At 46.0% G+C, this 71,386-nt stretch overlaps 2 protein-coding genes across 2 annotated transcripts; both read right to left on the bottom strand.

Moving 5' to 3' along the window:
• Nucleotides 1–254: 254 nt before the first annotated feature.
• Nucleotides 255–17,274, bottom strand: IGFBP5 (insulin like growth factor binding protein 5). Its single transcript, XM_037850061.1, has 4 exons — nt 15,976–17,274; nt 2,862–3,091; nt 2,127–2,246; nt 255–904 (listed from the first exon to the last, which is right to left on the bottom strand). Exons 1-4 carry the CDS (start codon nt 16,307–16,309, stop codon nt 773–775), a joined length of 816 nt encoding a protein of 271 aa, XP_037705989.1. The 5' UTR covers nt 16,310–17,274; the 3' UTR covers nt 255–772.
• Nucleotides 17,275–64,615: 47,341 nt separating this feature from the next.
• Nucleotides 64,616–65,071, bottom strand: LOC119544607 (60S ribosomal protein L32-like). The gene has a single exon (XM_037850062.1). It carries the CDS (start codon nt 65,021–65,023, stop codon nt 64,616–64,618), a length of 408 nt encoding a protein of 135 aa, XP_037705990.1. The 5' UTR covers nt 65,024–65,071.
• Nucleotides 65,072–71,386: the final 6,315 nt, after the last annotated feature.

A 71,386-nucleotide genomic window follows, 5' to 3' on the forward strand; every position in this document is an offset into this window, starting at 1 on the left:
ATATTTTATAGTTACGTATCTGCCTAGGAAAACCTAACTATCTAATATCACTCAATTATTATCATTATTTTGTTTTGTTTTTAAAGGAATGGAATGCATTTTAGTTTTGATAAATTTGGGGGAGAGAGAACGCTCTGCTGGGGTAAGGAGAGACGAGGGACAGGTTGGAGCCATCCAACTCGCTGGCTGGAGGAGGAGATGGATTCAGGAGAGGCACTGGCAAGTTCTGTCTTTCCCTTTCTCACCCCAACCAATCCAACCTGGGAAAACTCCAAGCGTGTCACCGAAGGCCACTTCTTGGACCACACGTTTTCATGCTCAAACCTCTCCCCAACCCAGGCTGAGGGCTGGAGGCAAAAATGCACCCAGCTGTGGTCCTGGGGACCCTCCCTTCCTGCCCACTTTCTTTTTTCTTTCCGTAACTCTTTGGCAATCTTTCCATCTCTTCCTCACATATGCTTTTTGCCCCTCTTTCCCTTATTATTCCCCTCTTCTCTTCCCTCGCATTCAACTTGCCTCAAAAAGAAAGCAATTTTAAAGGGGGGCTCTCTCCTTAGCTTTTCCACGTCTCTGCGGTGGCCGTTTTCAAAGCCGAGACCTTGCTAGAGATTCCGAGGTCCTGTTTCCTCAAATATCTATGTATATTTTTCCCTTAAATGAGATGAAATGAGTGGCGTCCTGGGGTGGAGGGAGGCGCTGGCTGGAGTCGGGGCTAGGGGTGGGGGTAGGGGTGGGGGACAGGGGACGAGGAAGGAAGGGGGTACGGACCGCATCACTCAACGTGACTGCTGTCGAAGGCGTGGCACTGGAAGTCTCCGTCAACGTACTCCATGCCCGGCAGCTTCATCCCGTACTTGTCCACACACCAGCAGATGCCACGCTTGCGGCCGCGGGAAGGCTTGCACTGGGGGTAAGCAACAGGCAGTGAGGACGGCTGAGCCCCAAGGCTCAGCTCCTGTCAGGCCCTTCCTCTCACCCACCCCCCAGAGAGTTGAGGGGGTTATCCCCGGCCCTCGGGGTTCTGGTGTGCCCGTTTGGTGGGAAGAGCCCAGGAAAAAATGGTAATTTATACTGTCTGCCCTGGGCTAGCTCCCACAGCCTCTTTTTTATGTTACCCCTTGGGACTCCCAAAGGGACCTTTTACAAAGCGAAATGATCTGATAGTAAAGATAAAGGTAGTAATAATAGGAAGCCTCACTTACACTGTTTATCTACCAAACAGTTATACAGCCCTTACTAGAATAGTAGATACTGTTCTAAGTGCTTTATAAATATGACAAATTCAATATTCCTCATAATCCTCTGCAGAAGGCACCATTATTCCCCATTTTACATGCAAGGAACAGAGGCACGTCACCATGAAATAACCCGGCTAAGGGGACACAGCTGGCCAGTGGTAGAGCCAAGATCTGACCGTGGCAGTTTGGCTCTTAATCTCACTTGGACTTGGGATCCCCTTAAGACAGCAGTTCTCAAAGTGGGGATCACCAAACCAGCATCATCAGCATCACCTGGGATCTCGTTAGAAATGCAAAATCCTCAGAATCCACCCCAGACCTGCCAATCAGGAACTCTGGGGGTGGGGCCTGGCCATCGGTGATTTAACAAGCCTTCCAGGTGGTCCCGACCCCTGGACGGGGTCAGAATCACTGCTCAGAGGCCCCGGGTTCACCACCTCAACAGGCCCAGGGCCGCTGGTTGACCTAAAGGAGCGTGGCCCAAAGTGCGGCCTGGCTGTGAAAGGCCCATGATGTGATTTTCAGGTGGTACCCGGAGAAAAGAGATTTTTAAGTTATATCGAAATAAATGTAAATATTAATTAAAAGAGAGCTAAATCAATCAGAAAAGAATTTAAGTACCACCGCCAACCCGTGATATGATGATGCAGGATGTCAAATGTCCTCTTGAAATGAATCCATATAAAGAAAGTGTCTCTGTTAAAAGTTGAGGAGATTAGAGCATAGAAGGGAATGGGAAAAGCCACGACTGTGGTATGGGACTGGCTGCATGCGGTTCTGGAAACACTAAATCCTGAATAGCAGACATATCGTGCACCTGCCCGAGGGAGAGGATTCCTGCTAGATACCACTCAGGGGCCCTCTGAACCTGGGGTGCAGGGGCCGTACCTGCTTCCTCTTGTAGAATCCTTTGCGGTCGCAGTTGGGCAGGTACACGGCCCGGGGCACCATGCGGGGGCTGGCTTTGAGCTCCTGCAGGGAGGCCTCCATGTGCCTGCGGCAGGGGCCCTGGGTGCAGACAGAGAGGTGCGAGCTAAGGACCAGGCCAATGTGCAGAACCCATCGCCCGGGGCATGGGGGCTAAGGGTCTCCAGTCTGAGAGGCTCCTGGGAAAGCCACCACCTTTTGTTCCAATCGGTGGCTGCCAAAGATCTCTCCTCCCTCTCACCCGTCACTCCCAGGGGCATGTACAAAACCCGCATCTGGCCAGAGCCATATTTGCCCATTTGTCCTCCACACTGCCCACCCTCAGTGTTTCCATTTGCCTGAAGAGTCCAGCTCAGAGGTGACCCTCTCTGGAGGCTCGAGGGAGAGTGGTCAGCCTCTCACTAGGACTGTTCCCAGCCTCAGGGGGGTTCACACACCTGGCGGTGGTCGGTGTGGCTGGCTTGCCTTGAATTAGCATGACCTCCACTCCTCTCACTTGTCCAAGCCCCCCCCCCCCCCGCCGATACAGGTAAGATCTGAAAATTCTCCTCCCAAGTCCTAAGCTGAGCTTCCGTGGCAAGTGAGGCCCGGCCTAAGCACCTGCTGCCGAGGATGCCCATGGACGAGCAGGGATGGTGGTTGGGGCCACTGGGTGCGGATGTGGAGGGAGACGTGGAGAGAAGCCCCAGGACTCACCTGCTCCGACTCCTGTCTCATCTCAGGTGCGGAGATGACCCGGGGGTGGGCAGTGTTCTCGGCTCCCCCCACAAACTTGGACTGGGTCAGCTTCTTTCTGCGGTCCTTCTTCACCGCCTCGGCCTTCAGCTCGGAGATGCGGGCGTGCTTGGGGCGGAAGATCTTGGGGGAGTAGGTCTCCTCGGCCATCTCGGAAGTGGTGGGCTCCTCGTGCTCCCGGGAGTCTCTCTCTGCAGGGAGAAGAAGATGGAGGATCATCCTCGGGTGGCTGAGGCACCATGGCCCGCTGCCGGGCACTGGGAGGTTTGGGGGCAGGGGAGAAACGCAGGGTGGACTGGATGGGGTCTCTGCCCTCATGGACCTTACCGGATCAGGGAAAGCAGGGAAATAGACCAAGTAACCCCTCATTGAGTGTGGGACATTTCTGGCATACCTGGAGCCAAGCAGAGCAATCTAGGAAGACTTCCTGGACCAGGAGTGTCTTGAAAAGGTATTGGAGGGAGAAGACATTCTGGGGGCAGGAAATGAGGTGAGGTTGCCCCTCCCTCTAAGGGCTTACGATGCCCTGAATCCCCCTATCTGAGGGCTCAGCTCATGGGGAGCCAGTTTGCTTGCTGGGGAGATGGCTGAGTAGACGGGGTGCTGGTGGAGGTGGGGCAGAGATGGAGGAAGTCTGGAGGTCTAGCCAGGGCAGGGCCCTCCTCTTTGGGACATCTTTGTGCCTTCAGAACTGCTGGGAGTTGAGATCTATTTGGGAATGGGGAGCTGGGGGCTGCCAGGTACTGGGGGTCTGGAGCAGCAGGGTGGTGAGTAGTTGGGGACCTGGGAGATGGTGGAGGGCAACAGGGCCTGGGCAAGTGGAGCTCTCACTCCCTGCTCTGGCTCAGTGCTGTGGGCTCTCGAGGCCGGGACATTGCTCAGCTCCAGGCCGAGGGAGGCGGACAGCTGGCAGGGCCGGGCAGTTATATATAGAGTGACTTGGTGACAGTCTATACTTAGCTGACTTATGACCTTTAAAGAAGTAGGGCTTTGTTCATTTATTTGTCGATCTGTTAATTCCACCCTTCCCTGGCCTTCTCTTGGTCCACAGATTTCAAATAAATTCTTCTTGCATAGGCATCCTTCTCTGGGGGCCCCACCAGCCTCGGTGGACCCAGAGTGGGGAGACCTTAGATTGCCGTCCCTGGGTGGGCAACGGGGGGCCGGTTTGCCCAATGGGGAGAGCAGGGGAAGGGGTAGGGAGGCCATGCATTCATTGCTCTCTTTTCTTTTCAGATGCTGGAAAAAAGGAAACAGGGCTTGGGGTGCCCTGAGATAACTAAAATGGGGTGAAGGAAATTCCTATTGGCCACCCACTTCCACTCCGACTGGGGTCCCCAGGAGTAGCGAGGGCAAGACAGTGGGCTGGGAAATAGAAGAGGAGAGGAATTCAAGAAAGTGGGGATGCCAGGAGGTGCAAGGAAAGAGGCTTTTTGAGAACACACTGTTTTGCATCCCCCCCGAGCAGGAGTAGAACCTGATCGCTGAGCATTCAGCCCACGGGAAGTGCCGGGTGAGCGTGGGGGGGATGGAGGGGGGAGGCAGCTGGAGACCTGGCCTAACCTGGTCAGGGTGGCAGGTGGCAGGAAGTTCCTGAACACCTGTGTCTCTCCTGGTGCAGGATGTGTCTAGTTTAACTCAACAGGTATCTGGTCTTTAAGGCCCTGGTGCGGAAGTTCCCCACCCTGAAGAAACCTCCAAGGGTTTGCAGTGCTCCGGGTGGTTAGTTAATTTGTGTATTTATTTACAGGAGAAGAAGGGAAGTAGTTACTGGAAGGGAAGATGAAGGGGAGAAAGCAAATAGCAAAGCTATGGACAAGCGCAACCTGCCCAAAACTGAACGTGAGGGTCCCAGGCCCCCTCTGGGCTGTCCCCCCCTCTCCCCCAGCACCCTGACTCGACTTTATCACAGTCTGCTGGGGTGATCACTCAACAAGGTGATGTGCCTCGTGGGTGGAATGCAGCATCCTAGGGATAAGTTGAAAGAGCGATGTTTTGGGGTTAGCCAACTTTTCTTCATTGTGGGACACGTTAAAATGGGGGTGGTGATGAAGGAAGGACCATGACCAGTTTGGGGGACTTTGCACAAATTGCAAGGCTAAGACTCTGTTCTCTAGATACTCAGGTCCAAACCTGAGGCTCGAATCTTGGGGGAAGAGGGGATGAGGCAAGGAAGAGCTAACCATGGCGGCCCGGGTATCACCAAGCCTCCAACCCTCACCAAGCAGTCGATCACTGGTGGAGGGGGGAGAGGTAAGAAGCGGCTGCCACTGAGAGGCTGGGGCCTTCTGGGGGTACCTGGCCACACCCCTTCCTCAGTCCAGATTGCAAGCAGATGCAGTGAGGACCAGGAGGGGGATGTCAACCAAGGCAGGGAGAGCCAGCAGATTGCTCTCAGGAGCACTCCTGGGGCTGGGCTCCCCGGAATGGCCTCTTGGAGGGGAGGTTTGGAAAGGAGGTGCCCAAGAAGCTGCCTCACCTCCAGTGGCTGGCTGCACCAGCTCCTGCATCCTTCCAATAGACCATTGCGTCCATCCTCTGCAACCAGGCAGATACAAATACATATGCTTCTCCCAACCGTGTGCTTTTTAATTCTTAAAGACAGCTGAGGTGGGGGTGCCATCCTGTCCCCCTCTGGCCATTTGTTTGGGGGGGTGCCCTCTGTCCCCTTGGTCAGAGAGCCATTTTAGCTCATCCTCTCTCTCCTCTTCTCTTTTTTAGAACTTTTTCTTAGAAGTTCTGTAAGCTACTTTAACCTTTAGTCACCTTCCCTTGGAGGAAGATGGGGCTGCTTTGACCTGGAGCCAAACAATGAAGATGCTGGGAAACAAAATGTAGATTTCCTGTATCTTTCATCAAGGAACTCAAAGCAATTTTTGCAAACTCCTTCTCTTTTCACCCCCTTCTCACGGCGGGTCTCCTAAGGGCATACCCTCCCCAGCTGGCAGGCGCTCCGGCTGCTTCTGAAGGGCAGGCTTAAAGGTTTGATGTGCGTCCCGGCTTTCGGTGCCACCTAACCCCGTGGGACCTATTACTTAGGCAGCGGGAGAGTCGAGTGTCAAAGATACTCATCAGGGTCTTGTGGTCACCTGTAGGCTCCAGAGAGACAGTGGAAACTTGGAGGGGAGCCAACGCAGAGCCACGAAGATTAAAGGCCTGGAAAGGAAGACCGGAGCCGGGATGCCAGAGCCAAGGAGCCCCACTCAGCTGCTTTGTGGCTGAGTCATAAATAGGCTTTCGAGGTTGGAAGGAGTTACGTTTTAGATAAAATGAGAAGGCACAAGTAGCCTGGCTATTCCCAGGCTATTTCATCAAGAGAAAACGGGCCGAGGTGGCAGAAGGGATTTAGGCAGGATATAAGGAAGGACTTCCTGGTGAAGGTTCCTCTGCATGTGAACAGCAATCAAAGGAACCTAGTGGGCTCTGGCATGGGTTTTACAAACAGGTCAATGCCTCCAGAAAACCAGTAGATGGCGCAGGAGACTGATGCTGCACAACGAGTTCAGGTGCTTATTTCTAGTGACAGCAGGCATTTGAGCCTCCTTCTACTTCTCTGATAATCACCCTAATGCCCTCCCTCTTGTGTGTTTCTCCAGTTGCACTTGAAGAGTCAGGGAGATATACAAATGAGAAGGGGAAGGAACCCATGCCAGCGGAGAGTGGAGAAGGCAGGGGCTGGTGCTGGAGGCAAGGTGGGACAAGGCTTATCTGCTGCTTCTTTCATCTGCAAGTGAAAGATGATCAGGGAGGGAAGGGAAACACATCCAAGAACTCACTCCCTAGCTCTAGATGTCATTTTGAGAGGGTTCTGCAGAGGATGGAAATGTGGAACGCTTGGCATTTCCCTTCCTCCTGGAAGCCATGCAGGGACCTTTTAATTTCATGATCTTAGAAAGGCAGTGGGGCCACCGGATTGTCCTGATATTTACTTTCAGGGTAGGTTCTGGATGTGCCCTGGCGATGACCCCCAACGCTTCCAATCAGCTTTCTAACGCCCCAAGCCCCTGGCCCCAAGCCCCTGCCGTATTAGGTGTGCTAACTCAGTCCCTCCTTCGTCCATAAGGCACTCCCCAATCACCCGGGGCAGCAGAATCCACAAATGCCCGTGGCAACATGGACACAAGCTTCGGGACCAGGCCATTCTCCACATCCCAGAAAACACAGAGGAGGGCTGGGTGCAGGCCTAGCTGCTGTGGGCCCAGAGGCGCCCGGGCGTGGGCGCAGCGCAAGTGCGTGCTCCTTACCCGAGCTCCGCTCTCTCCACACCCGCCCTCTTGCTGCTGCTGTGCTCTTGCAGGAGTAAGACAGGTCACCAGGAGAGCAGGCCCGTACTCACCAGAAGCATTCTGACTCCACCCTGCTGCTTGTCACAGAAATGGGGGGCGTGTCCAACTGGGGACCTGCGGGCCCCTGAAATCTCGCCTTCCTTCTTGGGGCCTCTTAGCCATGCCCTGGCACCACGAACAGCCAAGTTCTGGGCTAGTGATAGTTCCCCATTCTATCTTGACTTCATAATCAATATTAAGAGAAAACTAGGTGGCCAGATATTGAAAATTAGTTTACAGGAATTGAAGAAACTGAGGTGTCATCAGAACTCACGGCCCAGGAAGAATGGAGGGCTTTGCCAGGCCACCTAGACCTGGGGGAGGAAAGTCTCTTTTTCTAGCCATAAGACAGATGGAGACACAAGAATCTCTCTTATAAAATAGCAATAAAAAGAGAAGTGCTGGGTTTCCTCGCACTTCAATTCTAAGCTCCCTCTGTGGAATTGAACTGTAAAAACTACTTAAGGAAGGGACAAGAGGCGTTGGCCATTTATCTTTGTTCTTCTCTCCAACAGCAACAGTATTCAAATAAATATTATTTAAATGGAGAGATGCATGAATCTGCCTAGAGACAAAGAGAAGCGGGTCTAGAAGCATTTTTTGTAGTATCAGCCAGGGCAAGTGAGAGCTCAGGGGATACCTCGAGAGGTCACCTCATCCGTGCCCTGCTTTTAAGTGCAAGAACTCTGCCACAGAAGGGTGTGGAGAGACACAGACTGGCTTCGTGGGAGCAGAAACGAGCTGCCCCTGGATTTACTAGGTTTCTCTTTGGTCTAAGGCCACGCTGTCCAATTCATGGCCATTTGTCACCGCAGCTATTTAAATCAATAATTAGTCATCATTAAAATAATTTTTAATAAATTAAAAATTCAGTTCTCTGCAGTTGCTCTGGCCACATTTCAAGTGCTCAGTAGCCGCACGCGGCTGCCATGTCGGACAGAGCAGAGAACATTTCCATCAACGCAGAATGTTCTATTGGGCAGAGCTGGTGTGAGGGCACAGATCCATGCCCGGGTAAGGATGAAAATAGTAAGGCCCAGGCTAGACGCCCCCACCCCCATCCCTACCCCCACCCCTGCCTGGTTTCCTAGCCAATCTGAAAGCCTCCTGCTCTTTGCTACAAACACGAGGCTTAGGAGAGAATGATGGTTTGGCTGCTCAGTGTATAAAAAAATGTAAGACATGTTCCAGTCTCCCCGGAGTCAGACTGTTTCCTCCCGCTGCAGATGCCAAATGACTCAATTACACTGTGTGTACGTGCGTTTGCATAGAAAAAGGGATGGCAGGGAGGGGCTGCGGAGCCTTCCAGGGGAGCTGCAGTGTCCCTTCTCCTACCCGTTCTAGCACTGACCAGTGTCTGCCTTCCCCCAGTCTCTCTTGGAAGAGGCTGTTTCCTTTTCCTCTGTGGTCAGTGACAGGCGTGCTTGTTCTGGGCTCTTTTTAACTCGAATAATGGGCTGAGAAGGAAACAAGCATTAACCTTTCAAGAGGAAAACGAACCCAAACAACTATCATCCCAAGGAGCAGGTGCAAGAAGGGCAGAGAGCCGGGAGGAAGATACTGGGGGGAAGTCTTGCTGGCTTGGTGTGAGTAGCAGAGGCAGGAGCAAACTCAGAGTCTTATTTACTGGACAACAAGGGCAACAGACTCACCCAATGAGTTCCTCTGCAGCCCCCACCCCATTTCGAGTTAAGAGCACTAAAGCAGATAGGTGCTCTAAACCAATGGCAAAGGTGGCCAAGGTGGGAATATAATTACTCCATTGACCAAAGGGGTAAGGAAGCTACATAGCATAGTGGATAAGCAGTCAGAATGAGGAGCCAGACTGCCCAGGTTCAAGTCCCAGTGCCACTACTGACTAGGAAAGTTACTTCACTTCTTTTTGTCTGGTTTTCCCATTCAAACATGGGGAGGATAACAATAGCCCCTTTCCCATAGGGAATATGAAGAGTGATGAGTTGATATCTAATTAATGGCTTAATTAACTCTCAGCACAGCCTCTGTCCTTGTGGGTCTCCGTTGCCTCTCACCTCCTTGGTTCCATCAACTAAAGTTTTGATCACTGTGGCATCTGGCTGACAGGGTCAAACAGCCGACTTTACTCTCCAGAGAGCCTGATCACCAACCCCAGTGCTTCTGGGAACTAGTCCTTGCAGAACTCACCCTGGAAGTTCTTCCCTCTGTCTAATCCAATTCCTTCACGCTGCAATAAAGCACCAGATCTCCTTCGCTAAAGATGGAGAGTGAAAAATGATCTACCACACTCCACGGTGTAGACATGATGAGTGTCAAGTTGGTGACACTCCCCTAGAATGAAAGGCTGGGGTCCTGCTTATACATTCGCTACTGTCCGGGGACCAGAGATGAAAGCTCCTCCCCATTTTTTTCTGGGGCCCACCCAGGATTCAGGGTCCTGCCTCTGGTGCACATTTCTCAGTTTCTGGGATGGAGTTAGTGATAAATTTACACATAGGAAATAGACATTTATGTACAACTCCAAAGATTGGTATCTCCAGTCAGGTTTCTTTAGGAGTTGGGACAGGGGAGCCTGCTGAGTACTGGGTGACCCGAAGGGGGCAGTAGGGAGCTGACGGCGCTGTCTCCTCATTCTCCCTGGTGGGTCACACAAGTTGCAGAACCCAAGTTCAGACTCTTTGGGAGCAGGAGGAGAGTGTGGAACACAGCAGTCCCTTTTTCAGACGAGGGGGGCTCCCTGGTGGCTTCTGTCTTCTTCAGTGAAGTGGCCACTAGTCAGCACTTAAAATGTGTGGCTAGTAGAACTGAGGAACTGAAATTTAAAATTTAAATTTAAAATTTATTTAAGTTTAATTAATTTGAGGGTAAAAGTCGAGACTTGATTCAATTTTTTGTTTTCAGTATGTTTGGAATAACTTGAGTAAGTGAATCTACTTTTTAAATTGTAAACTTTATGAATTTTAAATATAGATTAAGTATTTCTGATGGAAACGTAGTGTCCCAATTGAGATGTGCTCCAAGCATAATGACTTCATATGAAAGAAAGAATGTAAAATATCTCATTAATTATTTGGCTTATTTTAAGCATATGTTGAAAAGATAATAACTTGTACCTATTGAGTTAAAGTATATTATTAAGATCAATTCCACTTGTTTCTTTTTACCTTTTTTTAAACGTGGCTACTAGAAAATTTAAAATGACATGTTGCTTGCATTATATTTCAATTGGAAAGCACAGGTCTAAGGGATCCGGAAGGAGAGTCCTCTTTGCTGGGGTGACAGAGAGAAGGTACAGCTGTTAGGGTGTAATCCGAGTGGTTCAGGATAACTGGAGCCACATAAAACATATCCCCCAAACCAGCAGAAGTCAGCTGGAGCCAGGATCTGAATGCAAATTCAATCCTGGGTCTGCCCAGATCTGACAGTTTAGGTTGAGGGGTCAGACATCAACTATTTATTTTAAACCTTTCCTAGGGTTCACCTTGAGGGCCTAACCTATGAGGAGGAAGGGCATATCTCACCTGCCTCCTTCTCCCAAACAAGGCTGCCTTGACCTCCAGGATCTATTAGCAGCAGCTCTCAGCAGTTCCTCCAGATCAGCCTAAGGCCCCCAGCTGTAATTCAGAAGAAGCTTATCTTTCCTCTCCCATGGAAAGATGGCCAACATAACCTGCTTATGATCAAGAACCAGGTGACCCTCTTGCTCCCTTCCTTATCCGCTTTTTTGTGGCAAACGGTTTTCTTTTTCCCTGGGAATTCCCAAAACTGCCGCTCTTACCTGCCTCCCTCTCCCCCCCATGTAAGGCAGACCCCTGATATGCTGTGCAATCTAAGGGGACTGCACTTGCCCTGCACAGCCTAGGGGCAGCCAGGGGCACTCCCTGATGAGGTTTGGCACGTGGGCCTGAAGGCTGGGCTGAACACTACCCCTTCACACCCCCGGTGCACCCTTTCCCTGACCAAACCCCCGGTATAAATCAGCCCGGTTTACATGAATGTTCAGGGGAAAAAGGAACAGAACAAGGAATTTGTTTGTAAATAAAGGGGGCGTGGGGAGTTGTATTCTCCGTTTTGGGGTTACTTCACTCCTTCCCTTACCACCCCCAAATTCTGAGCTCTTATTTCATCTTCACAACCCCCACCAGGGGATGGCAGCACCAGGCAGTTTTCCAAAGGCCTTGCTGCAGATTTGACAGCCCTAGGGACACATGCGAAGGAAGTCAGGTAGAGTGTACTGGAGCACTGCAACAGGTAGGGAAGGGCTGAGTTCTAGCACTGTCTCTCCCACTGATCTTGGGCAAGCAACTTCACATTCTGGAGCTCGGCATCCTCATCTGTAAAATGAGGGCCTTGACTGTAGCGATTGCTGGCTGTGGGTTCCTTCCAGCTTTAACATTCTTTGGCCAATACCCAGACAATTCCTGGAGAGAAGCTAGGACCGAGCTAAGCCAAGTGGCCAGGCAGGAAAGGCCACCTCCTCTAGACAGAGATTTCCAGTCACTCCTCTGGATTTATTAAAAAAAAAAAAAAAAAAAAAGACATCATAACAAAACTCATGGGGAGAAATGGATAGGAAACAAAGGGGGGACAAAACTCATGGGGAGAAATGGAATAGGAAACAAAAGGGGGGGATTTTCTTTTGTTGGAGGAGAGGGTAGAAAGTAGAAGCCTACACTGGCTTTCTTGTTTATTTACTTATTTATATTTGCAAATATATAATAAATCCTACTGTTTTGGGAAACAAAACCAGATTACAATTTAGGAATGGCCTCTGGGGTTGCAACTTCTGGACCAACTGTATAAAATTGCAAAACACAAACAAACCCCCCACGTCCAACCCAAGCCTACTTGTCTCTCACAGCAGCTACCTCCTACACTCTCCACTTCTGTCCTTCTCCCGAGTCCCTCATGGGGAAAAAAAAAAATTTATTTTCCCCATACATTAAATATCTCAAAATTTCATAGCCATTGCTTAGCACAGAGTCAAAACTTTAGGCAAATGTCACATCCCTTCCTGCTTCTAATCGCTCCCTCCCTGCCCCCATAAGGGGGGACCAGGGGCTCCTCCAGGGACTCCTGCTCCCATGCCCTTTGCCCCAACCCTCACAGTGACCTCTGGCTCCTGGGGTCAGCCCCGTCATTCCCCAGCAGCTGCAAGCCCACCTGCCTGCCCAGATCCAATCCAGGCCCCAGGAGTAACTCACAGCTGCTCTGTGTTAAAACTCACACCCGCAGGCGATGCCTTCCTAGAGTTGGGGGGGGGGGTGTGGAGAAAGGAAAAAAAAAAAAAAAAAAAAAGAGTGGGAGGGAGGAATAAGAGAGGGGAAAAAGAAATATAAAGAAAATCATCTCTCACTGTAGCCAACTGTGCTTGTCCTTCCACTCTGAGCTGACACAGCAGAAAGAGGGGAAATAAGAGGGGAAAAAAGGCAAGTTAAAGCACGGTCTCTTGTATGCCCAACTCCCCGTTTTGGTTGGCTCAGGGTACAGCCAGCCTCTCAAAGGCTTAGTTCAAAGGAATCTGGCTCCTTCAGTTTTCCAGGATCTTGTTCAAACCAGACATAAATTTGGCCAATAAGCCTAACTCCGGAACTTGACTACAAGAAGGCATTTGGACCAGGCTTGAAACTCAAAGATGCAAAGAATGAATTCATTTTTAATTTGGTAATTTCTTTTTTTCTTTCCCCAGAAGGATATTTTCTGCCCCTCTTTCTCAGTGACAGAACTGAAATTCAGAAGCAACCCCCTCCCCATTAGTAAGTATAATGGGAAGCTCTGTAGGGGATCCCTGACTCTCCCCACTGTTTTATTTTGGCTGGATCCTCTGACCCACTGCCTATTCTCGCATGCCACTTTGTGGGGTCTTTTGGCGCGCACTTCGCACGGGTTGGGGTTCGCAGGGCTGGAGCGGCAAATGGCCTAAATCCAGCCTCCTTGACTTTCTTTCTGCTTCTTCTCCTACTCTCCTTTCGGTTTCCAAGGCCGGTCAGGGTGCTCCGGGTGCCTCCTTCAGCACACACAGACCCCTGCGTGTGCACTTCTCATCACATCCCAAAGTTGAAGTCTCCCCAGACCCCGGCACGTACGCGCCGGCGCCCGGGAGAGCCGCAAGGCCCCTCCCCCAAACGTCCAGAGCAAAGCCGGGTCCTTCCTTGATCCAATCCAGCTCGCCGATATTTATTGCACTTGGCCCAATAAATAACTCCCGTCCCTCGCCTCCCCGCAGCCTCTCATACACCACCCTCTGTTTCTATATCTATCTCGGCTCCTAAACTGGCCAAAATAAAATGCAGCGCCAGGCGCACTCCCAGCGCCCGGCTGAGGACCGACTCCCTCCCCAGTTGCTCGGCAACGCGCCTAGCACAACACCAGCCTCAGCCCGCCCGCCCTCTCCTCTTCCTCGCACAAGCTTTGGCTGCCTGCCACCTCACTTCCCTCCGCTCCCCCTTTCTGATTCTAGAAATGCACTTTTTTAAAAAATTAAAATATATTTTGCAACCGCGGGAGGGTGGAGGCACAGTTAAGTTCGCATTGCTCAGATTTGGCGGGGAATCGTCTCTGCGCCATCTCTTAACTTTTTCGGGGACCCACCCAACCGTTCTTCGGCTGAAAGGCCCTGGCCAGGAGCGCCCACTCCCAGTTCATCCGCCCGGGAGGAAGGCAGCGGCTGGGGGCACCCGCCGAGCGCAGCCGACCGGCAACTGCAGTCAGCCAGGCACCTGCCTTAAGCGGGTGGGAGTCCGTGAGCAGGGATGGGGCTGGGGCCGGGGCTGGGGTGGGGGCGGGCGGAGGTGGCTACTTGTTGGCGCGGAGGCATCCCCAAGGTGCAGGTTGAGGAAGGAGGTGCCGAGAAGTCTAAGGAGGAGATTGCTTGGGACAAAAACCCGGGAGTGGAGTGGCTGGAACGGGGAAGTTGGATGCGCCTATTTGCTCTCTCAGCAGTGGCGCACGCTCTCCACACCCACCATGCGGCTGGATAAAAAACCGGCCAGGATGCGGCTGAGGGATACCTCGCATACTTTTGGTGTGACCGGATTGTTACTCAGAGCTCTCGCTTTCAAGCCAGGAAATCAATTCATACCTTTTCCCCGGCGCTAAGCTTTTCCAAATCCCCATTCCCCAAGATGAAGGCAGGCGGGACCGACTTTGAACAGTGGCTCTTAATAAAAAAATAACCGTGCCAGCTGGTCCCTGGATGCTTCTGGGCCTGCACTTCGCCTTCCTTTTTTTTTTTTTTTCAGATTGCAATCCAGAGAGCGATTGCTTCTTAAAAAGTTGGAGGGGCTGTCTGAACCTGAACCTGGGCGAGACCGAATTAACTCACTCCTCTCTTACATGCTAGTATCTGTAGTTTGCACTTAAGAAAATGCCAGTTGGGGTGCGTGTACCTAATGGAAGTGATAGGCGGGGAGAAAGGGATTGTACCAGTAAGAAATTGCTCTGAATAAAAGTTATTTCGCCAAGTCTTAGTCCCTGTTGGAGAGAATCAATAACTAGGTTGGCGTCTGAGAACCCAGACATTTTTGTGGATAGTGCATTAAACTACTTGTTTTCTTAAAATATAAGATTAGGTAACTCCAAAAAGAAACCCAGCCTAAGGAGGCAGAACCGTTCTGATTGAACAAGTAGCTCTGTCAATCATTTATACCCTAGACTCCTGGCGCCGAGAATTTGGGGGCGGGGAAGTCCGGGGGCGGGGCAATGTGGAAGCCGGGAGGACGCTCCTGGTGCGTGGCTTTTCTTGTCTCCGCCCCCTTGATTTTGCATTCGGAGTTTCTGGGCCCCTCGGTGTATTTACACCACACCCACTTGTGATCTGGTTTGAGAGATCGGCGGTGGGGGTGGGGAGGATTAGCACCGGCGGGGAAATTGGGATGTGTGAATCTCACTTGCCCTCTTGTCTCCCCATCCATATCCACCTTTACTCCTAGGTAAAATCTGAATTGGGGAGGGAAAACAGGAACCTAGATTCAGGGTCGAAAATCCGGCACAGAATATACCAATCCCTTCCTTTCTCCTTCCCCCGCCCCCACGCCGCCACCGCGCGCCTGAAATGTTCTTACCCTTCTTGGGAAGAAAAAAAATTGCACTTTAATGTGTTTCACTATCTACCACAATCATTTATATTAAGTTAAAAGCAATGGGCGTGGGAGGGGCATCAAGCCCCCCCCCCCAAAGAAAAGACATTAAGTACCTAAGGTGTCTGTGTGTGCTGGTTGGAGGGGTAGAAACGCCGGTGGGGACTAGCGGTGAGGGACAGGGGGCTGGGAGGGACAAAGGTGGAATTAACTCGGAAGACGGGTAACGCCTCCTTCTCCAGGCTCCCAGTTTAAACACTCATTTTAACACAACGACCTTTTTCACCGAGGTCATGGAAAAATGTATATGGTGGGGGATGGAGGAGGGAGTTGATAATGGAACATATATCCTTTTATACCGGAGACTGGGTACCAGGGGATCTGGACTTTGAGGTCGAATATGAATTTAGAGTCAGGATTCAGCCGCGGGGAGGGGTGGAGTGGGGTGGGGTGGGGTGCGGGCAGGGAGAAGGAGAGGGATCGAAAACTGGGAGAGGCTCGGCTAGATCGCTGCCCAGGATAGCAGGATCTGCCAGGGCTCAATTCCGAGGTACCGAGACCCTCCCCTCCCTACTCCCGAGCTACATACACCCCGGCTCTAAGCCACTTGCAGGGCAAAGCGCGCGGGTTCAGCCTGTCCCGTGTCCCTCCCCGCCTGTGCGCCGTATAACTGACTGGCACACTGAGCGCGCTCACCGATCTTGACTTGCTCGCGGTAGCTCTTTTCGTTGAGGCAAACCCCGCGGCCATGCAGCAGGGCGTGCAGCGGCTTCTCCTCGTCCTGTCGGGGGAGGCAGCGCAGCCCCAGGGCGCAGCGCTCAGTGTAGACGCCGCACGACTGCCCCTCGGCCAGGGCGCAGGTCATGCAGCAGCCACAGCCCGGCTCTTTGACCAGCTCGCAGCCCAGGGGGCTGGGGGGGCACATGGACAGGGCTTTCTCGTCGCAGGGCTCGCAGTGCACGAAGGAGCCCAGGCCCTGGGTCGGCCCCGCGCAAGCGGCCAACAGCAGGAGGACCGCGGTGAGCACCATCTTCTCCGAGTCTCCCCCTTTACCTCGGGGCGGGGCAGGAGAGCGCGAGTGCAGGGAGAGAGGGGCCGAGAGGTGGCCGGAGACTTTTTTGCTTTAATTTCTGGCGGGTAGAGCAGGTGCCCTCCCCCAGACACTTGCAAAATGCAGGGAGAGATGCAAGATTGGGGCTAGATGCAAGCTAGTCCCAACTGCAACAGGTTGGGGGGGGGGCGGATTGGGGGGAAGAACAGCGCCAGGTGCACGGAAAGGGAATGGAGGCCAGAGACACCTCCAAACCCGCGCTGGTCAGAATTGCGGGGGGGGGAAGGCAAAAGTCACAAAATTGCTCACCCCCAATCACCCACCGGAATAATGAGCTCGGAGGCTGTGGAAGAAAAGAGAGGAGGGGGAGAAAAAGGAATTTGTCTTTAAAAATGTTTAAAATCTAAATTACACCCTGCTCCTTGCTAACCCTCAGCTGCCAGCGGCGCGTGGCTGCCGCGGAACAGGTAAAAGGCGGCAGCTGCAGCCGAGAGGGTGGAAAAAAATGTTGAGCTCAAGAAATTAAAAAAAAAAAAAAGAAGAAAAAAGAAAAAAAACTCTACAATTAAAAAAACTAGCACCTCTCTTCTCCCACTCTGCCACTAGCTTTTCAAAATTCGCAGGTTCTGCGTAAAGCCCAGAGAAGGGTGCAAACTGAGGAGGGGGTAATTAAAAGGAGCAAAAAAGGGAAAAACCCCACGCCGCCTTGCAGCTCTTTCCTAGCTCTTTTCCCCAGCAGAAGTTTCCAAAGAGACTACGGGCTCCGGTGGAGCAGGCGCTTTTAAATAGACGATCCCTGGCTGCCAGCCAGTTTGTAGCTGCAATTTGAGCTCCCCAACACCCAACCCAGGCAAGGATGCCAAGGAGCTTTGCAGCACAAACTCACATGGGGTGGGGGTGTGGGTGGGGAAGGGCCTTCTAGACACACGGGGGCTCCCCTCGCGCGCCCTGGCAGCGCCCTCCTCCCCCCGAATGTAAGAAAGGGGCAGAGGGACAGAGCTTCGGCCCCTGAAGAGGTGGGGAGGAGGGGGGCAAGTGGAAGAGAGCTCTCCGGAGCAGAGTGGACACAATGAGAATAACTCGGTCTCCCCTTCCCTCCCACCCTTAACTAGCCAAGGCACAGGCTGGAGGGAGAAGCATTTTCTTACTGGCCAACTGGATATATACAGTGCGGGGAGAAATTCTTCCCAAGCTCTGTAGAAAAACTCTCTGCTAGTACTTAAGTTATAGTAAAGTTTGGGAGTGTGTGTGTGTGTGTGTGTGGGAGGTCTGTAGGGTGGGGAGTGGGGTGAAGAAATGTAGAATGGCCAGCAGTGGGTGGTATATTAAATGAAAAAAAGAAAGAAGAAACCCTAGCTGTCACCCCAAAAGTCTGGGGAAGGGGATTTGATAGAGGGCATTTCTGTTGCTGGTGAAGTGACTGCCTTTAGTTAGGAAGTGACTACTCTCCTTCAGCTACATTGTTGGCCCAGGGAACCTCTGTGTGTGTGTGTTGTGTATATTTGCAGAAAGGGACCTTCACGCAACTCAACATTGTTGGGAGTGAGAGTTACAGGGACTGGAACTTGGGCGGAAAAGCTGCTAAGTCTGACCGCCCAGCCTGGTGTCCTGAAGTGTCCCAGTGTGGGATGTTTAGATGGAGGAAGGCAGATGGGAGTGATGATTTCCCTCCATGTTGTTTCAGAGGGGTGTTTCCATTGGGCAGGGCCACATCTCTGGGTGGCAGATCAGAGGGAGACCTGACATGTGAGGAGTATCCCAGGAAAATGAGGTGACAAAGCTCCAGAACATTGTCACCCCCTTGAAACCTCCGATAATCTATTCAGACACCCTGTCTTCCTGTTTTTCTTTAGTAAAATGAAAGAAACAAAATCTTACAAGAAGGAAGGTGGTGATGTTCGCTTTCTCTGAAATAGACAAGCTGTGGATTTCACAGCCAGGTCAAAGAGAAATGAGCATTGTTACTGTCCCTTTGGCGTGTGCTTACACCCTTTTAGAAGTACTTCTCCTTTTTAGAAGTACTCTTTCCTTTGGAGAAGGGGCTGCATTTCATGAAGTTTGCCACTAGACTGCACCCTTATCTATGATAAGAATTCTTTCTGCAGGACTGCTTTTAAGAAAATATTTCTCTTGCTGGTTGGGTTCAGGTGCAAATCGCTTCTTGCTGTGAACACCCCCAGATCCCAATCTCTCTTCTCATTTATCTACTTGCCGAAAGGCACATTTTTTTAAAACAGGGCTAAAGTTTAAAGTTCTGCTTTTGCTTGAATTGCCAAAGGCATTTTAGGTGTTGGCTGGGACAGAGGGAGGAGGCACCATGTGTAAAAATTAAAGAAAAAAAAAAAAAAAAGAAAAAGCAGCAAGTCTCCTTCCATTTGCTTCTCAAAGCTCTGTCTGGAGGCTTGGTAAGATAGGGGACAAATTAACATTCAAAAGCTTGGTTGAAATATTTTAGAAGCGAGGGAGATCATGTGTTATTTACTCATTTGTGTCAAGTTCAGACTAGAAGAGTGATGGACCAGTGTGTGTGCTGTGTATTCTGGTCTCTGCCCCCATTTCTGCACCACCTTAGCTATTCGGCAGACTCCAGGCACACTGGTAGCATTTAAGATGAATGGGGAAATTGTGGTGTTCTTTCCAAAGAAATCTGAGTTGCCCAGTCCCAGCCACCCTGTATGCTGAGAGACGGCCACCAGTGACATGTCTTTTTGTCTAGCCGGCTTCCAGTGGCTGGAAAATAAAATGTCTGGGGACAGGTAAAAGGAAGAGGGGATGATTCATAGCGAAGAGGAAAAGGATAGAGAGAAGGAAGGAGGAGACTTGTGGGAGCTGGTCCTCGGGTGAGGGCGGTAGAGGGGCAAGAAGAGAGCACACTTTGCAGGTCTGTAAATGTTAAGCAACCATTCTTTAACTCCACTTAGAAATGGGCGGATATCATGAGGGATTTAGGGTTGACGACAGGAGGACTGGAACTGCTTGACTTCCTGAGAGGGTATAGGAGAAAGAAGAATTCTCAGTAGTCTGGGATTGTCTGAAGTGATTTTGTGCAAAGATGGGAGACTGGCCATTGGGTTTTGCTTCTGAGTCCATAATTAATGTGTGACAGTGGAGGGGGAGGGTGGTTCTGTTTCTGCAGGATGTTGGATTAGAGAGATGTCTTTCTGATTCCATTTCCCTCTCCACTCCATCCTGAAGGCCTGCGTCTGTTTACAGTCACTTTTAGCAGCTTGCTTTTGGAAAGAAATAGTTTGCACCAATGAGTTTAGTTGGGAGACGCTAATTTTTTCCTGCTAAATGCTGATATCAGAGGCCAGATTCCCTTCCCAGGGACCTCTTTTTTTGCTGACTTAGTTTCCCTGCCACGATCTCACAACTACAGCGTATACGAGTTTTGATATCTTTTAACCACATCTTTCTTGGAGAAGTAGGAAGTTAAAATATCCACCTGTGTCGTATTTCCCTGGAGACCACCCCTCCCCATTCATCTCAAAGTTTCAGTGCATGCTGAAACCAAGTTTCAAGAAATGCAACTGAGAAAAAGATTTGTGCTTTTGTCTGGACAACTTTTCAAAGTGTGGATAGCATTCTGGTTTTCTAAACCTTCAGTGAATTTCTATGTGAAAGTTTCCAGGACAGAATGCTACTTGACAAAATGGTTTGAGAAACTCAGACTTTTAGGAGGACTTACAGGATCATGGATTCTCGTGGTTGGGAAGGACAAACAAAGACAATTAGAGGTTTTGTCTTCACTCCCTGCTAGGCACTGCTCCCACTTCTCTCTAGGACAGGCTTGCCTAACTTATTCCCCACAATGAATGTTTGTTCTGTTTTAAAGACCTCGTGAGATTGACACAGTTCCTTTCCCAGGAGCCAGCACACCTCAGGCATGCTCATGCTGTCACTTCATCCTGGTCCAGAACTAAGGTATTCTGAAAATAAAGCACACGGTCACTCAGGTCCCTCCCCAGCCAGGGCAAGTTCAGCAGGACAGAGGTCTGGGCAGCAGAACATGTTAAGGCAGCTTTGTTGTAGTGACGGTCGCCGAGAGCTAGGTGGCAGAATAGATACACCACTGAAAAGGCTCCTTTCCCGGCTGAGCCAGGCAGAGGCCCGCGTCTGGAACAATGGGGCTGGGGCTGGGCCCTGGGGGAAGCAGAGGTGCGGGTGGAGAGACATACACGAACACCCCGTGGGTCCACTCGTCATGCTACCCCCAGCCCCAGCCCGACTGCTTTGGCAAACAGGCATCAAATGCAGCCTTGGGTGCACAGCCCTCCAGGTCCTAGGGGCAGCCACGTTCATGATTATTTATTCAGAGACAAGGTAGGACCGGATCAGAACTTGATTACTTGGGCTCATCAAAGAATGCCCTGAAGCTTCTCTGATGAATAATTAGTAGTGTGATCTTTAGTTCAAGTGTTTATAAAATTTCCTTTTTAATTTGGAAATGTTAATTATGGTATATTTCAAACCTACATATAACAGAAGATAATCTGATCGATATCCTGTATGCGCTACCACACATTTAACACTTGGTAACATTTGCCATAGTTGTTTGAGTTTTTTTTTTTTTTTTAAAGGAAATGAAATGTTACAAATAACGCCTAACCCCCAAAACATTCCATTCCTGTCTTCCCTCCCACAGGTAGCACTATCCTGATTTGCTTTGTGTTCTCTCTGTACAAGGTTTCTCTAGGTTTAGATGAAATTTCTTATGGAACAGGGTTTTAGAAGATTTGGAGGATGAAATCATGTGCTACTTTAGAGTTAATTTCATAACGGCACTCCCTGTGGTGGCAGTTTAACTGGAGTCTAAATTGACCCTAGGGCTGACTTTTGAATAAGCAGGAGCCAACTGTGACTCAGAGTGATTTATATTTCTATGTGAGCAGCATATAAGTTCATAGTTTAAGAAACTGACGTTTAGGAGGCTTCTGGAGCAGTTTCCAGGCAGATAGGCAGATCAGGGAGGGCTCCGTCAGTAAAGATTCTTTGGGTAGAGACCCTCCTATCTTTTTGGATCATGGAATCTGGTATGTTTCCTATAATGCACAGCTCTAAAGCCGTGTTTGAATCTTGGAAAAATGAGGTTAATCTGAGAAGTTATCTATGATGACTTAGAAGACAATTGTTGGTAGATCCAGAGCTAGGAGAGAGAGAAGGGGGTCTAGGTGGGAAAGATGGAGTCACATGGACTAGGAGAAGAGAAAAGAATGTTAGTGACTTGAAGCAGGTTTCATATGATCCATTTGAGCCACAAAAAGACCAAAATGAAGTCATAGTGCATGGTTGAAACCTAATTTTCGTCACAGTTCAAGAGGGAGAAATGGTGAAAAACTAGTTTACCACTGCTAGCCTGTGGGAGAAATTTCTGTGAATTAAAATACATCCTTCCTTAAGACACTGTACTTCCATTTGTCAGAAAGATGTTGTAAAATGCAGATTGTGTTAGAACAAGAAACTTCTTGGCCCTTGCCAGGAAATTGTCATAATGCATGTACATATCTGTGATGTCAGCTGTGTGAATACTGTCCTTTAGGTAGGCTCTGTTGTGCAGTGCATGACCTGCACAGCTGTATGCAGTTGCCCTAGGTAGAAGAAGAGGAGAGTCTGGCTTCTAAACCATCAGGAAACACTGCTTTTCTACTAGTGTCAAAAGTTCTGGTACAGTGCCTTGGTTGGGCTCAGGGATGAGCAGGGAGCCCTTCAAAGCTGCTTCTGGCTGTGTTCTCAACTGAACCAGCTGCACTCCTGGTGCCATTCCTTAGCTAAACCAACGCTCTTCCAAGCCCCCATGTCTTTGTACAAATCAGCCATTCTGTGGGAGTGCATTTCCCCCTCCCTGCTCACTGTGAATATTGTAGTCATCGCTAAAGACCCAGATCAAATTGCATCCTACTGGTTTCTCTGACTATCACAGGCAGGTAGTGGCTCCCATGTGTGACCTCACAGGGCACTTTCCTGGGTAACAGCCTTCATCCCATGGTGTTGGCAATTTCTCTGTCCTCATCAGTAAAATGAGGATAATACTATTGCCTACCACATAGGGCTATAGTGAGTGTTGAATGAGGTGGTCCAGGCAAACCTTGTCAGTGGTTAATCAATATTGCCCCATCATAGCCCTGTCTTCTTCCATTAGACTGACTATCGCGAAGGGTCGAGTTCTTGTTCATCTTGGTAACTCATTTCCCCCCTTTCCCACTTTCCGTACTTCTTGGCCACGAGTCCCTAGTATAGTTCCTAGCAACAAAGGCAGTTAATACTTTCTTTTTAAATGAAGAACATATACCACCCCTCTAATTATTCCAATATCTCCTAAACATTTAGGTTTATCTCTGTATCATTTTAGACTAACTGTTGGTCATGTCCACGTTCATGTTGTTTCTATTTTGTTTCTTTGTACACTAGACTGGACTAACCCTGGGTGACTTAAATGTGCATAATTTATGGATTTTTAAAAATAAAACTAAATCCAACAGACCTCTTTCATTGGACTCAAAAATCTGTTAACCTTTAACATAATCTAAATGTGCGTGAACATATTAAGGTCTAAACTCCATATGGTTATATCACTGTAGAATCCAACAAATCCGTAAATATACTCAACCAAAACTACAAACCCAACAAAATGTGGCATGACAACATTAATTTAGTGTTTTTGTTGATGTTTGGTTGATGTTTTGATGAAAATAAATCATATTCATCTTGTGGTTATGGTTTACTGTACTGCAAGTTTCAGCTTGGCAGCACATGCTACTATAGGCCTATTTGATAACTAATTCTTCTGTTATTTTTTTTTAACTGCAGTTGAACTCATGTCATATATATAAAAGTAAAAATTGAGTATAGTCAAAATTACCCATGAAAATCCCTTAAATCACTTGTAAAATAAAACAGTATTGCAAAACATTCACATTACGATGTAGCATCACCCTCACCCAGTCTTCACTTAGCTCCCACACATTATCTCAGAATTGAGTCCATTCTGCTCTTAGTCTATTAGCAAGTGAAAAAGAAAGTGTAGGTGTTCCTTGGCTCCCATGCCTCTGAAAATGGAAAATGCCTCCTAGAGCCCAGATTATAAGGTGGCCATCCAGATTACCTAGAATACATTTTTTTTTTTTACATTTTATTTGAAATATATTCAAAGTTATAGGAACAGTTGCAAAAGCAATACAAAACCCCCACACACGAACTCCAGCATTCCCTGACTCCCCCCTGATACCCCGATCCACTAACTTTAACATGTTGTCACACGCTATTTCTTTCCCTCCCTCCCTCCCTCTCTCCTATCTATCATCCATCATCTATTGCTCTGTCTTCTGAACATATGAGAGTAGCTGCACACATCCTCGAACAAACACTATAATTCACATATACAATTCCCATGAACAAGGACATTCTTTTATGCAATCCCATTAAGCGCAGCTAAGAAGTACAAGAGCTTCCACAATGATACAAAGCTCACATTCTATATTTCCTTTTCCTTATGTCTCAGCTGTGTCCCCTTGAGCCTCCTGTCCTCCATCCTCAGATTCCCATCCAGGGTCATCCTTGGCATTCAATTGTCATCTATTTAGACTGTCTTTTTTTTTTTTTCCTCAATTGTGGAACAATATATATAGCCTAAATCTTCCCATTCCACCCCTTCCCTAGCATTCCACTGTGGGATTAATCACATTTAGAATGTTGTAATGCTATCACCTTCCCACCACCCATTACTAGAAATTCCCCTTCACCTCAAATAGCAACCCTACACTCATTTCTTAACTCCCCATTGCCCCTTCCCCATTTCTCTTAACCCATGACTCTACTTTCATCTCTATGGTCATATTCTCTGATAATTTCTTTTTATTTACTTTGGGGCTTAATAACTAAACTCTTAAATCCTAACAATCTTGTTTTCTTTGATAGCAACTTAATTTCAATAGGACACATAAACTATTTACCTATACTCCTCCATTCCCCCACCTTTATGGAGTTCTTTCAAAAATTACATATTTTACATTGAGTTCAAAACCACTGATTTGTCATTAGAGTTTGTGTATTTATATCATGTAGGAAGTAAATAGTGGAGTTAACAATTCAAAAATTATTGACTTCTATTTGTATTCCATTGTGGTCAGAGATTGTGCTTTGAATATGTTCAATTTTTTTTTTTTAATTTATTGAGGCTTGTTTTATCCAGCATATGGTCCATTCTGGAGAAAGATCTGTGATCACTAGAGAAAAATGAGTGTCCTGGTGATTTGGGATGTAAGGTTCTATATATGTCTGTTAAAATTCTCTAGATCTCTTTCTCCTTTCTTTGTTTCTCTGTTGGTAGGGCTCCCTTTAGTTTCTGAAGTAGGGCAGGTCTTTTATTGGCAAACTCTCAGCATTTGTTTGTCTGTGAAAAATTAAAGCTCTCCTTCAAATTTGAAGGAGAGTTTTGCTGGATAAAGTATTCTTGGTTGGAAATTTTTCTCTCTCAGAATTTTAAATATGTCATGCCACTGCCTTCTCACCTCCATGGTGGCCGCAGAGTACTCACTACTTAGTCTTATGTTGTTTCCTTTGTATGTGGTGAGTTGCTTTTCTCTTGCTGCTTTCAGAACTTGCTCCTTCTCTTCAGTATTTGACAGTCTGATCAGAATATGTCTTGGAGTGGGTTTATTTGGATTTATTCTATTTGGAGTTCACTGGGCATTTATGCTTTGTGTATTTATATCGTGTAGAAGGTTTGGGAAGTTTTCCCCAACAATTTCTTTGAATACTCTTCTAGACCTTTAACCTTCTCTTCCCCTTCTGGGATACGCCAATGAGTCTTAAATTTGGATAGTTTTATTTTATCTATGGTATCCCTGAGATCCTTTCTATTTTTTCAATTTTTTCCTCCATTCTTTATTTTGTTCTTTCATTTCTGTTCTGTGGACCTCTGGGACACTGAGTCATTGTTCAACTTCCTCTAATCTTGTATATGAGTATCCAGAGTCTTTTTAATTTGGCCAACAATTTCTTTTATTTCCATAAGATCTTCTATATTTTTTATTTAATCTTGCAGTTTCTTCTTTATGCTCTTCTAGGGTCTTCTTTATGTCCCCTTTTATCTGTTCCATGGTCTTCTTCATGTCTTATATATCCTGTGCCATGTTTTCATTCCTCAATTGTTTGATTAATTGTGCCAAGTACCATGTCTCTTCTGATATTTTGATTTGGGTTGTTTTGGTTTGGGTTCTCCATATCAGTCTGGTTTTATTCATATGCATGAGATTTTCTGTTGTTTTGGCCTCTTGGCATTTGCTTTGCTTGATAGGGTTAGATTTTATGCTGTGATCTCGGGCATTCCTCTCAAGTCAGGTTGGTGTATGGTGAGTGGATGGTCACATCTGTTCCCCTGCAGTTATTCCGGATTATTTACTAGTTGTTTTCTCAGTTTTTTTTAGTTGTTCCAAGGGGACTACTTAGCTTTCCACTCCTCTCTATGCCCACATATTAGATCCTCTCCTAGAATACATTTAATTATTAAGATTACTAGAAAATGAAACACACACACACACCACACACACACACACACACACACATGCACACCAACTTCTATGCAACCAGCCTCCTGAGAAGATATCTATAGACCTTTCTAGTTGGAGACACATTGGTCTTGGTCCTTCACTGTCCTTCTCTGTTCTAGCCAAGATGGCTCTGTACTCAAGAAGCACATGAATGATATTCATTGTCTGATTCCACAGTCCAGGGTTGCTGGACTTGTCTCCTCCTTAGCAATTGCAAGGAAAACAGGACAGTAGACCATGAATCCCAAGTTGGGTTCACAGTTTCACAGACTCTTTTTTTGTATGTAAAAATTTCAAAGTGAATGTTTTATTAAGAACAAGATATATATTGTCTCAAAGAATCTACCCACAGATTACTTATTAATTAAAAAAGGAAAAACTGATAAATTTGCAATGGAAAAAGCCTGACAGATTCCACCGAACCAAGTGCAACGAATATTCACTTTTACCAACAGTAACTACAGAATGACATGAATGTGCCACCTGAAATGAAGCATCTAAGACACAATATCCCTTCTGTGGTTTTACTGCCAAAAGTGCTCATGCTTAATTTAATCATAAGGAAACAGCAGGACAAGCAAAATTGAGTGACATTCTGCAAAGTTACAGACCTGTACTCTTCAACAGTGGATTGAATAATTACAATAAGGATGGAGAGAAAGTATTCTAACTCAGGAAGTCTCCTGAAGAGTTATCTTCTATATGTAGCATGTGCTACCATTTATATGGGGAAGGGACACAAAACAGAGACCTGTTTATGTCTAAAATTTCTCTCCAAAGATGCTCAAAAACTGGTAATGTTAGTTATCTCTTGGAAGAGGGGTGGAAATTGAAATGGGAAATAGAACTGTTTTTTTCACTTTGATATGTATTTTTTTACTTGTAGTACCAAATAGTCAACTTAAAATTTCTCATTTAATCACTTCCAAGTATATCATTCATTCATTGGCATTGATTCTATTTGCAATATTGTGCTACCATCACTAACAACCATTACCTCAACTTTTCATCACCTCAAAGAGAAACTCTGCACCCATTAAGCAATAACTCCCCCCTCCCCACCCCCTCCTCTTCCCCACCTCCTGCTGCCATGGTCACTGGTATCCTTTAATCTACAACTGTTGCTGTGAAGTTTGCTTATTACAGGTATTTCATATAAACTATATCATGCAATCATACAATATTTGTCTGTCTGTGTCTGGCCTTATTTCACTCAACATGACATGTTCAAGGCTCATCTCTGTTTCAGCATGTATCAGAACTCCATCCTTTTTTTTTTTTTTTTTTTAATAAATTCAAAGTTCTATGAACAGTTGCAAAAACAATACTAGCCCCATACACAGAATTCCATCATACCCTGACCCCCTCGCCCCGGTAGCTCATCCACCAACTTTAACTTGCTGTCACACGATCGCTATTTCTTTCCCTCCCTCCTTCCCTCCCTCCCTATCATCCATCATCTATTGCTCTGTCATCTGAACATATGGAGTTAGCTGCACACATCCTTGAGCATCACTATAATCACGTATACACTTCCCATGAACAGGAACATTCTTTCATGCAATCCCATTAAGTGCAGCTAAGAGTGCAATAGATTCAACAATGATAAAAAGCTTACATTCTATATTTCCTTTCCTTATGTCTCAGCTGTGTCCCTTTGAGCCACCTGTCCTCTATCCTCCTGTCCCATCCAAGTTCATCCTTAGTATTCAATTGTCATCTAGTTAGACTGTACTTTTTTTTTTTTTTTTCCAGTTGTGGAAACATATATACAGCCTAAATCTTCCCATTCCACCCCCTCCCTAGCCTTTTATTAGTGGGAATTAATCACGTTTAGAATGTTGTAATGCTCTTTCCCACCATCCATTACTAGAAATTTCCCTTCACCTCAAACAGCAATCCTATACTCATTTCTTAACTCCCCATTGCCCCTTCCCCCATTTCTCTTAACCCAAACTCTACTTTTCATCTCTATGGTTATATTCTCTGATAATTTCTTTGTGTTTACTGTGGGGCTTAAAATTAACCTCTTAAATCCATATCAATCTTGTTTTCTTTGATACCACCTTCACATCAATAGGACACATAAACTATGTTCCTATATCCCTTCATTCCCCCACCTTATATAGTTGTCAAAATTACAATATTTTACATGAGTTCAAACCACTGATTTGTCCTTAGAGTTTGTGTATTTTTATGCATGTAGAAGTCACTAGTGTGAATTACCGGTCAAAAAATTTATTGACTTCTCTATTGTATTCCCATTGTGTTGGAGAATGGGCTTTGAGTATATTTCAATGTTTTTTATTTTTAAATTTCTGAGGCTTGTTTATTGTCCCAGCTTATGGTCTCCATTCTCGAGGAAAAGAGCTGTGGTCACTAGGAGGAAAAGTGAGTGTTCCCTGGGTGATGGGATGGAAGGTATCTATATATGTTCTGTTATAAAATTCTCTGTATCGCTTGTGCCGGTTTGAATGTATTATGTCCCCCCAAAAAGCCAATTCTTTGAGGCAATCGTGTGGGGCAGACATAATAGTGGGGATTAAGTTTGGAACGTTTGGATTGGGTTGTTGCATGGAGGTGCGCCCCACCCAACTGTAGATGATAAACTGATGGGATATTTCCATGGAGGCGTGGCCCTGCCCATTCAGGGTGGGCCTTGATCAGTGGAGCCATATAAATGAGCTGGCTCAAAGAGGAGGAACCGAGTGCAGCTGTGAGTGACGTTTTTGAAGAGGAGCAAGCTTGCTAGAGAGGGACGTCCTGGGAGAAAGCCGTTTTGAAACCAGAACTTTGGAGCAGATGCCAGCCACATGCCTTCCCAGCCTAACAGAGGTTTTCTGGACGCCATTGGCCATCCTCCAGTGAAGGTACTCGATAACTGATGTGTTACCTTGGACACTTTATGGTCTTAAGACTGTAACTGTGTAGCCAGATAAACTCCCTTTTTTATAAAAGCCAATCCGTCTATGGTGTTTTGCATTCTGCAGCATCAGCAAACTAGAACAATCTCTTCTCCTTTCCCTGTCTCTCCTCCAGCAGGGCTCCCCTCAGAATCTGAAGTAGGGCAGGCTTTCATCGGCAAAGTCTCTCAGGATTTGTTTGTGAAAAATTTAAGCTCTCCCTCAAATTTGAAGGAGAGTTTTTTCTGGATAAAGTATTCTTGGTTGGAAATTTTTCTCTCTCAGAATTTTAAATATGTCATGCCACTGCCTTCTCGCCTCCATGGTTGCTGCTGAGTAGTCACTACTTAATCTTATGTTGTTTCCTTTGTATGTGGTGAATTGCTTTTCTCTTGCTGCTTCAGAAACTTGCTCCTTCTGTTCAGTATTTGAAAGTCTGATCAGAATATGTCTCGGAGTGGGTTTATTTGGATTTATTCTATTTGGAGTTCACTGGGCATTTATGCTTTGTGTATTTATATTGTGTAGAAGGTTTGGGAAGTTTTCCCCAACAATTTCTTTGAATACTCTTTCTAGACCTTTACCCTTCTCTTCCCCTTCTGGGACACCAATGAGTCTTAAGTTTGGACGTTTTATTTTGTCTGTCATATCCCTGAGATCCATTTCGATTTTTTTTGATTTTTTTTCTCCATTCTTTTTTTTGTTCTTTCATTTTCTGTTCTGTGGGCTTCTAGGACACCGAGATGTTGTTCGGCTTCCTCTAGTCTTGTATTGTGAATATCCAGAGTCTTTTTAATTCGGCCAACAGTTTCTTTAATTTCCATAAGATCTTCTATTTTTTTATTTACTCTTGCTATGTCTTCTTTATGCTCTTCTAGGGTCTTCTTTATGTCGCTTATATCCTGGGCCATGGTCTTCTTGATGTCCTTTAAATCCTTTGCCATGTTTTCGTTCCTCGATTGTAGATCTTTGATTAACTTTGCTAGGTATACTGTATCTTCCGAAATTTTGGTTTGTGTGTTTGGAGTTGGATTCTCCATATCTTCTGGTTTTATCATATGCATTAAGATTTTCTGTTGTTTTTGGCCCCTTGGAATTTGTTTTGCTTGATAGGGCTCTTTCGAGTTGTAAAGAAAAAGGGATATCGATCTAATTTTTCAGGAACACAGTTTGGTGACGTACACTTTCTCTAACTAACCAGCAGATGGTGTCTGTGAGTCACCTATATCCCTCGAGTCAGTTCTCAACCTTTTTTTCCGCTTTGTATGGGGAAATGATTCTTGTGGGTTCAGTTGGAGAACTCAGTTTGGGTGTGTTGCTGGAGCTGTCCACCCTGAATGTGGGGCGTGTGTACGGGTAGCCAGGGAGGAAGGGCAGTTCTAATGTTCAAATCCCCCAGGATCCCGGAGATTCTAGGCTGTCCCAAGAAATTAAGCTTCATTTCAGTTCAGCCCCAGCGTCTCTCTCTCACTGATCCATAAACCACGGGATTTGGTGTAGCGTCCCTGGGTTCTCTGAGCAGATCCCTCCTCCCAGCCGCGCTCCTCCAGTAGCTTAGCTGAGGGAAGGCTGTGCTACGGCACCAGTGCGCGCCGTCCCACAAGGGAAGCCCCGGGCCACCGGGCCGTGCGGCGGCGCACTCCCAGCCCGAAGCAAAGATGGCCGAGTGGGGCGTCTCAGCCCCCTCCTCCTCACATAGTTCCTCCTTCCCAGCTCCGGGACAACTGGTGGGGCTCTGGGCTGTGGGCACGGCCCCGGGCAGGAGTTTATCCAGCCCTCCGGGGTCAGCTGCGAGCCGTGCGGTTTCTTTCTGCTTCCGGCTTTCCCCTTCATTCCCCCGAACCCAAGGGTATCTGCTGCGGGCTTTCTTCCCGGCCAGACAGCAAGAGGCCGGCCCAGCCCCCTCTTGCTGTGTTTTACTGCGTGGTTCCCACAATTGCTACTGGAGCTGCTTTTTTTTTTTTTTTTTTTCAAACAGCCAGCTGGTCTCCATAAGCTGAACCCTGGCTTCCCCAGCCCACCGCGCGGCTGCGGGTCTTCCAGCCAGCTTACTCACTCGTTTCAGAATGCCGACTCTGGGTTTCACCAAGTATACGGCCCCTCTGGAGCTAGGAGCCCTCATCTAGCTGGCGCATCGCTGTAACCAGTATTCTAGGTCACTTGCTGGTTTTTAGCTAGTGTTTTTCACGGAGGCATTTTTTTTTACCTTGTCTCAGCTAGCCGCCATCTTAGTTCCTCCCACAGACTCTTAAGTTGGCTAGAACTCCAGGAAGTTTACCTGCAGATTCTGTTCAAACTCCTGGCTTGCTGGTAGGACTATAAGCTCATTCTATTTAATTAGGGAATGACCTATTTAAAAAGACTCATGATCTGTCTTCCGAGAGCTTCACTCTAGGCTGGATAGACCCAAGAGACTGAGATAAAGAATCTGCACACAACTGTGTGAAAAGCTTTGGATAAAATCATGAATTAAACATAATAATAACATGGACATTCTGTACTGTAATGGCTGATGGGTGTTGGTCATGGAGGATGGAGGTCACACACAAGGATGACCAATTTGTTGGTAAATGAGGTGGTAGGAGATGAGGTACGAAGTCCAGTTAGACAGCATGACACACTAGTTCATCCCCTTGTATAGACTTATCGGTAAAGATACAATTCAACTGCTAAGCAGGAAAAGGAAGCTTCTTAATCATAAGCCAACCAAAGACACAACATATATATTTTTTAAAATTAATTTTAACATACCTGTTTTGAACAAAGCTGAAACATATAGTGGAGGGAAATGTGGAATTTATCCAGCTGGGGTAGATTGGGCTGGAGGGTTTGGTTTCCTTAAGCCCCAAGCCCTGAATACCACTGTCCTTTTTTGATTAAAGCAGTGTAACCTTGAGTGAGTTATTTAAACTTCCTCTGCCTCAATTTACTCTTCTGTAAAATGGTATATGGTACCTCACCATGGGTTATTGTGAGGATTAAATGAGATATCTATGTATATCACTTAGCACAGTACCTAGGAGACAGAGCATATTCAAGTAGTAGCTATTATTAATTCTTTTTCACAATGTCCTCTTTAATCACCTTTACATCGGGTATTTTTATAGCCAGACTTCTTGAATCTGTATCTCTATTTTCATAATCTTTCCAGCCTTGATTATGCCTAGAAAGAAAGTGACATGAGAGCAGGCATTTTGACTGCTGGTTCCCCATTGTGTTGTCCAGTGTCTAGAACATAGTAAACACTCAGTAACGTTTGTGGATAAACAGATGAAGTCTCTTTCTTTCCTTCTTCCTCCTTTCCTTTTTTTTTTTCCCAATTTCTCAAGGGCCAGCCTCTCTCTGTGGTTGCCTTTTCTAGATTGCCAATGTGTTAAAGGCAAAAGAAATGAAACCTAGTAAGGTTTAATTCCCTTTGTTGATAATTATTAAATCCACCCTAATCACTTGCTCTCTGCAGCCAGTTAGAAACCCAATCGGATGGGAAAGGGCAGCGTGGTGGGGTGGGTCGTATATTTCAGAGAGAACTGGAGCTCGCTCTGGGCGTTTACTAGGAACTGATATTGGCCAGGTCTGGGAGTTGAATGAATGGGACCTAACACCCACTCTGAGAGTCTGGGAAGAAACCACTGAGGCCAGTGTTGGCTCTCAAAGCTTAAAGTCGAAGTCTAAATGAGGAGCCAGGGTCCTGGACAGATATGGGGCCTTTATTCGGTTCTCAAAAAGGTGAGCTTCATAACCCTTTCATCTGATGCAATGACTTCCATGTTCTTAACCACCAGTACAGGCCCGAAAGATCAAACTATCTGCATCAGATGACTCCTGGTCTGAAAATGTGTCAGGAGTTGTATAAATCTTAGTTGCACACAGGAACTGGAATGTGAAATGTAGGGAGGCAAAGTTCTGTGTTGTGCTGACCCAGAGATGAAAACTGTCATATGCTAAGTAGCTCTGTGGTGGTCTCTGGATTATCTCCTCCATCTTTCAGAAAATAAATGACTGAAACTGAAAACACACTAATTATTATTGATTGACGGGCATCATCCATGTATATATGTATCCATCTATCCACTTACCTATTTTGTCACAGCTATAGGACGTAGGTCACAAATGGACACAGCGGCTATAGGAAACGGGCATAACGCAGCCTGGGTGGGGACTGTGGAGAATCATGTCATGTTCACAGGAGCCAGGTGCAATTCAGCCTCAGCCTGTGTTACCATCTGGGAATATGAAGATGGCGTTGGCACAACCCTCCCCCAACCCCCACATTTTTTAAAAAAGATTTCACTGGTTCTTTAATTTTATTTTAAAAGCCCATTTTATTATGGAGAATTGCAGACATACACAGAAGAAGACAGAATAGTATGATGGACCTCCATGAACCCATGACTCAGTTTGAACAACCGTCAACCCAATACCAATTCTACCCCATCCACACAGCTTGGTCCACTCCTTTGTGCTGGTTTGGATGTATTATGGTCCCAAAATGCCATTATCTTTGATGCAATCTTGTGAGGATAGATATAATAGTGTTGATTAGATTAGAATCCTTTGATTGAGTGTTCCCATGGAGATGTGACTCAATCAACTGTGAGTGAAACATTTTATTGGATAATTTCCATGGAGGTGTTACCCCACCTATTCAGGGCAGGTCTGAATTTAATCACTGGAGCCATATAAATGAGCTGACAAACAGAAGGAACTCAGAGCAGCTGTGAGGACATTTTGGAGAGCAACTGAGAGTGACATTTTAGAGAGAAGCTGCAGCTTACAGAGACAGTTTAGAGACGGCCTTTGAAAGCAGACTTTTGCTCCGGAGAAGCTAAGAGAGGACAAACACCCAAAGAGCAACTAAGAGTGACATTTTTGAGGAGCTGCAGCCTAGAGAGAAACGTCCTGGAAGAAAGCCATTTTGAAACCAGAACTCCAGAGCAGACACTAGCCACATGCCTTCCCAGCTAAGAGGTTTTCCGGATGCTGTTGGCCATCCTCCAGTGAAGGTACCTGATTGTTGATGCGTTACCTTGGACACTTTATGGCCTTAAGACTGTAACTGTGTAACCAAATAACCCCCCTTTTATAAAAGCCAATCCATTTCTGGTATTTTGCATTACAGCAGCATTAACAAACTGGAACACCCTCCATTCCCACTGAGTGAATTTTAAAATATAATGAAACATGATTCTGCAGCTGTGCAAGTACCATGTCACGTTTATGGAGTATCTTTCTTCTCATACCCTGAAATTTCATTGAAACATTCCTAAAAAACAAGGATGGACAAGGATGATTTCCCTCTGTGTTATGGAGGAAGAATTTGGAGGCCAATGAAAGTGAATATTTGGAGGGAGTGGGTTAGCAGAGGATAAATGACCATGAGGTTCCTGAGTCTGGATGGGGGTGGGGAGGCCACCCAGACACAGGAAGCACTGAAGAAAGAGGTGGAGGAAAGGAGGGGAGATGATGGTCCATCTGAGTGAAGCTACCCTAAGGCCAGGGGGTAGAGCAGGGCTAGGAAGAGCAGGGCTGGTGGAACAGATCTGGAGACCATCCATAAGAATGTGGCAATGTAAGCAGAAATTCCTTGAGAGAACACACTGTGAAGAGCAGATGAAGAACTATGCAAGTCCAAGCTTAGGAGGAGAGGCCAAGTTATTGTTTGAAAGAAGCCACCAGAAGGAACAGAGAAAGAAGAGTTAGAGTAATGAAGTAATAGGGCCTGAGTTCCTTCCTTCCTGAGTCTAGGGACTCTTCAAAAGAAAGAAAATTATGATACTGATAACAATATTTGCTAACATTTATTGAAGGCTTGTTAAATGCTAGGCATCTGGCATGTACTATTTCACTTACTTGACTACAGCCTCATGAAGGAAAGCATATTTATTGGCTTTCTTTTATACAGGGAACTGAGGTACCAGTTTGCTTACAAAAGGAGCCCAAGGCCACACAGCTGGGAGGTAGAAGAGTTGGGCTATGAGCTTAGGCAATTTAGTTGAGAGTCTACACGCTTAACTGCCATGCTAATCCTCCAGCCTTCCAAGAAAAGCCACCGATTGGTGTGGCTGGGAGAAGGACAGTCACTGAGACCCTTATAAAGCAGAAGTGCCATGGATTACCAAGAGTGGACGCCAATGAGAGCTGTCACATGGAAACATCAGTACAGACCCAACAGTCTCAGAGATTGTTCTTGAGAGTCAAGAGAGAGATGGAGCCATGACTAGAGTGACGGCCCTTGGGAGAACTTGGTTTCTTCAAAGTGGGGGGGGAGGCGGAGAAATTGGTGACAAGAGAGGGAAGGGATGAAGGCAGAAGGGGTGGACTTACAAAGAGTGAGGGAATAGAAATGTTTTTGTGGGGTGTGAGGGGCTTGATTTCTGGGTAGGCAGGCAGCCGCCTCCTGCTCAGTTTCCCAGGAAGGCAGAGAGGAGGTACTGGGGGGGAAAGACAGGCTAGAGGGAACCAGTTTGATTTGATGTTGGTGAAGGGGGTCAAGAGCTGGTCATCATGGCAAGGTTGGGATTAGAACCTGTGGACGGAGTGAACATTTGAAACAGCTGGGATGGGCTGGGGACTTGGGGATGAAGGAGGGAAGCCTCATGCAATTGCCTTGAAGTGGTTCAGCCCGACACCAGAAAGTCTGCAGTTATGTTCTTTGAGCTTTATGTGTTCAGGCTCGACTTAGCCAAAAAGAGTGCCAGCAGGGGGAGAGAAAGGGAATCAGTTAAGGCAGGTGGAGGCCTGTGAATCAGATCAAATCTTCTCCTTCCCTCTGCCAGCTGTGAGCCCAGAGCACAGGGCAGGAAAGAAGGGAAATGGTTTGGAAGCAGGAGACAGGGAACCCACATCCTTGCCCCACCCCACCTCCTGCTGCAACCTGGGCAGCACCAGCCTGGGGGGGGGTTGGGGGAAGAGGCCGACTCCAGTGACTAGGAATCTCCTCCAAGGGTGAGGCTCAGGGCAGGCTGAGCCAACTCTTGTTTCCAAGGGAGCACGGTGGCCCCACATGCCTGAGCCCACACCCTCCTTCTCACCAGCCCTTAAGAGGCAGAAGGTGTCTTCTGGAGCTCCGAGCTTTCAAGCCCACTGCCTAGCAGGGGGTGGCCGTCTATGCCCAAGTTTTCTAGGGAGACAAGAGGGTGGCCTAGAAAGGAGGAGATACTCTTATCTCCTTGATTCGGTCCGAAGTATGGAAACAGGCACTTTAGTTCTGGTCTAGAAACAAACAAAAAAATATATATCATAAGACCAAGTCCTTACCCTCAAGAAACTTCTAGTCTAGAAATAGAAGTAAGACAAGAACATCAGGAATATAGTACAAGGCCTAAGAACCTGAGAACCGGAGGGACACACACATGCCTATGATGTTTTTGATAAGCATTTAGAAAAAGTGGACTGTGAATCACACATAAGAAATAATACCATTTATGTATTTATGAATTTTTTTTGTTTTCTTATGATTGTGATTTGGAAAGGGGTGGGGAAGAAACCTTACTTGGTTTTGGTTCTTTATTCAATGAGTGTAACAAATACTAAAAGAGTAATCTTCGGCGCCAAGATATGTGGTTAAGGGCAGGAAGAGAAGAGGGGGAGAGAAGGATGGGGGCAGAGGGAAGAGAGAGACAGAGGGTGTCTGGGAGCAAGCAAGACACATGAAGAATGAGGAGACCCTGCATAAGGGGCAGCAGGCCTGGGCAGGGGAGAGGGCGGGTGTGGGAGGGGGGACTGTCGCAGTCGTTTCGCTACAGGCTGCGCAGCTTTCCCCTTCCTCTCTTCCACGTGTGATCTCCCTTAAGCCTCCAGAGCGGAATCGTAAAATATTCACGTTTATATTCTAGGGGATCTGTGAAGGCCCTGGAGTTGATCTGAAATGTTGTGCGTGTACACACATCTATGTGTTTGTGTGTGTGTAAGAAAGAGAGAGAGAGAAAGGGAGAATACATCCATGGGGATGGGGTAGGGGTGGGGTGGTGACGATGGCATTCATCGAATTCTTAGAGGGGTCCCTGTCCTGAGGGTAAAAGCTACTGTCGTAGAGCCTCCATCCTGAGCAGGCAACCAGAGCAACTCTCTTGGTGTAAACTCTTACCCAAACTCTGGGAGGAGTTGCCAGTGTGCCCAGTTCCTAACTCAAGTCCAATGACACATCATGCTGAAAGAAGTAAGTTTGCCATCTCCTTTCTAGCCTCCACTTGATGTGGGTCTACCATATGTACTAGCTGTAGGAGGTGGCCTTTCTCTTAGCCATGTGATGTGGTCAGCAACAGGAGAAAGATGTGGCCAGCTTCAAGCCACTGGGAAATATGGGCAGGATCAATGCCATTTGAAAAGTTTACAGTACTTTTTGGTCACAGTCTTCCATTTCTCGATCCACCTGTGTTTGGTCCATTACCAGATACTTCCCCTGTCCCTGTCTACTGCCAGCAGCACCCTAGCCTGAGAGCTCTTACAGTGAAGTGGGGGAAACATCAGAGTAAGCACGGACTGGTTTTTGCTGCCACATTGCCCAAATAATTCCCTTTGCTGGAATGTGACCTTGCTCCCTTATCTGATAGGCTGATGATTTTCATCAGAGTAAAGCCACCTAGAGCACGTGCTCCTCTTAGAAGCCTTCTGTCAAGTATTTGTTGTGTGCTTGCTGTATGCCAGGCCATGGGTCAGGAGCTGCAGTGAAAAGGACAGATGTGGTTGCTTCCCAGTAGAGACCACAGCCTAGCAGGAAAGACAGACACTTAATGAATAGCACAAATGTGCAGCCAGCTGAGGGGACATACAGTGTTAAGGGGACTAGAACTGAAGGTCATTACCTAGTGTGGGAGGTTAGGGAAGGCCTGCTGGAGCAAGTGACCTTTCAACCTCGCAGAGAGGCTTTTGCCCAGGAGAGCCAGGCAATTGTGTGAAGTACTGATTCCTTTATTGCTGAGATTGGAAAACTGCAGCGCAGCTGGTGACTATGAGCGGCTCAATCAGATCTTCCATCTTCAACAAACTAGGGGTAGGCTAGAGCCAGAATGGTTTGAGGATGAGAAAGATTGAGAACACACACACACACAACTTATACTTTTTAAAAAAAGCAGTTTTACCATTGCCAGGTATATGCTTGGAGTGCTTTTCTATGCTGTGTGACAAATTAACACAGATGCAGAGGCTTCAAATGACACCCATTGATTATCTCATAGTTTCTATAGAGCGGGAGTCACGACTCAGCTGGGTTCTTTGCTTGGGGAATCACAAGGTGGAAAACAATGTGACAGCTGGGTTGTGCACTCATCTGGAGGCTCGACTAGGTAAAGAGCTGCCTCAGGTTGTTGACAGAATTCACTGCCTTGTGTGAATTTTTGGTGGTTTGCTTCTTCAAAGCTGGCAAAACTGAAAGAGAACCTCTGCTGCTTGGTGTCTTTGACTTCAGGGAACACCTTGGCCTGCTTTTAAAGGGCCTGTCTGATTAGGTCAGGCCCACCCAGGATAATCTCCTTTTTTATTAATTCAAAGTTGACTTCTTAGGGACCTTAATTACATCTGCCAAATCACTTCACTTTTTCTGTATTTTATTGGTTAGAAGCAAAGTAAGGGTCCTGATCAAGAAGAGATTATACAAGAGCGTGGGTCATTGGGGGTCATTTTAGAATTCTGTCTACCACAGTGTTGGACAGGTCATTTCCATTTTTGGCTTCAGTTTCTTCACCAGTAAAATAATAAAGTTGAACTGGAAGATCTCTAAACTCTTTTCTGGCTCTAAGGTGTATGATGATGACAATGATGATGATACCTAATAATATTAATAAAAATAACACACTATGTTGATAGTGTATGCTCAGTATATGCCAAGCAGTGCATTAAGTATTTTACAGAGTTGTCTTGTTTAATTCTCAAGACAATCCAAGAGGTAAACTCTGTTCTTACTCTGTTTCCTTTGAAAATCAAGATGTTCTAAGCCAGCACTGTCCAATATGGTAGCTATCAGCCACATGTGGTTATTTAAATTAAAATTAATTAAAGTGAAATAAATTAAAACTTCAGTCCCACAGGCAAATGAACCCCATTTCAAGTGCTCAGTAGCCACGTGTTGTTACTGGCTGCCATATGGGAAAGCAGAAATATAGAACATCTCTGTAAGTGCAGAAAGTTCTAGTGGATGACAACTGTTACAGAGGATAAGTAACATGTCCAAATTCCACATGGACCATATATAATTCTTAGTCTCTGTGCCATTTAACCAGTGCTAAATCTCATGCAAGAGACAAAGGACTCAAGAGAGAAAGAAACATTGTTTTCATGCTTCTCAAATTCCACAGTATTTCAAAAAGTCAGAGGAGGCTCCCAGCAATTGAACTCAAGTCAGCAGACATTTAAAGAGAGTACATTAGCACCAGGCACTGTGCTGGTACCAGGGACACAGAGATGAGTGGGTTTCCTGACTGACTCTTTACAGTTTCTGTGGGAGACTGGACACATAAAGTTAGTACCAAGCTGCCTAGAGGAAAAGTCTTCAGACAGCTGGGGGCCATAGGAAAGAGAGATCAGAGGTACCCCTATAATCCACATACCTTACTAAGGCCTGTCCTATGTTTTTTGGGTCACTTAAGTGCCTCCTTGCATTTCTGACTGCCCCAGAGAGAAAGACCAGCTCCAAGGAAACACACAAACCCTGATACTACAGCTGTGCCAGTGCAGCCTTGGCATTGGCTGACATCTGGTCAACCCCACAATAATAAAGCCTCACAGGCCTGCAGTGCACGGGAGGCTGATGGCCCCAGTGAAAAATTGAGTTTTCCATTTCTAACTTCCAAGGGTTATTCACAATGCCAGGGAAGTGAGAGGAGGGGAGGACGTCCAAGAAAATTGATGAGGAGAGTTTGGGCCGGGGCCTTTTGGCATCTGCTCCTGTCCTGGGGCTGGCCCAGCCTGGCCTGTCCCACCCACCCTGCTGCCTTTGAAATGTTCTACCTGGACGGTGAGCTAAGCTGGGCTTGGCAGGAGGGGGCCAGAGGCTGTGTGGCCGGGCAAAGAGCAGATCAGAGGGGCAAAGGGATGGAACCTGAATCCGCGCTGACTCACCACCCCACTCAGGCCAGGCATCTCACCACCAAGCCCAGCTGGAAAACGAGGAAACGACCCAAGCACGAGTCTCACCAGGAAATCGCACTGATGTCTTTCACGAGAATAAACAAGGCCGCCTTCGAGTCCTGCTTCTCTCTCTGGTCTCTGTTTCTGTTCTCTGTGTGTGTTTGTGTGAGTTTTAGCTTTGAGCATTTCTCTCTGTTCTCCTTCCTCTTGCTTTCTCAGCTTCAGGGCTTGATTTCGGGGTCTCTGCCTCTGTCACTGTCTTCAGGTATGAAGGGTAGAGCCCACCTGTGCCCCCCTCCCCCTGCCTCTCTTTAGCTTCTCTCCAGTTCAAGAAAGGTCTAGGTTGCTGCCTCGTCTCCGGAGTGGTGTTGTCGTCAGGCCTCTGCCCTCACCTTTGACAACAGAAATGTTGGGAGAAGTTCGGGGAGGACAGAAAAAGCTCTTGATCTGGCAAACACCTTGCAGAGCTCTGGTTCTGTCTGTTGCTGGAGTAACAGCAGGGATTTTTTTTTTTTAAATAGGCATTTCTGGTACAAGAACAAAGAAAAACAACCAAAAAAAAAAAAACACTCTTTTAAAGTGAGTACTTTTCTACAGCCTTGGCGTTCATTTTCTCTGCCACCGCCTGACTTTCCTCCAGGGTTCGTTGCCAGGCCGAACTTGCACCTTTCTGCCATTCCAGCCTTCCTATCCATTTCCTCCCCTCTGCCTTCCTCTCCCTTCTCATTTTTCCTCATTTAGGATAATTGTGGGAGTAGATCCCCTTTTGTTGTCTGCATTGAATTTGACTTCAGTTAAAGAAGGAGACCCTTCTTCAGTGGCTAACTCCCTCTAAAAACATCCTGGTTACGAGTCCTACAGACCTGACCTGGATCTCAGTCTGCCACCAATTAGCTGAGTGACCTTGGTGAGTTACTATTCTGAGCCTCAGTTTTCCTTACCTGTAAAATGGAAATAATACAGCCCACTCTGCAGGGTAATGGGAAGACTCAACAGGATAATATATGCAAAATTCTTAGCACATTGCCCAATAAATGGATAGACTTCTGACCTGAAGTTCCAGGAGGATGTAGAGATGTCTCCAAGACCCTGTCTTTATGCCCATGGTCAGCATCAATGGAGAATGGGGTTGGGGACCATTCATAAAAGGCACAGAACCCACCTCTAGTCCTTTAGCTGTGGATCTGTGAAGGTAGCAGAACTTTTCCACTGCTTCCTTGGACATCTCTGTGATGTCACCTTAGAAACCAGAAAAGCAATCTAAGGGGTTTTGCCAATTCTTTGATTTTCCCTAGTACTTGGGAATTAAACTGTTGACATGAGCCAGTACTCTAAGTCTTTTCTTAACCAGAGCTGCTTCTGCCAAAAACAGCAAGGACTGTTACAGAAGGAGAATTTAAAATGGGTGACATAACCTTTCGGGATGCCAAAGATCTCTGGCATTTGGTGGGTTTGAGCACCCCTAGCCCCCAACTTTTTGTTTTTAATTCAATTTTATAGAGATGTATTCACATACCATACAATCATCCATCGTGTACAATCAACTGTTCACGATACCATCATATAGTTGTGTATTCATCACCCCAATCTATTTTTGAACATTTTCCTTATACCAGAAAGAATCAGAATCAGAATAAAAAATAAAAATAAGAAAAAACAAAACAAATCATCCCCCCATCCCACCCTATTTTTCATTTAGTTTTTGTCCCCACTTATCTACTCATCCATCCATACACTGGATAAAGGGAGTGCGATCCACAAGGTTTTCACAATCACACTGTCACCCCTTGTAATCTACACTGCTATACAGCCGTCTTCAAGAGTCAAAGCTACTGGGTTGGAGTTTGGTAGTTTCAGGTATTTACTTCTAGTTATTCCAATACATTAAAACCTAAAAAGTGTTATCTACATAGTGCATAAGAATGCCCACTAGCATGACCTCTCTACTCCATTTGAAATCTCTCAGCCACTGAAGCTTTATTTCATTTCATTTCGCATCCCCCTTTTGGTCAAGAAGATGTTCTCAATCCCACAATGCCGGGTCCAGATTCATCCCCAGGAGTCACATTCTGCGTTGCCAGGGAGATTTACACCCCTAGGAGTCAGGTCCCACACAGGGGGGAGGGCAGTGAGTTCACCTGCCAAGGTGGCTCAGTTAGAGAGAGAGACAGAGAGAGAGAGAGTGAGAGAGAGAGAGAGCGCGAGAGAGCCACATCTGAGCAACAAAGAGGCACTCAGGGTAGCTCCCATCTTTTGAGTGACAGACCACATTCTGGAAAAAGATCAGGAGTGAGGCAGATGGCTAAGGACCTGAAAAAACCCCACCATCTCCTAGATTCTCAGCCCTGGATAATTTTCAGATGACCACATGAAAATCAGGTGAATCCACAATGGATCCAGGTTTATGTACATGGGTACATAACATGGGTACATGTGGGACTAGGTGAGGCTATCTCTGTGGGCAACTTTGAGGCAGATACCATAGGGTTAGGGTTGCCAGATAAAACAGAAGGTGCTAAGCTGAATTTGAATTTCAGATAAACAAGTAATTTTTAGTATAAATATGCCCCATGTCATATTTGAAACATACTTACACTAAAAAATGCAACTCAGTTAAATTTGAATTTCTGATAAACAATATATAATTTTTAACATAATGTATGTTCCAGGCAATGTTTGAGACACACTTATGTTAAAAATTATTTGTAACATTGTAATATGCTTCCATTAAATGTAGCAAGGGTAATATACCAAAGCTAGGTCTGTATGGGGGGCGGCATATAGGGAAAGGATGTGAGATTCTTGGTAGTGGTGTTGTTTTCTGTCCTTACTATTGTATTGTATGACAGGTTATTTTTCTCTTTATCGTCTTTTTTATTATTCGCTATTAAAAAAATTATTTGCTGTTTATCAGAAATTCAAGTTTAACTGAGTATCCTGTATTTTAATTCATCAAATTTGGCAAGCCTACCTAGGGTGGGCGTGAGCCCTGGCAGCTTCAGGGCTATGTGGAGAGCGTATGTGTCTACATCAGCATGTGCAAAGCAAATGGGGGGAAGTATATGTAAAAGTGTCTCTGTATCTTAGGAGGAAACAATATCTGGACAGAGATCATTTCAGTGCTTTCAGTTTTTGTTTTTTGAATGATTCCGAAATTATTTTCTCTCTTCAAATATTTCCCAAGACTACTTCCTTGGAGAATTCCAAAGTCCTTCCCGGACCTTGCGTGATTGATCTTCCTAATTAAATTTCCCCACTAGGTCTTTTGGAAGAAAGAGCAAACTGAGATCCCTGGAGTAGTACGTGGATCTTTCCCCTTTGCTTTCTATGGTTGTTGAAGACTGTTCTCACCATGCTCCTATTTTTTCTCTTTGATGAGCCACTGAGGAGATGAAATATGAAGACAGAAGCTCTAGGAGCTTGGACGTGGTTGGGGAAAAAGAAATCAAATTTTGGAGGTTCCAGGGCAAGGAGAGGGGCATCCGGCAAGGGCTCTGTGGGAGCGGTGAGGACAGACTCAGGAAAACCTGGCAGAGGTTGAGGCGGCCCGTGGCAGGTCTAGGGGCAGAAGATGCCACACCACTGGCTCCGGGCGGTGCAAAGGGGTTGGCAAGCGAGAGCTTTTATCCTAGGGCTAAATCCTGGAGGATTGAGGAGGGAAAGCCAGCATTACAAGCTGCAGCTCCCTCCCAAGGATTGCGCTGTAATGGTGGTGTAAGCTCTGCCATTGATCTGGGGTGTCTGGATCTTCTGTTCAAGGAGGATTTGTCGCCGCTTGATGCCTGCTCGTTGTCAGAGGATTTGACCAGGATTAAGTTGTGAAAGTGCAGAGTGGGGGTGAAGAGGTAGGTTGGTCCCAGTTTCCCAGCCCCGGCAAGCTCTCCTGTTTGCCCAGGTAGGATGCAGAATCTGATTTGGAGTGTTTCTGGGGCATCCACAACAAGCGTCCACCACTGTCCTTGGCTGCCTTCCCCAGGGACACGTGAGTCCCAGCTCTTATCACCTGAGAGTGTACCCAGCGAGGGGCACCCAGGCCAGGGGGTGTTTGTTCAGCCCCACCAGTGTCTCATTCTCCAGACCTGGAGACTATACCTGGCTCCAGATTTTGGAGAACTTGGCTTTGGGCAAGCTGGAGGCCTCCACCTGTTAGTGCAAGTGGGAGCACAGGCTTCTTGCCCGCTTCTCTGTGCCTCCAAACTTCTGGCCAACACTAGCACCATCCAGTTCTCTGCTCACCTTGTCAAGACATTTCTCTTCTCTTTGCCACACCTTTGACTCCCAGCCAGCTGAGGGCTGTAGGCCAGCCAGGGTCTCCCTTTGGTCTCAGTTTTCTCACCTGTAAAGTGGGTGACACCTCACCTATGCCCTGGCTCCCAACCAGGAGCCCCTTCCCTAGGCCCAGGCTGATGTAGATTAGAACTAGAGTTAGGAACCTCTTTGGAAAGGCTCTTAGAGTTTCATTTTCTTAAATTTGGGGTTTCATGATGATCTTGAGATACAGTGCTTGGAAATATCAAGGGTTTACTATACATCAAAATATTGATGGTGTGTTATCTCTGCTGTGATTATGGATGATCTTAAGTGCCTTCTTTGTATCTTTCTCCATGAGTATGCATTACTTGTACAATGAGAAATAAATGTTATTTTTAAAGATGGTCTTGAGAGGGAGATTCCAGGCCATTTGTCAATCTGTTTCTCAAGGATGCTGATCGTGAGGGGTGGTTTGGACAAGGAGACAGGATTCTGTATTCAGTGCACACAGCAAATTCATACCTCCCTGTGGGAGAGTGTCACCAGGAGCAAGAGGAGGAGGAGGAAGGAAAGGAGAGAGAACAAGAAAGGCGGAATGGAGGAGGAGAGAGAAAGAAGGGCAAAAGAGAAAACTACCCCGTCATAAAAAGTTTGAAACTTTCCTTTCAACTTTCCCCTTATAATTAGTTGATGCAGCTGGAGGGAAATCAGTCTTGGTGAGTTGCAACTTGTTGGGCTCCAGTCCTCGGGATGTAAAAGGCTGGCTCGGTGTTCAGAGGAGAGCTCAGTTCTCAGATGGCTCCTCCTCCCAATCTGTCTGTCTTTTTGTTTTAATTCCCTGCCTGGAAGAGGCTTGTGAAGGGTTGGAAACTTTCTAGTGCTCTCAGCCAAGAAGTCATTCCTGCAGTGCTGGCCTGGAGATGCTGGTCGAAGCAGGTCCTTCTCCACCAGTGGTTTTGGGGCCAGCTCTTCAAAGACTTTGGGAGTGAGTGCTGGAGAAGGTATTAAAGGAGGAAGGAGGGGCCAGGGTCCTGTAGGGGCACGGGCATTCTGGATGGTTCCACCTGGGCAGGAAGCCTCTTGCCACCTCAGAATCTCCATGCAGGCATCTGCTCCATCTATGCCTTGCAGGATCCTTAGCCATCAGCAAGGACCGTTTTCTTGCATTGGGGGTCACCAGGGCAGTGGGGCTGTCTGGCTTGGTGGGGACTCCAAAGTCAGGTGACTGGATTTTAATCCTGGTTCTCCGCTTACCAGCTGGGTAACCTGGAGCAAGTTAACTTCTCTGTGTCTCAGTTTCCTTATCTGTCAAATGGGTATAAGGGTAATATATTTCCTTAAGAAGGTTGCTGGCTCAGAAATTGTTCCTCTCTGGTTTATCTTGTCTGCCGTGCCTGGCATGCAGCAGGAGCTCATTGCCTTAGCTCTCACTCCTGGGCAGTGTCAGCCAGGAGAGCAGCAGGAGCCACAGGGGAGCGGTGGGATTCTTTGGCATCATCTGATTTCAGTCTTGTGTGAGGACTTCTCCCTGCAGGTGGGCCTTGCCAACACCCATCAGGATATGTGCCAGGCATGCCACATTTATTATCTCTTAGCTTCCCAGCAACTCTGCCTGTAGGGATCATGGTGACCATCTCATGGATGAGAAACTGATTCTCAGTGAATTTAAGTTCTATGCCCAAGGTCACACAGCATGTGAGTGGGCCGAGAGGGACTAGAATGAAGACTTGTGTGATTCCAGAGCTTCAGTTCTTAATAACAATAGCTGACTTAGCAGAGCTATGGTGGTGAGGATTATTTTACTGACATCTTTATAGCAACCATGGACCAGTTGCTGTCTTACAGACAGGGACATTGGGGGTGGCGGGGATAAGACCAGACTTTCTTTGCCCTGTTTTAAGTCCTGGCGAGAGCTCTCAAGAAAGCCATCCAGGTGGAGTCTGTGTTGTTCCAATGGTAGCCGGTTGCTTACCTATCACAGAGCCCCTTACATTTCAGGATTCTCCGGACAGTCCCCTAGGACCCCGCAGGAAGCTGCCCGTGCCCCTCACCAGGCCATAAACTCATTAAGCACCAAGGCTGCATCTTATTTCTCTATTACCCCACTGCCTGCACCCAGTAAGCACTTAATAAATGCATTCTAAATGAAATTGGCCACCATAGTAATAGGTAACATTTACCGACTGCTAAGTGTATGCCTGTCAATGTGTAGACCATACTGGGAGCATTCACATATGTGATCTGTGTAACTGTTCCATTCAATGGATGAGGAAACCGAGCTTCAGAGAAGTGAACTGACTTTCTCACCTTCACTCAAACAAGTGGCAGATCTTGGGAGTTAACATTTCTGCCAAGAAAACCTGCGTCTTATTTTTCTTTTTAAGCTGTCCATGGCATGCCCCTCACTAGAGCCTCCTCACCTGTCCCTGCTTCCCCCAAAGTCCTCAGGAGATGGGTTTGGCTTTGTTCTAGAACCTTCTCTGACCCAGTTCTGAAGATAAATAAGTCTGTGTAATGCCCGTCATGGACCAGGGCACCGAGGTCTTCAGGAGTGAACCCAAACCATTTCACTTCTTGTGGAGCAGAAGGAATTTTAAGTTGACAGGCCTGGCCAGTCAACTTCAGAACTACTGTTTCGCTCTTTGCTTTCTATCCCCATCCCCTTTGGGGTCCTGGATCCATTCCTCTTGCTTGGACAGCTCTGGAGTCTACAGAATTAGGGCTGTCACTCTGTCTTGTCGGACGGTGATGGGTTTCCCTTGATACAGTGGCATAACGTACAGCCTGTTCCTCCTTCCTTTATCCTCTGTCTTCCCATCCATCCTCGTTTGTAGGTTCCAGGTACCAGTTAGATGCCCTTGAAAGATTAGCAGTTTCCTATCATTGCTGTAACAAATTACCACAGAATTAGTGCCTTAAAAATGCAAACTTATTCTCATACCTTTCTGGAGGTCAGAAGTAAAAAATGAGACTTAAGGGGGCTAAAATCAAGATGTCAGCAGGACTGTATTCCTTCTGGAAGCTCCAAGGGAGAATCTGTTCCTTGCCTCTTCCATCTTTGAGCAACCAGCTTGGCTTCTTGACTTGTGGGCACTTTTCATTCCAACCTCTGCTTCTGCCTTCACATCATCTGTTCCCCTCTATATCTCTTCTGACTCCCTCTTTTAAGGACCTTGGTGATGACATCATTGGTTCTACCCAGATAATCAAGGACAATTTCCCCCTCTCAACATCCCTGACTGCCATAGACGATAACATATTTAGAAGTCCTGGGGTTAGGATGTGGACATAGTTGGGAGGCATTATTCTTATTTAACCACCACAGGGATGACTTGTGCTTCTAGAATAGCCCTCCAACCACCTGCCTGTTCATTATACCAGTAATAAGAGCTATCATTTTCCACACATGGACTCTGCACCTAGAGCTGGAATAAGCAGTTTGTGCACAGCATCTTGATGGCATCTCCCAGCCCTTTTGTGTTGCTGGCACTAGTATTTTTATCCCCATTTTTGCCAATAAGAAACTGAAGCCTAAGCGTTTAAGCAACTTGCCCCTCACAGTCCTTGCAGACCTGTGTCTCACCCCTCCTTAAGCTGGCCCTTCAAGCCCACTCAGACTGGGGCATTAACTGCTGTCACAGCCTTATCTTGGCCCTCTTGCCTGCATTGCTCTCCACTCATCTGTTACAAATAGGTAAGGATCTGCTAAGTTCTGGGAGCCAATGTTGGAAGCCTCTATGTGCAGCACCTCAATTTTTCCAAGCAGCCCACGAGACGGGGGCTCTCTATGCCATTTTTACAGAGAAGGAAACTGCGATTAAATGAGTTGCCCAAGGTCCCAGGGGAGTCAGTACTTGGGTTCTGCCTGGATCTGTGGCTTTCAGTTCAGTGTTTTCCACACAGCATATTGCATCTGACTCACATTTCTATGGAATTTTACAGTTTATAAAGTCCCTGCTTATTCATAATTTTTATTGAGCCTCACCACAACTTGGTGAGATAGATGGGGCAGGAATTGCTAACCTCATTTCACAGATGATAAACACAGGAAGGAAGAGGGGATTCATGGAAACAGGGGTGAGGGTAGGGACTCCAGCCCAGAGCTCTGTCTCCAGACCCACCGTTCTTTCCTCCGTCTTCCCTTTGTACCCCTCCCAAAACCAATCAGAGACTTATTATTAGAGAAGTTGTAGGTTTACAGAAAAAGCATGCAGAAAATACAGATTTCCCTTTTACCACCCCATTATCAACTCTTCACATTAGTGTGGTACATTGTTAGACTTGGTGAAAGAATATTATAATTGTACTATTGACCATAGATTTTTGCATATTCTTGGTGCCCAATGTGTATTTTTGCTGATTGATTTTTTTAAGAGTGTTTTATTTTAAAATGATTAAAACTTACAGGAAAGTTGTAAAAACAATACAAAAACAATACAGAGAACTCTAACATACCCAAGATTTATCAGCTTTTAACATTTGCCACATTTGTTATATCATTCTATCATCTATCTAGCTGAGCTAGCTCAATCATCTCTTTCTCCGTATATCATATCATATCATATCATATCATATCATATCATATCATATCTGTCTATCTACCTACCTATTTATCTATTTAGATCATTGATTAATTTTTAATGCACTCTTTAGTAAATGGTGCAAAAGATGCCTGGAGAATTGATCAATGGTGATTGAGACCGACTTTAAAAAAGGACTTAAAGTGTGGCAGGAAGGCATGAAGGCAGGCTTCACAAAGAACTTTACACGGAAAGGGCTGGTAGTCACCGAATACTGAACAAAGGAGGCTGTGGAGTTAACCACACTGGGGAATCTCTGAGAATGACCCCCACTTGTCTGGGTCAGAGGAAGTACTCTTTATCCTTAGGGGATGGACAGAGCAAGCTCTGTAGGTCCCAGCTGGCCTGGCTCCTCGACACTGACGTGGGCGTCATTACAATTCAGGCCACTGAAGCAGAGCAGAGGAGGGGGGAGGTCATTTCACTTTTTTGGATATTTCCTGCCTCTGATGCCCAGCGCTTCAGCTGACGAAGAAGCTGCTTTAGAAAGGACAAAGTCAGACAGAGTCAGGCTCCTCGGGCTGGTGGGGCCTTCCAGGTCACCTGCCCTATGCCTTTGCCCTTTGACAGCAACACACCCTAGACGGTGCCTGGCGTGTTGTAGGTACTCAATCAATATTTGCTGAACAAGTGAAAGGATGTTACACGAATGGAGAGCTGTGGCTCTGTCTTGTCTCTGCAGGTTCTAGTAATATTTCACCCTGTCTTGGACACCCATCCCAGGCCTGGCTGTCCTTCGTTGTTAGGGATCCCCTCTGCCCTCTTGCCCCACCCTAACTGTGCCCAGTGGCCTCTGGTCCTGCCCTCTGTGGAGCTGGAGCATGTGGACATCTTTACCTGGTGTTTAAAAGCACCCTTTCTTTCGGATTCAGAACCTGGTTAGAGTAAGAGATGAGAAGGGTCTGGGGTGGGAAGCCCCAAAAGGCCTCTGGGCACTGGGCTCTCTGCAGCTAGGACTCCCTTTCAGAGCCCACCACAGGTAACGGATGAATGGTGAGGACAAGGGGGCAACTGTGCAGCTTGCAGCACGTGGTGGTGCACGAGTCTTGCCCTGGGAGCCGGGACAGGCAGGGCCAAGTCAAGATCTGCCACGCAGGAGCAGACAATATGACCTCCCCCTCTGGGCCCTGGGATCCTCATCATGAACGAGGGGGTTGGAGCCCCCCATTCCTTTTTCCACTCAACGACTGCTTTTGGAGACCCTGCTGTGTGCCAGGCCCTTCGATGATACAGTGGAGAACTAAATAGTGTCTCAAGCACAGGGTGTATCTAGAGGAGGCGGCAAACAATGAGCAAATAAGGCAGCGAACGAGGGACTGGACGGAATGTCAGATGAGACGAGCGTGACGGAGGCAAAGCAGCTAGTGGAGAGAGTGGTGGGTCCACCGTAGATAAGGTGGTCAAGGAAGACCTCCTCCAAGAGGTGATGCTGGAGCAGAGGCCTGAGTGACAGAGGGGAGGGGATCCTTGGACAAGGAGCAGCAAGTGCAAAGGCTTTAGAGGGGAACCTGTTTGGTGTAATCAAGAAACAGCCAGGAGCCTGGAGGGAAGTAGTGAGGAAGCCAGGAGCGAGGCCCTGGGATGTCTCCTGAGTGAGAGGGGCAGCTGCCGGAGCAAGGGAGCGGCATGCTGTGATTTGGTTCTGAAAAGGGTAAGATGGTCCCCGAGTTAGGTGAGAGGCCTCTCCCAGCCCTGGGCTACATGCAGCTTAGAATGGGGGGGGGGGGGGGGGCGGAGTCGCCCCAAAGCCAGGGCCTGCCTGGGAGGCAGACTCTGTGGGCTCTGCCAGGACAGGCTGAGGGAACCTGCCGGCTCACGTCTCATCCTGTCACCCAAGCAGAGCAAACACGGGGTTAGCTGAAAACCTCCCCCACCCCCAAACTATAGCCCCACAGGGGGGTGTTCATTAGCAACTTGTGGGTTAGAAGGTGGATGTTTCAACCACTCCCAAATGAGATATTCTTCCCCCCTTTAAAGATTCCCTCCTTTTCCACCCCCATCCCTGCCCCCTCTTTCTGCTAATTTCCCCCATTACAATCTTTATTCATTCTTCCATTTTGTTCCCCTTTTCTCGTGATCTATACCTTCCCACCCCCACCCCCAAGTACTGCACAGTGTCTTTTAGAAGCCAGAAGCTTTATCAAGCCAAAATGCATAAGATGGTTTTCGTGGCTCACAGAGAAGTTAAGAAATTTGCCTCAGATGTCAAAACTAGAAAGTTGTAGAGGCTGCCTTTGAAGCCAGGTGGTCCTGGCCCCAGAGTCCTCCTTGGTCAGCTTTTCTTGCCTCCCAGCACCTCCTGGGGAAGGGGATGCTGTGGTAAGACTTACAATGCCAGAAAACTCAAAGCACTTTGGGAACATGGAGGAGCAAGAGGCTGGGAAGATGGGACAGCACTCCTAGGAAGTCTTCACAGAGGACGGATGTTTGAAATAGGCTTTGGAGGGTGAGCAGGATTTTGCCAGGCAGAGAAGAGATATGTTTGGGGGGCAGGAATTGCTGGGAAAAGCAAGAGGGCTGGGAAAATTCATGGTGTGTTGGGGTAGTAACTAGTCAATTATCTAAATTGGATACCAAAAGCAATTACCTCCATGGAAAAATCAGAAAGCCAGTTGTTTGACTCAATTCTTTAGTTTTTGTTTTATTTTGGTTTTAAGGAACTGCCACTAAATAAACAGACTATATATAGATAATTTTCAGGCAATAAATGAGATTAAATATTTATATTATGTTCAGGTCAAAGGGGTAAATAAAATGAGGGAGAAGGGAGGAGAAGGTTGGGGTCAGGGAGGGGGAATTTCCTGTTTGGACAGAAGGGTGTCTGGTCAGCCAACAATATTTGATCCCTGAAAAAAAAATAAGAAGTTTGAGAAGCCCTGTTGACAGGACCCAAAACACACCACTCGATTGGGAAAGAACATCTCAAGCCTCCCATTCCCTTTTCCTAGAAATGGTTTGTTGTCAAGAGCATTAGGGAGAAAAAGAGATTTAAAGGGAAGACATTCTGATTCATAATAATAATTCCTGGTATTTATGCCACACCTTTCTCCCAAGGAGCTCAGATTGCTGTAGGGAAATGATGTCATTAATTCCTCATCACCTCATCCCTGCATCCCTACATCCCTTGCCTCCAAACCATTCCCTCCCCACAACCTCAAGAGAAAGAGGCAGCCTTGGCTCCAGCTTCTGGGACTGGGGTGGGAGCTCCAGGTAGGATTTGTCCAAGATGCTCAGATCAGGAATTCTAGGAGTTGGGTTCCAGAGCTCTGATGTCTTTGCTATCTTTGAAGCCTCAAGTCCTGCAAAAGAACTCTAGATGGCTGTCTACTTATCAAAGCACAACAGAAATAAAGCCATCTTCCCCTTTTCTAAAAATCTCCAGAAAATCAAACACGATGCCCTTCTTTGAAAGTGTTTCAGAGCCCCAGTAGAGTGGGGAAGTTCTTCTGATGTCAATGTGAATTGCTTCAGCTGTAGTGGAGTCCCGTTCTTTTTGGTCTTGTCTACAGCTGGCATGAAGAACAGGTATCTTGTCCCTACCACATCAAGAAAACCCTGGTGCCTTCCCCTAATTGGCCAATTTTTAAAGTTAATTGGTTGGATCCTCCATCTAGCAAACCAGAAATCCAGGCTTTCCTAAAACTGACGGAGAGGAAATTCTTGCACTCTATCTGCTAGAGGAGGTGTGCCGATAAATCAACTCTTTACTGAGTACTCGGTACAGAGTCCTGTTCTAGGTATTGTACAAGATATGAATCATTACCACGTGGTTCTCGCATCCAAGGAGCTTTTGGGAGAGGTTAAAGCATGTACTTACAAAGAGCTCAGCATCAATCTGAGAGTTAAATGTCAGTGCCAGACACCAGGAGAAATATCGCAAAGGAGAATAAAAATAATAGCAATAATAGCAGCAGTAATAAAAGCTAAACTTTATTGAGCACATACTATATTCAAGTCCTGTTTTAAGTGCTTTATATCCATTAACATATTTCGTCCTTATTACTCTCTTCTGAGGTAGGAACTAGTATCCTGTTTTATGGAAGAGGAAACTGAGCCAGACAGAGATTGGAAAACTTGCCTAAGATCACAGAGTTGGTAAATGGAAAAATCCAGGATGAGAACCCAGATAATCTAATACAGAATATGAATGAGTGAACAGGGAGAGAAAACACTTTTATCCTAATGGGACACCGGGCAGATTTTGACATTGTAAAAGTCTGGCGCAGACTAAGTCCTGGAGAAGGTGAGTGGGTTTTTGCATACCCAGCTCTTTATGCCTGGCAGAGCTTTCGTTCCCTCTTCAACTTTTGTAGGATTAAAGATTCAGTCTTTCAACTCATATGTAGAAACCCCTGGATGGTTCCTGAGACACAGTGTGGTGGAGAGGGCTGGAGTTGGGGAACTGAAGCCAAAGCCTGATCAGTCTCTGACTTGCTGTGTGCAGGCTTTGGTTCCCATCTGGAAAATGAGGGGGGGGGGGGGGACTTAATCTCCTAGGTCATGTCCATCTCTAAATGCTACTGTTTTTATACCTTTTGTCTAAACAGACAGTACAAGGCACACAGGTGGTTCAGTCCAGCTCAGTGAACACATCCTATGCCAAATGTTCAAGAAATGGGTGCTGATTTGGTTGAGTTGCTTTGGGAATACCGAGGAGAGGAACATTCTTGTGGGCTGCTGTGGGAGGGCAGGTCAGAATTCATGGAGAAGATAGGACTGGAGTGCGTAGCTGAAGTCACCCCTTCTTGCCCTATGGATGATGCTCTAAGTGTCTAAGTTGTGTTGATGATTGCTTTGGTGTGTTCAATTGCAATTAATAGAAACTTTCCTTCCAACCTGCTTAAACAAAGTAGGGGATGTTTTGACTTGTCTAGTCAAGAAGTCCAACTGAGTGATGGACTTCAGGCCTGGCTCCCACTGGGACCCCAGCCCTCTGTGATTCTCTCAGGTTTGTCCTCTGACTTTGCCCTCAGGTTGGCGTTTCTCATGGTTGCAGATGGTAGCCTACAGCAGCCATGGCTGCAGGCTCCCTGTTCTTGTGCATCCCCAACCAACAAACCAAAATCCAGTGCAGGACTGGGTACATAAGCCCAGGGCAAAACAAAAATGCAGGCCCTTGTTCAGAGATTATTAAGAATTTCAAGAAGGTGACAGTGCATTAAATCAACTGCAGATCCTTTCTAAGTACTGGGCTACCGGAACTTTTGCAACTGCACAGATAGAATGTCCTGGAAGTCAGCTCTGGTCCTGTGCTTCCCTCTCCTTGGGCCAATGTGCCCCAATCACAGTGATCCCAGGGGAGTACTAGGGGCCAATCAGCTCAAATTTGGGTTACTGCTCATCCCTGGGCCAATTCTTATGGCAAATTGGCTGGAATTAACTGATTGGTTTAGAGCAATCAGGGCCCATCCTGGGAGTTGAGGGTGGGCCACACTCCACCCAACCTACAGGGTGCTACAAAATGAAGGAGGGGAGGCAGCCACGTGTCCAACACGCTAGGTTTCAGTGGCTCAGTGCCTGGTCTCCGAGTGGATGGCTCCGACAGCATCTTCTGCCCAGAGGAGCATCTGGAGTGGACTCCCAACTAAACAGCCAGCTTTGTGTTTTTCCTCCTCCTTTCCTCTTGTCCTGAGTAAATCATGCTTCCCTCTGGTGAGTGGGAAGGGCTTAGCGTTCCAGCAGAATGGTGTTATGGAAAGAACTCTGAATTTACATCAAAAGTTTGGTATTCACCTCTCCACTTTGCTCCTCACCACCTCCATCGTCTTGAACACCTATCTTTCTTTCACTAATACTGTTTTCATTTAAGAAAGATAATGCCTGTCCTCCATTTTCCACAGGGCTGATATACCAACCAGATGGGATCATGTGCGTTAGAATGCCTTTCAATCTGGCAAGGATGATACACATTTTTGAAAAAGATGGCTGTCACATATTTTAAAGCATGGGAGACATAGCATCTGAGGGCCTTAGTGTTTGGTTGCTTATTTGCAAGCCTCCTCTACATTTTAAGTAGGAAAGAAAGGAATGGAAAGTGAAAGGGAAGATAGATTAGGCAGGGGAATTTGGGAAGGGCATGAACCGACTTGCAAGCTTAGAAAATCAGGAAAAAGGTGATATTATAGCTGGAGAATAGAATTTCTTGTCTAAAACATAACTTCAGAGGAAAGTCATTGTAGCTTTTTAGTGACATGCAAAACCACTTCTGGGTCTCCCACCATGGTCCCTGCCCCATTTTCTCCCATCTCCCATCACACCACTTTCCCAAAATAATTCCTAAGCTGTTCTCCTACCTCTTCAGGCACTTCTCTGGTTCTGGGCTCAGATACCCTCTATGAAACTTGGAAAATAATCCCTAATCACCAGTCCTGGATAGTCAAGGATGAAGAGAATGGAACTAAGTTCTGACAGGTTCCTGGAACTCAGGCCTCTGGTTTCTGCCCTCCTCCTACCTGAGCTTTCAGCATCCATCAATCTTGACAGCTCCTTGCATGGGAGAGCCTTTTCCAAATGTGTAAGTCCCGGGTGCTCCAACAGGGAGGGCAACTTGCCTGCAGCAGCCTATCAACGTATTAGATGTCTATCTTGACATCTTTACCTGCAACCCTGAATACACAGCCTCACACAAATTAGATGTTACTCATTAAACCGGAAGTTGGTTGTTCCAACATCCCATTGTGCTCCCCCATCCACCCTAAAGTGAAACAGAGTGATTTTGTATCATCTCACATTGAAAAGGCATATTAACAGGTGCTATCGAAACTTCCAGCACCCTTGATTCTTCTGAAACATGAATTACTGGGAACTGGAAAGAACATTAAAGATGACACCTAACTTATTCTCCTATTTCCAGTAGAAATTTTATGCAAATAATCTCAGGAAGGGGTTTGTAAATGAAAGTACCATATGTGAGAATGAGATTAAGTTTAGCTTTCACACAGGACAGGTGTGCCTAGCAGGGTGGGGCAGTTAAGGAATTGGTAGAAGGTTAAAAAGAAAAACTGTAATCCAGTCAGTCCCCCTGCTTATCTGCCCACTATCCACAGTCAGTCCCCCTGCTTATCTGCCCACTATCTACTATCCTTGCAGGGTGGAGCCTCGGAATAGAGGTTCTCAAAATAGCCTCATAACTTGTTACCAAACTAGCCCAGACTGGCTCTAAAGAGGCCTGGGCATACCCATTATAGTCAGGGGTGGAGATTTATTCTAAGGGTTCCTAATGTTGCAAATTTGCACCAGAAACCTATTTCAAATGTTTCCAATTTGGGCCGGCTGCATGTTTCAAATTTAAGCAGGCTAGTTAGGCTTGTTGAATAGAATGTAACCTCTGGAGTATCCAGCCAATGGAGAAACAGGGGAGGGACTTGCTGTTAGGTTTAGGGAAATAAATACTGCTGAATCTATTGTTCTGTGTGCCAACTGCCACATTTGGTTGGGTGCCCGTTCTTGCAGGACCGTGAATAAATTCTTTTTTTCTCCACAAGCGGGTGAGCGTTTGTTCCTTTTTAGGAACAGTGCTTGTTTCTCACACATAGTAGGAGATTTTGTAGCACTTTTGGTTCACCTGTTCCGGTATCTTTCCCTCCTGACAGTGTGGCAGAGATCCATAATTATAAGGGACATTTGTGTATTTGCTGCTCAGCATTCATTTTCCTTTTATCCTGATAACAGCACCCTGATTTCAGATGAAGGAATTACCCTTGGGTGCAGTCTTGGTCTCAGTAAAGATGCCCTGTCCTCAGTAAAGGTGGGTCCATGCCCCAAGCTTTGCCAGCTGGATTTTCTCTCCTGGGAATTGGTTGAAGTGAATGAGCAGAATGTGTTCCCAAGTGGGATCCTGATCACACTGGGCTTTGGTTTGGTTCAGGGATGCTTGGCCTGCTCTGGATTCCCAAACCTGGTGCCAGTATTTTCCTCTGATCCTGTGAGTCACCTCTATCAGTCCTCCAAATAATATCCAACCCTCAAGTGGGTTTTCTCTTTGTTTGTTTAGTTTGACTTTTTCCCTGCTTCTTTTACTCAAGTTTGCAGTGGTAATTCTGTTTGCTCCTAATCAAAGAAACTTATTTATCTTTATGATGTTTAGACTCTCCCTGGACAAGCAGATTCACACACACGGCTTCAACATATCATCTATATATTGAGATTTAAAAATATAATCTTAACCCCCTATCCTTTGGCTCCTTTCCAATCCATAAATCCAACTGGACTAGGCTTCTCTGCCAGGATGTACATTGATGATTTATCATTGGTGATGATTTTTTTCTCCCTGCTCTCATTCCCCCTTCCATCATCTCTTCCAAACTCAGGAACTTCAGAGATGGGCACTAATTGGGATGGGGCTGGGTGAGGCCAGGTCTAATAACAAAACGAAGATGGTGACAACAACTACTAACTAACATCTATTGGGTGTGTCTTGGGTTCTGTACACTATACAGAATGCTTTATATGGATCATCTCATTTGATTCCCATAAGAATATTATGAGGTTGGTACTATTATCTCCATTTTACAGATGAGGAAACTGAGGTTAGAAAGGTTAACTACTTGATACAAGTAATATAGCTTCAAATCAGGGAGTGGGGTGGGATGTGAAGCCTTAGCTACAGCCACTTGCTAGGATAGGGGGAGAATCTTGGCGTCACCCCCAGCCCATCTGTACAATAGGTTAGCATTTTCTGGCCTATGACCTTGGATATATAAATTCTTAATTTTGTCTGCCTTCTCCTGATGTCTTACCCTCCGTCAGTGTGCCCTGTCCAGTGGTGCCTTAAATCCTGCTAAGAAGTTTTAGAAGGCCTCATGTGGAAAAGACCCTGTCAAGCCTTTACCAGATGGTCACCCATCTCCCCCCCCCCCTTGTGGATCCAGAGTCGAGCTGAGTGGGTGTGCTTTCTGAAGGTCTAGCTTGCGTGGGAGCTCTGGGTACCCGTCCTTCAGCCCTGACAGCTGTTGGGCAGGTGGGGCCCTCCCCTCAGGTGGGCATGTTCCCAGGTGATGTGAGACTCTGGCCTTGCTCTGTGTACCTGGAGCCAACCAGCTCCCAAGTGCAAATATTCTCACCTTTCATGTTTTCAGCCTTTGCTAATTGCCAAGGCCGTTTCTACCTGGAGCTCAGGTTTGACTCCCATACAAGTCCTGTGTACCTTCTCTCTCCCATCTGCCACTTTACCTGCAGTAGTAATCACAGGATCAGATATCGTGTTAGTCTTCGATTAGATTCCAGTGAGACATCATCCAATCTAATCTTTCTCATTTTACAATGAGGAAATGGAGCCCTAAGAAAGGCTGGAGGTTTTGTCAAGGTCATAGAGTTACTGGTGATTTTACTTATTTGGAAATAGTTTGGAGAAATGAATCAAGTATTCTCAAGGGCATCAGCTGAAATGGGTGTTCATTCTCCTGATGAGAGGTTGTAGCTCTAGTGGATATAAGAGAGGGTGGAGTTGAGCCTTGTGAACATTATTGCTTGGATATTGTTCTGGTTTGCTAATGCTGCCATTACACAAAATACCAGAAATGGATTGGCTTTTATAAAGGGGGTTTATTTGGTTACAAAGTTACAGTCTTAAGGCCCTGAAAGTGTCCAAGGTGTCCAAGCTAAGGCATCAACAATAGGGTACCTTTGCGGAAGAATGGCCAATGGTGTCTGGAACACCTCTGTTGTCTGGGAAGGCACGTGGCTGGCCTCCTCTTCCTTTGCTCCCAGGTTGTGTTTCAGATGGCTTTCTCCCAGGACGTTTCTCTCTAGGTGTCTAGGGATAAGTTTCTCCCAGGCAAACCTTGGAGTAGCAAAAGTCTACTTTCAATGGCCATCTTCAGAATGTCTCTCTCTTGGCTGTAGCAGCTCCTTCTGTCTGTGAACACTTTTTTTAATTCAATTTTATTGAGATATACTCACATACCATACATATCATGCAGTCATACAAAGTGTACAATCAATTGTTCACAGTACCATTATATAGTTGTGCATTGTGAACAATTTATAGGACTCCAGTGATTCAATTAAGACCCACCCTGAGTGGGTGGGGTAACACCTCCATGGAAATAATCCAATCAAAGTATCACCCACAGTTGATTGAGTCACATCTCCATGGAAACACTCAGTCAAAGGATTCCAACCTAATCAACACTAAAACATCTGCCCCCACAAGATTGCATCAAAGAACATGGCGTTGGGGCGGGGGGGGGGGACATAATACATCCAAACTGGCACATGTACCAACCAGGTTCTATGTCCTAGGATGATTCAGGAGCATCTATCCTTCATGTGATTGACATTTCCAGAGAGGTTTGCTTGATATCTTTCTGAGGAGCTGTCAATGTAATGGACTCTTTAGGGAACCAGTGAGATCTCCAGTCGTGGGTGTGGACAGATGGAGGTTGGAGGGTTATCAGATGGCGCGATTGTGGGAGGGATTTGCACGTGGGCTGGGGAGGGGACCAGGAAGATCCCTGAAGTCCCATCAAACCCCCAAATTCTACCAACCTCTTTGAGCTGGGACCAGAACCCAAGCCTAGAGGTTTTTGTTGTTTTGTTGTTATTTGTTTTTCAAATTTTAATTAAGGCTGGTTTCCTCTGCTTAGGCCATTAGGGTCATTAGAAATCACTGTGGCCATCCCCCTGCCTCTTCACCCCTCCAAAGCTGACGGAAGTCTACTACTTGGGGAAGTAACTCCAGGGAAGCGAATTCAGTCTCTCTGAAAACACATAATATGGTTTTACATGCTTTAGAATGAAGGAGTCCTCCGAAATATCCTCCTTGGGGGCAGTTTTAATTCTTTCCTTCTTTGTCGGCCATATGTGAAAAAGGAAATCCAATTAATTAACTAATCCATCAAACATGTATTGAGCACTTACTACATAACATGTACTAAGTAAGGAGGTTCAGGGGTGAACAAGTCAGGGACTCACGCATTCTTTACACCCCAGCTGTCTGCAGGCTCCCAGGCAGTGACACTGTGTTCTTGATTCAGCAGGTCACTTGGTCTCACTTTCTCTCAAATGCAGGATTCAGCTAGGACTCTGGCTCCCACTCAGGGTTTGATTACATTTTGGGGTCTTCATTCCCCAAATTCCCTTCTCTCCAGGGGGCTGCTCTGGGGAGCATAGCAGTTATGTCCAGGCATTGGTGGTTACTGGTGAGATTTCCCCCTCAACTAACAGTTGCCAGCCTGCCGGCTGGTGAGAAATCTCCCCTTCTATTTACCATCTTGGCAATATTAAAACATAAATCCTTTTAAGAGAGATCTCATTTATGCTCTAATCACTTGTAATCCATGTTTATAAGATCCTTTTCTTTTTTCCTTATATTATCATGCAATTATAAAAGTAATCCCGATCACTTTGGAAAATTTGGAATACACAGAAAATGCATTAAGAAGGAAACAAGAATCATCCATATTCTTATAACCCAGCGACAAATGCAGTGGAGGTTTTGTTCTATTTTCTAACAGGCATTTATTTCTTAGTTTACCGAGAGGCATATAGCATTGCGAAGGTTGAAAGCAAAGTCTCTGAGCTAGGTGCTAGGCCAGTTACTAGCTCTGTGACCTTATACAAAGTGCTAACTTCTCTCTGCCTTAGTTGCTTCCTCTGTAAAATGGGGATAATCATACCTCTTCTCTGAGGCTGTTAGGAAGGTTTAGTGAGTTAATACATGTCAAGTGCTTGGGATTGCTGTTATTATTGTTATTGTTGTCATGGTCATTGTTAGATAACTCACAGATCTCTAAGCCACCACCTGGGGCTGCCTGGGGCGGGGGGATGCTTGTTCTGTGCCAACAGGAGGCCAATCATTGCAGCCCCCAAGTCCCATTCAACTCCAATTCTCATAGCCTTGCTGAGTAATGAAGATTGTTCTCAGATTTCTTGGGGGATGATGGAGATGTTTACATCACACTCTGCACGGCAAACCCTGCCTCCTTTCATACTCTTTACACATCTGTTAGCTTTCTCCAAAGCTTTAATCCTGGTAGAAATTGCCTCATTTTCTCTTCTCTCTCCTCCCCAACAAACTCTTCCTCTGCCTCTCTAGCCAGTGCTTAAGTCCTTTCCATCACCCCCTCAAAATCCCGGCAGCTTGCAAAGCCCAGCAGCTGGCCTCGGCAGAACTGAAGAGCCAAACCCCAACCAGCATGCCCCTGTGGGCCTCCTGTTGTCCAGCCAGGTGTGTGTCTGGTTACACACATCCACATCCACATATCTTCACACCTAGATGGACACCAAAGATCTGGAATCGTACTTTATATACTATTTGGTGCCTTGCTTTTTTTTTCACTTACCAATATGTTGTAAGCATTTGCCATTACATTATAGCACATCCATAGGGTGGAATACTACATAGCCATTAAAGATATTTTTATATTTTAATATTTTTGGCATGCAAGTTTTGTTTTTGTTTTCAAGAGGGAGGAATCTTTTTCTAATGCAATTTTATGAGATATATTCACACACCATATAATTCATCCAAAGCATACAATCAGTGGCTCACAGTATCATCGTATAGTTGTGCATTCATTGCCACAATCAATTTTAGAACATTTTCATTCCTCCAAAATAAAGAAAAAAATAAAAAAGAACACCCAAAACATCTCGTACTGCTTATCCCCCCCAATATATATATACATACACACACACACATATATACACACACACACACACATATATATACACACTTTTTTTGGTCTTTATTTTATTACTCATCTGCCCATACACTGGATAAAGGGAGTGTCAGTCACAGGTTTTCACAATCACATGGTCATGCAATAAAAGCTACATAGTTATGCAATCATCATCAAGAATCAAGTCTACTGGATTACAAATCAACAGATTCAATTATTTCCTTCTAGCTATTCTAATACACTAGAAACTGAAAAGGAATATTTATATTCTGTATAAGAATAACCTCCAGAATGACCTCTAAACTCTATTTAAATTCTCTCAGCCACTGCAACTTTATTTTGTTTCATTTCTTTCCCCTGTTTTGGTCAAGAAGGCTTTCTCAATCCCACAATGCCAGGGCCAGGCTTATCCTGGGAGTCATGTCCCATGTTGCCAGGGAGACTTACACCCATGGGAGTCATGTCCCATGTGGTGGGAGGGTAAAGATTTTATTTGCCTAGTTGACTGAGAGACAGAAGCCATCTCTGAGCAATGAAAGAGGTTCTCTGGGGGTGACTCTTAGGCATAATTATATGTAGGCTTAGCTTCTCTTTTGCAGGAATAAGTTTCATAAGGGCAAGCCCCAAGATCAAGGGCTTGACTTATTAAATTGGGAGTTGCTAATGCTTGCAAGAATATCAGGAATTCCCCAGGTGGGGGAGTTTAATATTTCCACATTTCCCCCCAGTCCCTCAAGGGGACTTTGCAAATACTTTTTAATTTTCTGCCCCAAATACTCTGGAATATATCAGGATATTACATTAACCTGTACAGAAAAATAAGATTTCATTCCCTTTTCTAGGTTCCGTGTAATTATGTTGTTTAAATAAACTGGCCATACAGGTTAAATTAGATAGTATGCTAAAGAGAATATAAATTTTGTACCAAATAAACATCTCTTAATAATAGTTAAAACTTAGGTATAGATGTGAATGCTGTAAGAGCTTACAATCTAGGAACCTTTACAATAAGCCTTATTGAACATTCTGTACTCCTGCATTGTTGATTGCCCAATCTCTGCTGACGTTCTATCCCCTGATAACCTATGCCCTTAGATTCAATTCTCAGCATTTGCTTATTAGAGTTAATTTACATTAGTGAGGACTTATAATATATGTTCTTTTGTTTCTGGCTTATTTCACTCAACATAATGTCCTCAAGATCCTTTCACCTAGTTGCATGCCTCACAACTTCATTCCTTCTTGCAGCCGCTCAATATTCTGTTGTATGCATACACCACAGTTCGCCCTTCCATTCACCCGTGATGTACCCTCAGGCCCTCTCCATCCATTGCAAATCGTGAATACTGCCTCCATAAACACCAGTGTGCAAATGCCTATTTGGGTCCCTGCTTTCAGTTCTTCCAAGTATGTACCAAATAACTGGGTTGTGGGATCATATGGCAACCCTATACTTAGCCTCCTGTGGAACCACCACACTGCCCTCCAGAGGGGCTGTACCATTCTACTTCCCCACCAACAGTGACTAGGTTTATCTCTATCTCCACATCTTCTCCAGCACTTGTTTCTTCCTGCTTATTTTTTAAACAATTTTATTCACACACCATACAATCCATCCTAAGTGAACAATCAATAGCTCCTGGTATGATACCATAGTTAAGTATTCACCACCACAATCTACGAGAACACTTCCATTTCTTCCACAAAAAAAGAAAAAGAGGAAAAATAATACAAAAATAAAGACTCAAAAAAATAAATAAGAAGAAGCAACAACAAGAATCCCATACCCCTCCCTTATCGCCCCCTCTACTGACATTTAGCTTTCATATATTGCCTTTGTTACAATTAATGGAAAAATATTACAATGTTGCTGTTAACTATAGACCATGGTTTGCATTTTTTTTGTATTTTTTTCCCCATGTATCATCCCATTTTCAACACCTTGCAAGGTTGACATTCACTTGTTCTCGAGAGGGAGGAGTCTTGAGGCAGCAGGTCCTGGAGGTGAGAGGTTAGGCGTGAAAGCTGCCAACAGAGCAGACTCCCAGGCCAGCACCCATGGCCCGCTGGTACCGAGCTCACACATGGCCTCTCCACTGTTACTCCCCCTTCCGGAACTCTCTCAAGGCCCTCAGTTGGAACCTGCCTTCCCATCCTTCTGGGACTCCTTGTCACTACTCCTTGACTGTCTTTCCTCTTTTCCCCACCCTTAAAGTTCGGTGACCCTCACGGTTCTTGCCTGGACCCTCCCTCATCTCCTATCTGTATGGCCCCCCAGGGCCACCTCCTCTGCTCCAGAGTCTGCAGTTCTCATTCCTATAGCAAAGATTCTCAAAACTTTCCCTCTAACTGAGATCCTTCCCCTGACCTCCAAATCTATTCAGTTATCTGACATCTCCACCTGCCCAACTCCCAGGTCCAAAGCAAACTCAACATGTCCAAAGTGGAATTCATAATTTTTGCCCCCAACCCACCCTCCCTGTGGCTTTCTATTTCAGTAAATGCCATCATCCTCCACCCACTCCTCAAGCCAGAGACCATCTCATATTTTCTTTTTGCACGATCAATCAGTGTAGTAACCTTTTTAGACAACTAAATGTACTCAATCACAACTGCTACCCTTTATTTGGAAGTTGTGTTCACCCTGTCTTTGATATCAAAATGCTATTTCTTTTATGAAATGTAGGTGATGGTGATGGTGGTGGTTTTTGACTGTGTTTATGTAATTTCTATGTAATGTCAGTGAAGGGGACACTGTTGTTTGCTAGCCAAGCCTAGGCCCCCTTCCCCTTTTCAATGGAATCTAGTTTTGTTCAGGTGTCCCCCCATCCCTCTCTGTTCATGACAATCCTGATTAGTCTAAGCCAACAGTTGTCAAAGTGTGGTCCTGTGATCCTGTCAGGAGGTCTGGGAGGTCAAAACTATTTTCATACTAAGCCATTATTTGCCTTTTCACTGTCATTTTCTCATGGGTATACATTTGGAGTTTCCAGATGTTACCTGTCATGTGATATACCAACAAATTGAATGCAGAAGCAGATGTAAGTATCAGCTGCCTTCTATTAAACTGGAAAATAAGAAGATTTGCAAACATGTAGAACAATACCATGCATCTCGCTAAATTTTTTAACAATATAGCTATTTTTCCATAACAAGTATGTTATTTGCATTAACATATAGTGGGTTTATTATTGTTATTTTTCAATGAATGATGAATAAATATATATATATATATATATATATATATATATATATATATATATATTTGACTTTTTATGGTTTTATTTCCCACAAATACAACTTGCATACCAGCTGTCTATTTGTTTTCTTCGCTGCGCAGCCGGGCATTGGGGTTGGGGACTCTGATGGCCAGCTGGGCTGCTCGTTCCATGATAGCTTTGCGGTTCTTGGAAGAAACGTTGTGAGCAATCTCAGCACAGTAAGATTTGTTGCACATCAGCAGCACTTCCAGCTCCTTGACATTGTGGACCAGGAACTTGCAGAAGCCACTGGGCAGCATGTGCTTCGTTTTCTTGTTGCTCCCATAACCAATGTTGGGCATCAAGATCTGGCCCTTGAATCTTCTCCGCACCCTGTTGTCAATGCCTCTGGGTTTCCTCCAGTTACGCTTAATTTTGACATATCGGTCTGACTGGTGCCGGATAAACTTCTTGGTCCTCTTTTTGATGATCTTGGGCTTTACGAGGGGTCTGAAGGCAGCCATGATGCCGGGTAGGAGATGGCTGCCACCTCCGTGGGCAGTGCCGAGGAAGAGCTGAATAAGTATATTTTTAATTCCCAGATTGAATTTCTAATACAATAACTATCAATAGATATAACCCGCCTAAACAAAAACTCTCAATAATTTTTATTTTTTTTTTTTATTTTTTTTATTTTTCTCAATAATTTTTAGAGATTTAAAGGGGCCCCCAAACAAAAAGGCTTAAGAACCCTTGGTTTAATCAAGTGGCAGCTTTTGTCATGTAGGTGACTCAAATTAGCAGAATTGGATGAGATCAGGAAAGGCTTACATTCCATGTCCCTGGGAAAAGTTTCTCTGCTTCCTCTTGGTGAATAGGAACAGAGAGCTTTTCGTCCCCATTGCCACTGGTAGCTTCTTGCCACCACAAGGGAAAATACTGATGCGGACCTTAGGCTGCTGGTGAAATCTTCTCTGAAGCCACCATACCTCTGCTCTTCTGGTGACATGAGAAGAAACCTCTTTATTGTTTGAAACACTTCGAGCTGGATTATCTGTTTCTTGCCTCCAAAAGCACCCCTGAGCTAATATAGCACTTCTTTGTGTATCAGTCAGTGCCCTTCAGAGAAACGGAACCAACAGGATGTATATAAAGAGATTTATTGTAAGGAATTGGCTCATGTGTCTGTGGGTGCTGGCAAGCCTGGATTCCACAGGGCAGGCTGTAAGCTAGAAACTCCAATAAAGGTGATGCTGAAGTTGAGTCCAAATTCCCCAGGGGAAGCTGGTTGATTGCAATTGAGGCAGGAATTTTTCTTCCTGATGTCTGAAATCCTCAGTTCTGGCTTTTAAGCCTTTTGATTGATTGAGAAGATTCCCCACGTTGTTGAGGGCAATCTGCTTTGTAGATTGTAGATGCAATCAGCAGTAGATGCAATCAACTGATTTTAAATGCAAATCTATCTACAAAATTCCCTCACAGTAACAGTCAGGCCAGGGCTTATATGAAGAAACAACTGGACACCATAACCTAGCCAAGGTGACACATCAAATTAATCATCACACTTGGAAAACAGGGAGTTGACATTCCCATTTGACCGCAAAATTTGGAGAACATTTCACTGTCTGTATAACCTATAAACCACCATATGGAATGATCCCTGAAAGTTTCTGTAAACATGAGGCACCATCAAATAAGAAGAAAGGGGAGAGAAGAGAGGAGGTAGCAGGGAGTTGAGGCTGTGCCGTGTAGATGACTTGCCGCATATAGATGTCTTAGTGCAGGCAGAGTGAGAGATGGATTAGAAAATATGGACACCATGGGATTCTTAGACCTGCTGCATCCTTTGAGAGCCAGGCTCCAGGAGCAATATCCCTTTCCCTCACAGGTAGCCCAACCCCCCTCCTCCACTTCTCAACGTCTAGATGAACTGACTCATGGCGACAGCTGGGAAAGTTTGTCCCACTGCCTGACACGTGGATGATTAAACTTCAAAGCCCTGGAGCAGAGGAGAGGCTTCTGCCCCAACTATTCAAACCAGCAAATTCTAAAAGAAGGTCATGCACGAGAGAGGCACCTGTTGTCACCTTCTCTTTCGGACAGCAATTGTGTTCATCTCTATTTCTCACTTACCTTCAGGATGTTTTATGGATCTTGTAGATTAATCTGGGTGCAAAGGATGCAAACACTCTAGAAAGGTCACTTTGCATGCCTCTTGACTGGGTGCAAAGGATGCAAACACTCTAGAAAGATTACTTTGCATGCCTGTTGAAAACAGTGTTCTTGCCCTTGCAAAATAAGTTTGGTGTCAAGAGGCAATAATTGGTGGCTTTTTAACTAGGATAGTCTGTATCCACGGCAGGTGTTTCCCAGGAGTGCTGGAGTGACCACATGCAAATTTACAGATACTTCTTTGGTTGGAAATCTCCAAGTGAAGGTTGTACAGTGGCTGAAAAACTTTTGGCTGATTTTTTTCTTTTGCCCTTGTGGGCAGCAAGGTGGAAAAGGAAGCAGTGAAAGAGCTTGGGGTCTTGTAAGGAAAATCAGATTTTTCTGTAATAAATTGCAAGTTGGACACAAGAAATCTTTCTTGTTAGAAAGAGGCTGACACTAGATTGAAACACCTTGAGCTTTTTTTTTCCAAAAAAAAAAAAAAAAAAAAACTATTATGAAGACACAAGACACAAAGCACATTGGACTTGGAATAAGCTCTGGGGAGACTTTATGTTCAAGTTAGGTTAATCAAAACGAGTTTAAGTTACTCAACCCTGGAATAAAACTAAGGCTGTATTCAGCAATATTTGAAATCAGCTGTAGGTCATTGGGTCAGATGCCCATTTGTATTTAGGTGTTTCATCTATTTGTTTATTTTCTATATCGCATGTTTAAGTGATGTAGTTTTTAATTTCAAAAAAGATAATTGTCATGATAATTTTATCATAGTTTTTAATTAACAAAAGTCAGAGGAATGGAAAAAGCCTGTTGTACTCTTCAGTGCCTACTTCTTCACTCTTAGGGGTCCTTAAAGCCTAAGAGAGTGTCTCTTAGTGAATTAAAATAAAACCACAGGAAATTATTTTCTATGCTACCAATGCAACATGAATTTCTTTCATTGTAAGAATGCTGAAAAGTTGCCATAAAACTAAATCAATTAGGATAATAAGGGGAGAAAGAGGAGATTAAATTTACTTACATCTGATTTAACTTATTAATTTTGCAGGGGAGAAGAATTTCCCTGCCGTTGACTTCCATGTTTTAACCGAGTCCCCTCCGCTCTGCTCTCAAGATGTACTTTGGATTTAATTCATATCCTGCCTAACTGCTGGACCTTTTTGGTTGACCCAAAAGCTTCTGGCCTTAGGAAGCAAGTTTAAGGAATTAGAGTTGGTAAGTAAGTTACCAGTCAACAAATTTGTTTTGAGCCCCCGCTACATGGTAGGCGTGTTCTACGGTTGGGGATTCACGTGAGCTAGTTAGAGCCCTGCCCTCAAAAGAGCCTAAGTGCTAATGAGAGAAAACAGATAATAAACATGTAAATAAATAAATCAGGGAAATAATTTCAGGTATATCTAAGTGCTGTGAAGAAGATAGAATAGGGAAGTGTGATAGAAAGTCACTTCGCAACAGATGGGGTGGTAAGGGCCAAGGTTCTGGAGCAGGGACACACTTGGTATATTTGAAAGAGAATGAAGCCCTGCGTGGCTGAGGGCTAGGGAGGGGAATGGAGTGCTTAGCCACATCTCTTCTCCCTTTACTACTTCATCTTGGCAATGGCCAATGCAGCCAAAACCTTCCAAACTTTTCCTGGCCTGGTGAACTAAGGAAGCTCACTATAAAGGAAAACACCAAAGAGGGATTTGTTGAATCTCATGCCTAGTTCTGCCAGTGGTGCTGGCCTGTTGATAAGGAAACTGGTATCTCTTCCTTTCCAGCGCCTTAGGGAATAGAGTTTCTCATGAGATTTAGGTCTTGGTTCAACCTTAAGCAAATTTTGGGGAGCGGAGGGTCAACTTGGATAGGTTCTCCCACTTCTTCTATCTGCAGACAGTGGAATCCACTCCAGCCAGGGTAGGCAGAAAGGGATTTAATGAAGAGGTATAGATAAGTCATATGTCAATTGGGAGGACTGAGGAAAAAGATTCCAGGTTGAGTTTCTAGAAATGGCTCACAAAACCACACAGCAGAGCCAGGTCCCCAAGGGAGCTGTGGCTGCGCTATGGTAGGGACATGCTTGCCGTATCAGATCCACAGCTACAGCTGGCCGTGGCAGGTCCCTCTATTTTTGCTCCAGTCTGCTTCCGTTATTGGTACTCTCTTCCCTCGTATGTTGATTCTAAATCAAAGTCTTGAATGAGATATATCTGGTTAATAGGTTCCGAATCACCTTAGCTCCTTGGGCATCTGGGAAATGTAGTTTTTTGGTTTCTAGCCTCTGCAGTAGAGGAAAGACTGCTGGAAGACAGAAAGAGTGCTGAGCAAGGCAATCTGCTTAATCTGCCACCTTAACTAAGCTTGGGCTTTCACCATCTACATTCTGAACATTGGAGCTCATTGCAGTTAACTCCAGCAGTTTGTTACACTCAGGCTGGGACAGCTGCAAAACCACAAGCAATTTTCCTTTTCAGATCCTGCACATAGAGAGGGTGTTCCTAGGCAAGATTTAATCTAGGTAGGGCCAGTTTAACTTGGCAGGGGTTTGGAGGTGCTTGGAGGAAAATCTAATCAAAAGAGCTGACATTTAGACTCTAAGCCCCAAGAGTGGATGGACCAATGGTGTTTTTGTTCAATTTTATAGCTGCAGTGTTAACACAGAGCTTGACGTGTAGGCATTCAATAAATCTTGAATACATACACGAATAAATAAAATGGAATAGGGTGAGGATCCCTATGGCATTAAATACTGGCCAAATTTATTTGCACTTATGTTTATTTAACCCATGGTAATAATGCTCGAAATGTGCCAGGCATGGCTCTAAGTGCTTCACAAATATTAACTCATTTACTTCTTATAACTACTCTGTGAGATACATACTATTATTAATCCCATTTTAAAACCGAGGCACAGAAAAGTCATATTAATTGCCCAAGGTCACACAGATAAGAAGTGGTGGAGGTGGGAGACCAATGGACTGGGTGGCTCCAAATATCTTCTGCTGTTCTAGGACTTATCTATTATCGATTTGGCCCATGTTTGATATTATGAAAGTTAATGGGTATAATAATGAACCTAGGGTTTGGCCTTGTTAATATGTGGAAACCCGCCCATCCTTATTCCCTCCTCCCACTGCCTCCCAACCTTTTGCTGTCTCCCTCCAGGTCTTGCCTGCCCATGTCCCTTCCCCCTTGCTTTCCCAGCCTGGTGCTGGACTTGGTTTCAGTGCTATTTTAGGACCCAGATGGGCCAGGTGTGACCCTCAGGTGCCCTGCTGAGCCACCAGGAGGCTGGGCCTGCCCGAGCGGATCCCAGTGTAGCAGTAGGCCGGAGCAGCACCCACAGCTGTCTTGGTTCAGTTCTGAGTTAGAGACCTTGGACTGCCCTGACTGCTGAAGCTTCCCAGAGCTTTGTGGTCTCTTCTGGAAATGCTGGAGAAACCACGACAGCAGCACAGAGCATCCTGTCCCCCTGCTGCCCACTAGGTCCAGCTGCCAGCCTTCTCCCTTGTCAAGTTTATTTTAGCATAGTGGATGCCTCGGAAAGGCAGAGATGGAGTGCTGTCAAAACTCTTCTGGCCGAGGAGAACATGGAATTTGCAAATGCACTGGAGAACTGGATCGTTTTAGAGAGGTAGTGTGGATTACTTGCAAAAAGCATCCGAGAGTCTGCTGGCATCCTCACAGATAGCACGGGACCATGGGGAATGGGGAAAGCACCGTCTTCACCAGCACAAACAACAGGGTATGGATACTAGGGACAGAGAGGGAGGATGTACTGTTCCTCAGAGTTCATTCTGTCCATCCCCCTGCATCCAAGCAGGTCAGTCCATCCCCAAGCTCAGACAGATCTCTTGAGATACTTTCCCTCCAGGAAAGCATCTGACAGTTGGGAAGCCCTAACTGCTGGCTCTCTGGCTTCTCCCCTTCTGTTTGCCATGGAGGTCTGGCACAAAATGCTTCAGGTATAGGAGGAAAGGCAACCAGGCATAGATCTGCTGCCCCTGACAAAGGGTTTCCCACGCTGTGTGGGGATCGAGGGTCCCTCTGCCCAGGTTTAGAGGAGCTGCTGTGACTCTGTAACAGGCCCAGTGGTTCCTCTTTTTGTGTCACAAAACTACATACTTTGCACTGACCCCTTGGAGTATATTCTTCCCTTGAATTTTTTTCACCCTTTGGTGTTCACATGAACTGGTTGAACAGGCCATCATGTAGTGAGTCCATGTTTATATTTGCAGAAACGCTGCTGGGGGAAGTTCTGCTTGTATAGAGGTCACCGCCTGTCTCACGCTTGGCTGCAGCACCACGCTGAGGTTTTAGCAGCAATAACTGTGCACACAGCAGGGATCACCCTTCCCCCCTCTCAGTTCTTTCTCTGACCCCCACTAGGAGCCTGGTCCCAATGGCTTGAAGCCTCCCAGAGAGGAGGAGGGGATCTGCTCAGGAGAGAATAGGGCCACTTCCCCATCAGCTCCTCCTCAACCCAACCCAGAGTTTCCCTGGAACTTGGGACTTATTTGTCTCTTTTCTTAGAACCTGAGTGATCTTCATGGTCTTAGAGCTAGACTTGGATTGGTAGATCACTTGGTAAAATTTAGAGATGGGCTGCCCTGTTGCCTACCTCCCGTCTGCTGGGCTGTAGTATTCTAGGATGGTTGAAACCATGGACCTTGGAGCCATACAGAATTGGGTTGGAATCATGCTTTTGCCAGTTACTAGCTATGTGGCCTTGGACA

The sequence above is a fragment of the Choloepus didactylus genome, chromosome 9 (genome assembly GCF_015220235.1).
Source record: "Choloepus didactylus isolate mChoDid1 chromosome 9, mChoDid1.pri, whole genome shotgun sequence".
NCBI lineage: Eukaryota > Metazoa > Chordata > Mammalia > Pilosa > Megalonychidae > Choloepus > Choloepus didactylus.

Bases quoted from the DNA above. Each gene is read 5' to 3' on its own strand.
- IGFBP5 (XM_037850061.1), bottom strand. From the start codon at position 16,309: ATGGTGCTCACCGCGGTCCTCCTGCTGTTGGCCGCTTGCGCGGGGCCG. The intron at 3,092-15,975 runs GTGAGCGCGCTC...TTCTCCCTGCAG, and splicing joins CCGCGAGCAAGTCAAGATCG to AGAGAGACTCCCGGGAGCAC. The intron at 905-2,126 runs GTACGGCCCCTG...GCTTACCCCCAG, and splicing joins GATTCTACAAGAGGAAGCAG to TGCAAGCCTTCCCGCGGCCG.
- LOC119544607 (XM_037850062.1), bottom strand. From the start codon at position 65,023: ATGGCTGCCTTCAGACCCCTCGTAAAGCCCAAGATCATCAAAAAGAGG.